Below are 72,089 nucleotides of genomic sequence, written 5' to 3'. Positions count from 1 at the left end.
TGGGAATTTATAGGGTCTACTATTTTTTCAAATTTCAGCCCAATTAATAATTATGATTTACTAGCATTTTTTTCTTCTTTTTTCTCTTGTATGCAGCCTGCATCAGTTCAAAGTTTTGAAATGTGACCCTTACGTAGAAAAAGGTTACCAATCCCTGCTATATAGCATTGTAAGAAAGACTAACTTGTTAAATTTTGTACATTTTGTAGATTCTGTAGATCAGGGTTTTTGAAATAATTAGATAAAATTTAATTTGAATAGTCATGCTGTATTATAAATTAGTTTTATAGGAAGGTAAGTGTTGGTGTGGATTGATGTTCCTTCCTATATAATTAAAATTTAATTATATGTTTATAACAACATAAGCATTTTGTGAATTAATAATGAAAAAAAAATGACTTGAATCAATTCAATTTTCACATCTACTAACAAAAAAAAAAATTCTTCTTTTAATTTAAACTTTGTATGTTACTTGAGAGAGGGAAAAAGTTACTTACATTGGGAAAATCAAGACCAAGAGTGAATTTTTCATTCAGCCAAGCACTACGATCAAAAGTTGGAGGTGGTCCATAAGAATAGGTTTTGTCCTCAAACTCTGTTTCAGTATAAGCTAACAATAATCTGATGGGTTGAGCAAGCTAAAAATATTTTTAAGTTATTACTTTTCTTTTACTAAAATAATTTTGAATACTTACAAGAAAAAAATAGCTTATCAATTAATAAATATCATATCATAAACAAAAGAACTTTTACAAGCTATTAAATACAGTAGAGCGTCGATTTTCCGAATCAATTGGGGGCTGGAGTTGTCCGGATAACTGATATTTCGGATAACTGATTTACGTACGAAAAAATAGTTTAACGTATCCGATGTCGAAATTTTTCTCCGTTGTGTGTCGCTCCGCGTTGAATTTTCGTCGATGTTAAGCCTAACAAAGACTATTGTATCGTTAAAATTAATTTTTTATTTTGTACAAACAAAATAAATATATTGAAAAATATAAAAATAATAAAAAATTATACTTCAGATGTTAATTTAGTATCAAAAACGTAAAATATTTGAGTAGACCAAGATATAGCCAAAGATTGAAGCGCCACAACACTGGCGTAAATTTAAATTTGCCAACTGAATTCTTTCGGATGATTGACGTTTCGAATGATTGACTTTCGGAAAATCGACGCTCTACTGTAATTATTTATGATTTTATTTAAAATATTAAATTCTAAGTAATATATAATTTAGAAACATATATAAAAAAATTTATTCCATTACTTTATACTGGTATATAAGTAATTAAAATCAATTTAAGATCTCTTTGCAATTTCAAACTAAAATATTAAGATTTTAAAAAATTAAAAATTTGCCAAAATTAATAAACTCCAAATACTTTTAAAATGCAGTCTATTTTAAAAAACTTCTCTAACATTTTCAGGTCAGATTAACAGATCTTCTTCAGGATCAAACTAATAGAATTTAAATTTGCCAAAGGGAATTAGTTTGATCCTGAAGAAGGTCTGTTAATCTGACCGAAAACGTTAGGAGAAGTTTTTTAAAATAGACTGCATTTTAAAGGTATTTGGAGTTTATTAATTGATTATAGTAATGCAGGTAGAGATATAATGATTTGCCAAAATTTATTACAGAATTTGATTATAAGATTATTAAAGAAAAAAACAAAGAATCAATACTGATTAATTAAAATGTTGAATGAAAAATGAATAAAAACTATGTGAATAAATTTTTTTTTAAATTATGAATTTTATTCATATCACTATTGAAGTGATATGAATAAAATTTATATACTGTATTTTAATATACATTTTAAAAAGTGATTTGTTTTATGTATTAAAATTTTAAAAAAATCATTAACTAATAAATGATTAAAATTCTAAATAACTCTTATACAAAATTCCCAACTATTTACTTTACCAAATATTGTTTGGAGTTTACCTCATTACAAATTGATGGTAGCATATAGCATATATTTGGCAAAAGAATTGGAAAAATCTTACTTAAACATTGATTACATTTTATGTCAATGATGAATGAGTTTAGATTTAATTTAACTTATATTTAGTTTATTTTAGATATTTAAAACTTTTAATTTAAATGCTGTAGACTAATAAATGCATTTCAAATTTTTGATACATTTTTTTAACATTTATCATATAGAATATATCTTAAACCTTTTTAAAAAATTCATCCATTATCTTTAACCAATGGTGCATATCATTCATTAAAAAGATGAATTTATTATTACAGACAAGGTCAGTCTGTCTGTTATCTCTTAGTATCTTGTGTATGTGTTAAGAAATTAAACATTATAAAGACTATTGAATAATTTACAAAAAATGCTGTTGTGTTAAACTTTTATTCTGGTTAATTGTTAGTAAAATGTTATAAGTATTGAACTTTGAAATATTTTATTCTGTTCAAGAAGTTTGGTATCATATTTGTACTCAATGATAAATTACCCAGTGTGTCAGATGACAAATTATTCATTTGTTAAGATATTGTATAATAAATGATTAATTTGAAGAAAATATTTTTCGTTTGATCATTTATTTAAAAATTAATGCTGTATCATTATTCATATAATTAATCTTAAATCTAATATGCAATTAAATAAGTCACTTAAATTCAAAGAATATGCTTTTGTAATTTCTCTGACAAACATTTTGTAAACATAATTGATTAAACCTACCAATTCTTATTAATATCTTGGTTTTCTATAATTATCAGAAGAAAAATTATAAATTTACTAAATTTCAATATAATTAGACAGGCAAACACGTAGGTAATGTTAAAAATAAAAATCACTAATCTAATTGAAGGCAATTCAAGATATCTGTACAACAATTTTGCATATGTAAGTAGGAAATATTTAAGGAAATTTTAAAAGTTTTGGAAGATAATATATTACATATTAATTACTCTAATTCTTTCATATATTTTGGAAATTAGAGTATGTTATAGCTTTATTCTAATGTTCTGCTTATTATTTCTGAAATGGATCATAAATAGCAGTTATAAAATTTATTGATATGTCAGGTTCTGTCACCTTTTAAGTCTTCAATTAACATTTCACTTCAGCATAAGAATTGTGATGTTTCACAGAATTAACTATTAAATTCAATTATTGCAAATATAGTTTTTCAATGTTTTGAAATTTTTTTGTATTCACATACTAGGCTATCAGAGTTAAGTAATTCTTTTTTGGATGAGAAAGGAAAAACTATATAAAAAGAAACAATAAAAATCTATAATAACTTCATTCAATTTACATGGTTTGAGTATTAATTTAAAATAAAATCATCAGTTATGACCAAATATTTGTTAATAGCAGTTCTTAAGCCAATATGAAAATGTATTTTCCATTATTTAAAGCTATTGTTTTAGTTATCTGAGAGAAGGTAATAATCAGAGCTATATAGGCTATATAGTCCTTGTAATATAGGTTTTGTATCCTTAAAATATTAGTAGGCTAAAGGATACAGTCTAATGATATTTCAAGGATACAGATATTAAATTTGTATCTAGACAATGCCAAACTCAACAAAACAACAGACAATCAAAATAAAACAATATCCCATTAACATTTAGACAATTGTGCTGAAATGAGTTTTAAAATCATATCTTTGAGAGTAAGTAATTGGTCTGAAGTTTTACCAATAATTTTATTTGTTTTATAAACTTTAAATTATATAATTTTTTTGCCTCAATTTTAGCAATTGATTAAAAATTATTACCATCAATCTTAACTGCTTACATTCTTTTTTGAATACAAAGAGGTGAAACTAAGTTTTGAAACACAAAGTTAAGCCAAATATTCAGCTTAAAAAAAAAAAAAAAAACAGAATGAGGCATCAAAGGTATATTTAAGGAGAAACTAATACAAGGACATACAAGGACAATAAACTTAAAAAAAACAAGTCCTTCCATCCCAACAGCAAAAAAGTTAGAGGAAAGTTTCTTTGTAGTTACTTCACCACCACCTTTTTTTTTTTTTTTTTGCCAAATATACTGCACTTTTACTTAGGTCAACTACAAAACAGTTGCTTCTGGCACAACAACATAACCTTATTCCATGTAATAATTTGGAATACTGCAAAAACATCTTTAATTATGTTGCTACTATAGATAAAGAATATGCCATGCAAAATTTATTACTTAGGAACTTCTTTATTCCACACCCAATCTAAACAAATCTTCATTCTGCTTTAAAAAGCAAATTATGCAAAAAGTTTTTAATGTGATATATATTGTTTTGACAAGCTGCTGGTTTACATACACTGTAATTAATAATTTAATATATATTATAAAGTATAATAAAATTTATTTAAATTTCTAACTTATAATTTAATAAGTATGAATACATAATATAATGTTTATAATTATCCATCTTTTTAGTTTTAATAGTGTTGAAGTAATAAGTTATGTATAAACATATTGGTGAAATTTCTAAGTTGAATTTTATATTATATACAAGTTATGAAGTAAATTTGATGCAGCTTGTGAATTAAAATTATTAAAACTTAGATCGTTCATCAAGATAAAGAAATTTTAGTATTATTATTATATAGTATATTATATTATTTCAATGGATACACTAAATCATTTTAAAAATATACTGAAAATTTGAATTATTAAAAGTAAAAGCCGTTAGAACAAAGTTTCGTCATAAGGACAGACAGTCAAAACCGGTTGCAATAATCGAAACTAGAATAAATTTTGTGGCATTCCACCCTGCATCAAATTCAAATTTAATCAGTTTCAAAAGTTTTATTATATTTATTACAGGTTTCTAAGGCTAGTGATAAGCGAGTACTGATAATTACTTACACCACGGATATTCCAATAACCTAAGACAGGAGCCATAACGGAATTTCTCAAGGACTCACGACTTGGGTTGACACGATCAGAGACCTAGATAATTTCAAGCTAAACATGCCTACTTAAAAACCACTGCCACATTCTCCCTCTGGCGGCGGCGGCAAGAGGTAACTTTAAATATTAACATTTATTGATTTTTAAATTGATAAAGATTAAATATTCTGTCCATATCTTTCAATATGATGTGCGTCGAATAGATTTAATATTAAAGGATGCGATTATATCGTTATATCGATTATATCGAATAGATTTAATATTAAAGGATGCGATTATATCGTTTATTATTATTATGAAAGTAATGTACTGTACATATTTTAAATTCGTTCGCGTTTAATGAGCGAATATTCAATGCGATTCGGAATTTAAGTGATTATTTGATGAATTGTGCATTACTCGGAGGAATGTAAAATATTTTTAGATTTAATGTAATAAAATTACTATGTATCGTTTTAAATTAACTTCTTTATGATTTTAATTAAATCTTTAAACTGTTTTTATGGGCCCCAATTTCACTATACGCAGTTTAAAAAATAATAATTTTTAAAATACTATATTTTGCTTCGTAGAGAGGTTTTTCGTGTATCGTTTCCTTCATCAGTATGTGTAATATTTTCTAAATGCTTATACAAAATGTTTACCTTTTTGCATTATACAACATAAATCAGGGGGAGATGCCCACTAGGGAAAGATGGTAGGTATTTCAGATATCAATAAAACATTCTATAGAACGCGTTGAGAACACGCAAACCCCGAATGACATCACTTCCTGCATATAAAAATATTCGCAACGTCAAGTAAAATATTTTACCGCTAACTCAAATATCAGACATCTATCCCGGACCCTAGTGTAGTGTAGTGTATACTCTATACATTCTAATGTGTAGATGTTGAGTATTCAACAACATTGAAACTGAAATAAATTTAAGAAAATATATTCCTTTAAAACTTTGATGTATTTTTACTTTTCCGGCTGTTATATATAACAGAGGGAAGTATGGCGAGAGGTCAAAAAATGACCCTCCAAGATTTTTACATTTTTGGACTCAGAAGACCTTGAAACGTCGAGAAATGGAAAAAAAATCGGGGGTAATTTCTGTATGTATAGATGTTATTGTGTGGAGAAGCAAGATTTTGTTCACACTCTTTGAAGCTTAATAACTTCTGTGCTTTTTGTCGAAAATTTCTGAAATTTTGCAGGGAGGCTTATTTATTAGGGGAATTGATTCTATTAAATTTTGATGATTAATTAAAGGTCGAGGAAGTGAGGAGAGAAAGAGGGTCGTGTATTTCTTCAGTATGGTTAGATTTAATGAAGAGTTTATTCGCTACTATCATTTACAATTCTTTATAAAATCCATCCCAACCCTCAAAATTAAGCTATTTCCTATTTTATAATAGTTAAAAATATAAAAAGTTTTTGAAATAAAATATGATAACAGATGGCGCCGCCAAATGTTGCCGGGAAAGTTAAGCAACTCGTTGCCGGATTTTTTGCAAAGGAATAGTGTTAAAATCGAATTCATTTTTTAATAAAATATACAAGCATTATATGGTTTTTATTTTTTGCTTTTAACAAAAAGGAAACACGGAAAATATATTTTAGAATGATTTATATCTGTGGAGAAATTTAAAAATTTATTCTTGAGATCCACGAAAATTACTGTTGATTAGTAATAGTTATAACTCTTAAATATGAATGAAGACCGAGTTTGAAAATGATTGAAGACTTTTATAAGTTCACCCTCTCCTGCAATCAGTTAAATGTTCACAATGCCGTGAAGAAGACCGAGAAATGTTTAGAAAAAAACCGTCAGTTATGCTTGAAAGCTGTCTTTGTTGCGACTGTTATGCATTATAAAAATGATAGGCATCAATTATTTCACCCCATTACATAACAATATACAGTATTGTTATATAAGATTTGTTTTGTTGTATGATGATAAAACAAGGTCAAAGTCAAAAGAGGACTTAAGAAGAATTTAAGAAGAAAATATTTTATATAAATAATAATAAAATGTCTTTTAATTTTAACTGAAAAGTTTATAACTTGATTAGAGATAAAATTATTGATTAAAGAATAGAAATGTTTATCCATTTGTAATGGAACTTTTAATGTTTTTTTATATTAAATTTATTTATAATCTCATAATTATCCCATAACGTTATTGCTATTGGCAAAACCATAAAAATATATGAAAAAAGAAAGTAAAAAGCATTAGTGATCCAGATCACGAAAAACAAAACATAACCTTACTAAGTACTTCAATACAAATACCATATCATCTTCACAGTCAACAAAGGCTTATAGTAGCCCAAAGTAATGGATATAGCTGCATTAGAAAAAAAAAAATTGAAAGGTTTTTTTGTTCTTTTTTGTCAAACATGGCTAACAAAAGTATTTTTTATGATCGTTACATTAAGGGATGATATTACTCATATAAAAACCATGAGCTATTATTAACAATTAATCAATATAAAGTTATACTGAATAAAACGTAATATAATGTAATAGAAAAGTCTGAAGTATTTTAAAATATGTATGTATAATTAGAATTAGATATTTTTATAATCACGTAAAATCTTTTTATAAGTATGGCATATAAATTTCAGTTAGTTTAAAGTTTATACTTTGATATAATATAAATGAATATAATTATATTAAATATTAATCACTGCCACATTCTCCCTCTGGCGGCGGCGGCAAGAGGTAACTTTAAATATTAACATTTATTGATTTTTAAATTGATAAAGATTAAATATTCTGTCCATNCATTCTAATTTTAATGCAAAATTATAATAAGTTATTTCGTTTTGTTTTTAATGATAAATCTTGTGAAATTTTTAATTTAATCATTTTCGTATAATATTAAACTTTTTAAACTTATTAGCTGTGGTTAAATGTTTATAGGCTGATACTGTTAATTAAAATTATAAGTTAATATTATAATTTTAATTGTCCATCTATTGGAATTTTTAAATTTTAGTATATAAATACATTTATTTGACTATTTTTTAAGACATATAATTTATAGATTTATAAATCAGTATTAAGAATTTTTTAAATCTTACAATAACAAAAACATTTAAGAAGAATTATATCTAAAAATCTGTTTCCAAGTGAATCTAAATTAATTTATATGTTTGTAAATTAAAATGCCAGTCATTAAGTTTTTGATTTATGTACTGTACTGTACAGTAACAAGCAAGCCTCATAGACCAACAATACATCTCTATTGTTAATTATGTTAACCTGTTCTGTTAAGGAGCAGGTTAATATGGTAAACAATAGGTTCATATATACATAAGCTCATGTTTATTAATTACTTAACTTACTCTCAATTAATATTTTTGACATGTTTTAATTTAATATAGCGGAATGCCTATTTTATTTATAATTTTGTTTTTATTTTTATAAAATTATTATTATTATTATGATATATGAATATTAAATTAAAATGTTGTTATTATAATTATTATAAGTTTATAAGTTTAGAAAATATTGTTAAAAGTCAAAAATAATTTTAAATTAGTATTTTTTTTTCTTTCCAATAAATGTTTCCTGCATATTTAAGCCTTTTTTTAGTAAGGATAAATTTTATTAAGTTCAGTTTATATTTGGTCTGCTTTGTGTTTATGAGCTGTATAATAGCAGGTAGATGCGTCTTACTATGATGACTTTTATGACCATTAATAAAACTGGAAAGAAAAACAATGATAACAAATTTTTCACATAATTATTTATTGCAAGAAAAAGTTAACTCACGCTGGGGAATTTTAGATTAAGAATATATTTTTTTAGTAACTTATGAATTGAAAATCCCTAGACATAATATTTACAATAGCATTACTCAGTTTTAGTGTATGTCAGTAAAGTGATGAGTTATATTACAAAAAATGTCGCCCTTTTTTCTAATTTATGCGCTATTAATTCTCAAAGAACTAAAATCTAGAATGCATAAAATTGACCTAGCTTATATTGTTAAGTTTCCACTTTTCTTTTTCTTTTTTTTTCTTCTCATATTTTTGTATTTGATGAATCATGTTTGCAAAGTTAAAATTTGTCTAACCTACATAATGTACAAGGTCAATTTTTTTCCTTGTCTGTCTAGTATCTTATCTTGTTTAGAAGGACATTGATAAAGAAAGTATAGTATTTTGAGATAAGATAAAATAACACAACTTGTTCTATTATAAAAATGCTGAGATGTGATGAAGAATTTTTTAAATTATAAACGACATATTAAAAATACATTAAGCAGTTGTTTTTTTTATAAAAGCTGTTTTTTTAATTAATGTAAATAATGCTGTGAAGTTAGTTTTATATTCCTTAGTAAGCAGAAACTTTGCTTGAATTATTCTGTGCAAGTTAACGATAGTAATGGAGCATGTTATCACGCGATCATCAATTCGTGACACAACTTTGCAGTTAACAATATAAGCATAACGCATTTTATATTTGCCTATTCTTTAATGTATAAAGTGGACAATACATAACTAAAACACGGTATAATTTTATAAATTTCTTTCGTATATTTTTAAAGTGTTTAAATGTATTTAATTTCAGCTTTATTCATAGCTCTTATGATATACTTAATTATGTTTATCCACCTAATTAACGAATCAAAAATAGAATTTAAAAATGTAAACACGCGTGTAATTAAATACATTATGCATATTTTACAGTTTATATTTAAAAACAATTTTACTTGAATAAAGTAGAAAATATTACTATATCAGTACTTTAATATCTAAAACTTTTTCATATGCTTAATAATAATAAGTTTATCTAAAAAATTAAGGTAAAATGCTATTGCAAAAGAAAATACTGTCATTAAGAAAACGAGATTCACGACTCATGATTAGATGATGAATCTCTTTCTTTAATAATAATGGCATTCTCTCTTCAATAAGGCTTTTTCCTTAATTCTTAACCTAAATTCCTTAAACTTATTATTCTTCTGAAAGAGTTTTACTTGTTAAAAATTCTGACATTATATTACTCTTAAAGAAACATTAAGATTCATATTCTAATCACAGTAATTCTAGAATAAGTCACCGTACCGCTATATGCCAAGTACAAGATAAACATGAAGACCCTTTTTTTAAAAAAATATATTTACAAGACAATTCACACGAAAAATTAAAGTTTTATCTGACGATGAGTTATATTTTTCTTGAAGATAATCCTTCATTGTATTATTCTTCCTTGGGAATATCTATTCCTCTAATTCTGTAAGGATAGTATGAATTGTTTCTAAATATATATATGTTGTTTTTTTAGATTTAACATTTTGGAATGGACTTATTTATTCATTCTAATTTTAATGCAAAATTATAATAAGTTATTTCGTTTTGTTTTTAATGATAAATCTTGTGAAATTTTTAATTTAATCATTTTCGTATAATATTAAACTTTTTAAACTTATTAGCTGTGGTTAAATGTTTATAGGCTGATACTGTTAATTAAAATTATAAGTTAATATTATAATTTTAATTGTCCATCTATTGGAATTTTTAAATTTTAGTATATAAATACATTTATTTGACTATTTTTTAAGACATATAATTTATAGATTTATAAATCAGTATTAAGAATTTTTTAAATCTTACAATAACAAAAACATTTAAGAAGAATTATATCTAAAAATCTGTTTCCAAGTGAATCTAAATTAATTTATATGTTTGTAAATTAAAATGCCAGTCATTAAGTTTTTGATTTATGTACTGTACTGTACAGTAACAAGCAAGCCTCATAGACCAACAATACATCTCTATTGTTAATTATGTTAACCTGTTCTGTTAAGGAGCAGGTTAATATGGTAAACAATAGGTTCATATATACATAAGCTCATGTTTATTAATTACTTAACTTACTCTCAATTAATATTTTTGACATGTTTTAATTTAATATAGCGGAATGCCTATTTTATTTATAATTTTGTTTTTATTTTTATAAAATTATTATTATTATTATGATATATGAATATTAAATTAAAATGTTGTTATTATAATTATTATAAGTTTATAAGTTTAGAAAATGTTGTTAAAAGTCAAAAATAATTTTAAATTAGTATTTTTTTTTTTCTTTCCAATAAATGTTTCCTGCATATTTAAGCCTTTTTTTAGTAAGGATAAATTTTATTAAGTTCAGTTTATATTTGGTCTGCTTTGTGTTTATGAGCTGTATAATAGCAGGTAGATGCGTCTTACTATGATGACTTTTATGACCATTAATAAAACTGGAAAGAAAAACAATGATAACAAATTTTTCACATAATTATTTATTGCAAGAAAAAGTTAACTCACGCTGGGGAATTTTAGATTAAGAATATATTTTTTTAGTAACTTATGAATTGAAAATCCCTAGACATAATATTTACAATAGCATTACTCAGTTTTAGTGTATGTCAGTAAAGTGATGAGTTATATTACAAAAAATGTCGCCCTTTTTTCTAATTTATGCGCTATTAATTCTCAAAGAACTAAAATCTAGAATGCATAAAATTGACCTAGCTTATATTGTTAAGTTTCCACTTTTCTTTTTCTTTTTTTTTCTTCTCATATTTTTGTATTTGATGAATCATGTTTGCAAAGTTAAAATTTGTCTAACCTACATAATGTACAAGGTCAATTTTTTTCCTTGTCTGTCTAGTATCTTATCTTGTTTAGAAGGACATTGATAAAGAAAGTATAGTATTTTGAGATAAGATAAAATAACACAACTTGTTCTATTATAAAAATGCTGAGATGTGATGAAGAATTTTTTAAATTATAAACGACATATTAAAAATACATTAAGCAGTTGTTTTTTTTATAAAAGCTGTTTTTTTAATTAATGTAAATAATGCTGTGAAGTTAGTTTTATATTCCTTAGTAAGCAGAAACTTTGCTTGAATTATTCTGTGCAAGTTAACGATAGTAATGGAGCATGTTATCACGCGATCATCAATTCGTGACACAACTTTGCAGTTAACAATATAAGCATAACGCATTTTATATTTGCCTATTCTTTAATGTATAAAGTGGACAATACATAACTAAAACACGGTATAATTTTATAAATTTCTTTCGTATATTTTTAAAGTGTTTAAATGTATTTAATTTCAGCTTTATTCATAGCTCTTATGATATACTTAATTATGTTTATCCACCTAATTAACGAATCAAAAATAGAATTTAAAAATGTAAACACGCGTGTAATTAAATACATTATGCATATGCCTATAGAAAACTGTAGTGTTTTAATAAAAAATATATGAAGAGATTGAATTAGTGCTGTTAGTTCTCAACTACTTGTCGACAACCGGAGATAACAATTTCAATACTTCCTGCTTAATCACTTTTCACTTATCACCCTTGGCTGTTTGAAGTAGATAAATACAATGTTTCTGGATGAAATTTTAATATTTAAACACACATTTACTTCTTACGTGCTGCTTCTCAGCCTACTTACAAAAATATATACTGTAGGTTTTGGTCTGGGCATTTTTGTTTATTTATATTGTCGAAAAGAAAGATTTGCATCCCCAAAATAGTTACATTAATATAAAAATTTATTATTCGGCCAGTGAATAATAAATATTTTTGTTGAGATTTTTAGTTTTTAACTTTGAATGTTAAACATATATTTTATTTTAAAATGGATGCAATCTAACTTTATATATACATATATAAGTATGCTTATAATATTAATGAATAAAATTATTAACAAAAAAATAAAAATGTATATGATGATCAAGATATTGATATTAAAATATAAAATCAATAACTAATACTAATTTTATTTTCTTAGAATTAATATATCATGTTAAGAAATATTCCAGAAATATCACGTTTATTCCAGAAATATGAGATTTTCTTTTAATTTTTGAATAGAATGTATTAGAATTTAGTTCTTACACCGAAAATGACTATTGTGAACGAATTAAATTATCATAACAAGCAATAATATATTGTTCTAAATGTTTAGTCAGAATTTTCAATTCTTTAATAAAGGAATTGTCATAATGTAGTCAGAATTTGTACTTATTTTAGCACTCAAATTTTATTTTAAGTTTTTCTCGTATTCTCTAATTAATTAAGAAATTTTTTAACAGTATTCTACATTAAATAGAATTCATAAAAGAGCAGTTTACATAATGAAACCAAAAATAATCATATTTAAAAAACAGAAAAAAATTTCCAAAAAATTCAATTGTATCATTTGTCTTTGTTTTTTTTAGAATCATTAGTAACTTGATTATATTTAGTAAACGATACTACAAAGTCGAGTTAAACATTTTTCTATCATATCTTTTCTTGTCTCTGTTATTTAAAGCTTTATTCTGATAACATCATTTATCATCATAAAAATTGGAACCCTTCACCTGTTTGAGATAAACATAGAAGTCTGTTATTGATCGTTATTTTTTCTTTTTTCTTTCAATTTACAAACTAAATCTCAGTTTATTTTTTTAAATTTCAAATTTAAGAAAAAGAAAGGAAATTCTGTTTATTGTTTCAGATAAAAAATTGGAAAATTTTAAATGGCTTTAGTATAGAAAATAAATTGTTTAAATCGTAATATTTATATAGAAGTGAAGTTTAGAGGATTTATATAATTTTCTTTCAAAGGTCGGTGGATTAAAGTTAAATTTATTTTAAATACAATTGATAGAACCATTATCAAAATAAATCTGGCAAAAGCGAAAATGTGGAATATGAATTTGATAGATTACGGTATTAAGTTCCATTATTTTACAAATGAAAAATGTGCATTAATATTGTATTAAGTCTTCGGTTTGTAAGTATAGTTGATGCCAGAGACTGTTGTATATTTTATGATGTTGAAAAGTAACCAAAGTTACGATAAACTCGCGACAAGTGATGCCATCTAGTACTTCGAAACGTAACCTTATAAACAAGCTTTAAATAATTATTCTACTACATAAAAATTTAAAATTTTATGCAAAATATCTGTAATTTTTTCATTATTTTTATTGAATAAAATTTTCTTTCTCCTCTTACAGATTCCTTGCGTGATAATGACACGGCGGCTTCTGTTTTTAACCAAATGATATCATTAAGAAATCATGCAGAAAGTCAACCTAAATTGTAGGTATTCATTTTAAAAAATTAAAGTTTTAATTTCTTTCTCTTCGGTTTAAAGCTAATTTAGTAGCTTTTTTTAACGGTATAATTTTATAATTTCTATTAAAATAATCACCTTTTGCAAATCTAATATTAGATTCATTAATATTAAAGCAAATTGTCGTCGAGTTAACGCATTATAATCTATGTTTAAAAATTAATTTCGGTAGGATTGATGATCTTCAGATCTTGAATAGATTAAAGTGATAGTGAGGAATGCCTGCTACAGTATCTTATTGACCGAATGTAATTTTATTTAGCTTTATTAACATTTATAAGAAATGCTTTGCATTGAATATTTATTAATATTTGTTAATAGTATTAAATGCAATTATTTTCGGTTCGTTTGTCTGTTTTTCTTCTTTATACATATTTAAAGTATGTTTTTTTTTTGTTGTTGTTGTTGTTGAAAGATACGTGGATTTTAGTTATGTTAATCAATAGAAACTAAATTTTTTACTATCTAAACTTAATATTTATTTATTTTAAGAAGCAAAGATAATAAATTTGTAAAGTTTCTTTCTTGTACTGCTGAATTTAAAATTGTGTTTGTTTAGTTTGAAACGTGACTATTTTTCATTATTATCATTCAAAATATGAAACGTCTATTGTGTAAGAAAAGTCAGTAGATGCTGCCAAACTTGATTTTTCTCTTAAATTAAGTGTACTTTTTTAAATTGTTATTTTTCAAAGGTAGGTATTTCTATTATACTAATCCTAAGATGCTACTAAAATCACGTCGTCTAACATTTATTACAGATTTGCATTAGAGATTATTTTTGCATTTAGTTAAAAATTCTATTTTTACAAAATATTTTCACAGATTGACAATGGTCGATAGAAAATTCTCAGTTAGATTTCACTCTTAATAAGTTTAGTGAAATTTATATAGTAGAACACCCATAAGATTTGAACGGTGATAGCTCATTCATATCCAATGAATGGATGATGATAACTGTGAATAGGGGAATACCAATTTGATTTACTCTAAAATCTCTCTTTTTTTTTTGTTAAAATTATTTCTATTATTATTATTATTATTATCTGCAAAAATTTTTGATATATGACCTTTCGGATCACCTGAATAAACTTTATTTTTTTCCAAAGAAACAGATATGATATAAAGTTTTTATTTTGAGGTCATCATATCTTCATGAAGAGAGTAATTTCAGTTGCACTCTCATCACAAAGTTCTTGCACTGCATACAGACAGGAAAAAAAATAAAGAAAAAAAAACCTTCTACAAGAATAAAGTAATAGCCTTTACTTCTATCAGTCGATAATTCGATCAAGACTAAAATCCTGCAACCTGAACCGAAATCCATTTCGATTCACAATATCCAGTATCGAATTTCTCCCAAATAAATTTATGAATAAAAAATTAAATTTACTATTTTTCTCTCTTCTCCGTTTACTATATAAAAATTTAATATATATCATTTATTAAAATGTGAAGTTTCATAGTAGCTGCTGTATAGATTATAAAGTTAACACGGATCGATCCGAAAACATCACCAATTCGAAGAATTTTTGATCAAAATTGATATTTTCAGATTTGTACAAATATTATAGATTGACAAGTATATTCAATAAAACGCTAATACGACCGAAATTTTGTTTACAGTTTTAGATAACTTATAGCAAAACGATAAATGTATACAGATAAGTAAAGTATACCAGAAGAAACGGGAGGAAAAAAATCCCAAAAATAAATTTAATATACGCCTGACAAATATATGTTTCAAGTTGAAATTGAAAGCGGTAGAAATACGTGTTAGGAATGAAAAATGATCGAATCCACACAATAAATAAAAGATAAACCCATCCTATAAAATAAAAAATAATAATAATAAAAAAAAGAAGTATTTGATTCCTACATACGATACAAATTCCTATTCTTCAAACTCATTTTCTGACTCGCTATCAGGCATTTATGTAATACTTTCTTTACTCGCTTGTCCGTTCTTTTTTTTTCCTGTATAGGCATATCCCGCACCAATTATATTTTCTTAAAATTACCAGTTGGACCATTTAAGTGCACTTTGCAAAGTAAGAATTTATTGCAGGAACATATTTAAGTGAACAAGCCAAGCGAAACATAAAAGGCGGACGAACATGTTGGTGAGAGTGCTTCTACACACCAAAGACATAATTGATTAGGAGTTATGTACTCAGACTTAACAGGATGCTTTTACACAGCAGTTATATTGATCTTTTGAAGACATATCCACGGCTTCTTCCAACATCAGTAATGGCATCGAACATTTTGATGTCACTTTATTTTAAATTGATAGATTCTTTGACATTAATGTCTCTTAAGCAAAGCGCTGGAGGCGTCTCGGTAAGTTTATGTTACATAAAAATCAAAGTATTGCGCGTTTCTACCATTTGGAAGAGTTAAATACGTTTTATCTTTTGTTCTTAACTTCTATACAACAGATTGAGATTAAATTTATATGTTAATTGTATTAAGTTGTTTTATTTCTTTCGATCTCTTTCTCTTCTAAAGCAATAGGGAAATTTCTCATCGTATACAGAAATTGACTTGTTTTTAGAGAATTTTGCAAAAATCGCTCGTGTTTCCCTGTTCATATTTAACAACGAATTGTATTTAGAATGTAAAATGTTTATATTTAGAATTTACGTCTAAAATACTGTAATTCTAGTCAAAGAAGTGATTATAAATGATTTACTTGGTAAACTGTGATAAATAAAAACGATCTGTTTATACGTGATATCAATTAAATGGGACTTTATCTTGTTTCGAAGATTTTTATTTCGTTTTCTCCTATTATTATTATTATTATTATCTGCAAAAATTTTTGATATATGACCTTTCGGATCACCTGAATAAACTTTATTTTTTTCCAAAGAAACAGATATGATATAAAGTTTTTATTTTGAGGTCATCATATCTTCATGAAGAGAGTAATTTCAGTTGCACTCTCATCACAAAGTTCTTGCACTGCATACAGACAGGAAAAAAAATAAAGAAAAAAAAACCTTCTACAAGAATAAAGTAATAGCCTTTACTTCTATCAGTCGATAATTCGATCAAGACTAAAATCCTGCAACCTGAACCGAAATCCATTTCGATTCACAATATCCAGTATCGAATTTCTCCCAAATAAATTTATGAATAAAAAATTAAATTTACTATTTTTCTCTCTTCTCCGTTTACTATATAAAAATTTAATATATATCATTTATTAAAATGTGAAGTTTCATAGTAGCTGCTGTATAGATTATAAAGTTAACACGGATCGATCCGAAAACATCACCAATTCGAAGAATTTTTGATCAAAATTGATATTTTCAGATTTGTACAAATATTATAGATTGACAAGTATATTCAATAAAACGCTAATACGACCGAAATTTTGTTTACAGTTTTAGATAACTTATAGCAAAACGATAAATGTATACAGATAAGTAAAGTATACCAGAAGAAACGGGAGGAAAAAAATCCCAAAAATAAATTTAATATACGCCTGACAAATATATGTTTCAAGTTGAAATTGAAAGCGGTAGAAATACGTGTTAGGAATGAAAAATGATCGAATCCACACAATAAATAAAAGATAAACCCATCCTATAAAATAAAAAATAATAATAATAAANAAATTGGGCGGGTTAAGTGACATATGAAGATTGTGGGTGGTCTTTTTTTTATCACTGCTTGAGATTTATTAATTTATATTCGGTAAATATAATAATTTTAAAGAGGGAAAAAATCATGATTAATGATTAAAAGAAAGAGATATTAATTAGAAAATTGTTAGAGATGAACAAATACATTATTTTCTTAACTTAATTTTTCAAAAAATGCCAATATTTAAAAAAAATCAAATGATTTTTTACATAATTATGAACTTTTTTTACCGTTTAAAATGAAAAAAGTTCATTAATTTTTAATTAATTAAATATTTTTTTAACAATTTGCGCTTGAGAATATAATTAAAATTAGCAAATTAAATTGTATTTGCACAAAGTATTATTATTTTTTTTTCAGCATTGTTAATGACGGTTATATATAATGGAAAATATATTTTTTAATAACTCAATTAAATTAAGAAAGAAACGATAAAGTTATACAGATCTTATTCTTATTTATAAAGTAGATAATAATAAAATATAATATTAAAAATAACGTGTATAAAATCTCAAGAAAAATTCAAATTTATTCGAGATGAATCTCCATATAAATAAGAAGGAAAATTGAAAATTTTGTTTTGTTTACTACCGTTTTTTGGGAAGAAGAAGTAGAGATTAAAGCAGAATCAGTTACATAAAAATTAAATAAAATTATGTAAGCATAAATATATGCCTACATACTCTATACAAATTGTAAATAATTAAAACAAACAATATATATAGGTAATAATAAACCCATATAATTATATATTATTTATTATATATTCTATATACATGAGTAGTATATACGGTTGTGTATACAGGGAGAGAAACATACACGGTTATGTATATAAATACTATATATAACCGCGTATGCTTCTCTATACACTTCTGTATACATATAATTATGCTTATTAACTGTATATAGTTTTATATCTGAAGACATATATAATATACACATTTATATACAATTATATATCTATGATATATATGTAAGTTATATATTGTATATATAATATAAATAAATATATCAGTTTTATACTTGGGTATATTAGCTTATATATGAATGAATTATCAAATAGATCTATTTGATTTTTTTTTCGTTAAAGATATTTTCTCCAGTCAACTATAAGTATTAAAGTCTGTAAAAATTAAATTTACATTATTTTTGAGAAAAACATGACGTTATTATTACCTCAAATTAATGCATTAAAAAGAAACAATCTTCGTTATTATTCTACTGATAAATTTGAAATCAACTGAAAAACAAAGATGGGAAAAAAATCATTTCGAGTAACTTGTGACCCAACAAATGAGCCATCAAAGTAAGTTTTAAAGCTGAAAAAAAAAGAGATTTATAAAGTTAAACAAAACTCCCACTTCATTCTGTCACTAGGAGTGAAAACTTCGCATATAGATTTATCACTCGATCAAGCGGCAGAACCATATGTCTTTACTCTTAATTGAACACGTCTGTATTATTACCACACAGATGCCCCACTGTGACAATTATTATCCAATCTACAGTTACAACCGGGATAATTCGATAATATCCATTATGACGTCTTTACTATCGTCCATTTTTCGATCCAACAAAATTGACATTTTTATCCTTTTTTTACCCCCTCCAACGAAACAGTACTTCACACAAAAATAAACCTTCCATTCGGGCCAACGAACAGCTTTATCCTAACCACGCCTCGGTCATGTTTGGAATAAGTGATGCACTCAACCCTTCATAACTGTCATTAAGTACATCAAAACCCAGAATAATCGATACGAGAATATTCTTCTTTAAATAGCTTTTCAGTTCTTTAATATTAAAAGATGTTGGCTAAACGAGTGATACGAAGATAAGCTTAAATTTCTGTATTAATTTTATGACGATGCAGAATAAATTATTGTCGTGATTAATGGCAAAGTTTTCTTTTTCTTTTTTTTTACCTTCATATACGTAATTGACAGGCACAGTTATAGTGCTGCAAGGCAAATGGCAATAGCCTTTTTCCATTGGATGAGTCGATAGTTAGGACTGCAGACTGGCAGATCGTCACTGCGGGGCATACATTCTCCGAACTTAATCTACACTGTCGCATTTTGTAGTTCCTCCTTTTATATTTATTATTATATATTTTTTTTAAATTGTAGAATATGTTATGAACGTGCCATTTAGATCAGGAATTTTTCGGTTTCGTTAATTTATACACGCTTTAGGGGATATTTTTCGAGTTTTGGTAACTGGAAATGATACATTACAATGAAATTTATGCAACTTTTAATTGAATGTCCGATAGATAGTTTTCAAATGGTGGAATTTCTGTTTTGTTCGTGAAATAGTAACGATTTCGTTGGCGGAATCTATTCAGAAATATTTAACCATTCGTCAGAGTTGATAACAAATAGTTTTTAATAACTATATTTATTGTTTTCTGTAATGTGATATTCCATCAATTTAATAATAAAAGTTTTCTAAATGCCCAAACATTAGTAACAAAAGTTTCATTTACAAATGGACCTAATACGTGTATTTACGTGTAAAAAAAACATATAGGATATATATATATATATATAGATCTACATATCAAATTATTAAAGAAAATCTTAATTTTATAAAATTCTTTAGCGATTATTTGATTTTAATATGGTAATTATTGATCGACGGATCTATTTGAATATTGAGAACTTTTGCATTTATTAATGAATTTTCTTTATATACGACTAAACAATTTGAAGAACTTCGTATCGAGAATAATTAAATTTAAGTATTTGTTTAACGCGATTAATTATTGTGGAAGCATTTTTATCTAACAAGAATTCATTATTTTTTAAACTGTGAATGACTCCATAACAATCATTGAAGCTTAAATTTTGTTACGTATAAAGTTTCAAGACTGCTAGAAAGCAATTACAAATGTTTAATGAGAAACTTAATGATTTTAAATACATTAAATTATAAAAATTAATAATTCATATGACATTTAAAGTGCAGTATGCCATAAGAGTAAGGATATTTGGAGCTTCCAGTTTAATAAGCCCTACAGTATTTTGGGAATTGTATCAAAATGGCAGAAAGCTAATGGTAGCTACTGAGAAATAATTAAGTAACACTTTTATCTGAAATTGTTCTTAAAGTAAGACAGATTTCGTGAACATCCACTACAGCAAAGTAAATATGGGGCTCAGGAGATAGCCTAAACTTTAATCGCCTTAACTGAAACGTGTGTCTTTGCTATCGATTCCCTCGACGGTAGAATGAAACATTTACTTGCTTTTCTTTTATTTTTTTACTTTTATATATTCATTTATTAATGATATCTAGATTATTATTAGATTAGTACATTCATATCAGTGTCAGTCGGAATAACTGTTAACTCCCTTATGTATAATTGAGTGAATTATAGTGGCTAATCATGTAAGATAAGATAAGAACCACCAGAGAAGATTAATGAGAGAAAAAAAATAAGCAAAAATTTTTCTTGCTCATATTTCTTCCAGAGTTCATTTTGTTATAGTTTTCTTGAATTATGTCTACACGGCGATCATTTCGCTTTTAAGAATGTTCGTTATTTTGTAATAATTATGCTGTGATGTACTAAATTATATGAATTTCTGTCTCGATTTTTCGTAAAGATTCATATATTTCATCACTCCCGATATCATTAGTGAATTATTTTTTATAATACCAGTTAGAAATTTATAATAGTTCATATATTAAATTGTAAAAAGCCACGATAAAAATCAAGATTTATACGTTTACAGAATATAGTTTTGTGGATTGAATTAGATATTTAATGTGTTTTCAATTTTATTCATTACAATTGATTAAAATTATTAAAAAAAAAATGTCGGCACGCAGAATTACAAAAGGTAAAATATTGTTTGTAACTGTAAAAACCCATAAAATTCTATATAAAAATAGCTAGATAATTATTTACCAAATTTACATGCAAGTAACGCCCTTTTAAACGAATCCTTATCTGATTTCCAACAATTTTTATCATATATCGCAGATAGGCAGAGGTTTAAAAAGCCATAAAACTACCATACCGGACTACTACTTTAGTCATAAACACGCACGAAAGGGGGGAAGAAATCTTCAAAAATTGATGTGCCACTTTCAGCAAAGTAGACTTAATAACTCTTTGGTACCAACAAACCACTCCCACTTTAATTGATATGAGGTTTAGGTTGTTGTCGAGCAAACAATCATCTGGATGAAACCGTATTTCGATAATGAATAGAAACGAAAACCCACCGAATGGAGGAAATGCCATTAAATTGTAATCAGGTTGACCACCGTGCAAGCAAACTCACGTGAGACATTCACCTGACCATTTGTAGTCGCTTTTTCGTCCATCTAAAACTGACCAATCGCCGTATGGGTATAATTCAATTGTGACAGTTAGGTGGAGACTACAACTCTGCGAGTGATCGTAAATCACAGATATTTCGGTTTGTGTATGTGCTGCTGCCTCACCCCTACAAACGAGAGCTCTGCGTGTGATTTTTGCAACTGAAGCTACTACAATGGGATTTTTCCCACTTTCTGTTCTACCACACGAAACTTTATTCGATCAACTGTGTTGTTATCTAAAGATTGTAGAAAGTTTAGTTTCTGGAGAGCGATCGTGTAGAAAATAAAAGACGAATGCTTTTACGGTTGTAATGGTTTCGTTCTAGCGAAAAGTTGTTGTTTGATAGGTCTTCTTTTTTTTTCCTCTGCTACAGATAAGGGCTTTAAAGCTGGGGTATATGGGCTTGCAAAGTTTTCTGATAAAATTCCATTGCTAAACAAAAATACGACCGCGTTAACTTAAATTTTTAGCCAAATCGTGCCACTGTTTCGCTATAAAATTATGATATATGTAAGTTATTTTAAGATATTGGCATTTTAAAACAATAAAAATATAACTAACTTTGTTTTTATAGTTAATTTTGTGTAATCCAAAGATTAAATTATCCCAAATATTTACGCATCGATTCGTTTATCATTTATTTAAACGTGGAAAATATATGTTTGTTCAACAGAGTAAAACTTGTTACGCTTGATTCTTCCATTCATGCTGTTGCTATTTTAGTAAGAGCGGTAATGACATTTTTGAAAATATTATTCCTCTTTTTTTTACCTTCAATAAACCAATAATTTACTGCAAAATGTAGACAACTATTAATAGACCATATAAGGATTTTCTTGTTTGAATTACAACTTCATATCAGCGGCGATGGAAAAAGTATCAACGATCATCACTCATAAGGATAATAACGATAATATGTCTACCATTTGTGATCTACCATTTTGCCAAATTGTCCCGTTATATATGATTGACCAGAAGAAAGTTTGTTGAGAAGAGGGGAAAAAAAGGCAAAAACGATCGACAATGTTGACATCAGCGTGACTAGCAACCAGTCGAAGTCTAATTGCCCCAAGACTATAGTGATTTATGATAGTGAAGTTGGTGTAGGCGTGGCAAAAGCTGTATAAAACAACACACCCGATGTCTTGTTCTCCAAGCTGCTCTTCTTCGCATAAGACGTGCGGAGCATAACCAATTGGAAAATTGCCAAGCATATGTTCCTTCTTGATTCTACGCGAATGACAGCATGCCACATGTGCGGCTTTATGGAAACAATTATTCCCTCTTACATATCCTAAACGTTTCCGAAAATTACTCGGATCCCTACGCCTGGGATTTGTTCTAGTACAAGAAACGAGAGCTCGAACCGGGACATTTTTATGCGTTTATTCCACCTCTGCACAACTGCTGTTACATAGGGGAGAACAATGAAGGATAGTGGCTGTGTTAATTTTTTTTTCCTAATTAAAACACTCATTATCGAAACAGATTTTTAAAAGTCCATACCAGATACAGCAGTTGTTATGTAGAATAAAGAATCAAGTCAGAAGAGAGGGAGGAAAAAAACAAGACTGGTTGCTATACATTCCGGGGACGTACGAGAGACACCGTTAAAAGGCGATTTTTTGGATGTCGCCACGTTATCAGCGATGCAATATATATGCAAAAATTCTCAATCTTCTCGCTAGCTTAGTCATGTGAAGAGATCCGCACAAATTCTCACAGAACAAAGAAAACCAGATATTTTCCTCACAATACTTTAATAAATGTTGAACATCGGATGAAGTTTAAAACTCTTGCTTAACAATTATTTTTACTACAGAATATAAAAGTGTAATTTTATTTCAATGTTACTCATAGCAAAACCTTGAATTCCCGGTCGTATTTATTACAAACATGTACTGCCAAGGGGTAAGAGACCTGCCAAAACAAGCGCAACATAAACATTAAGTCGTATTCATAACTCGATTTAATGATGACATTTAACATGTAATATTTATGAACCAGAACCAAGATTTGTCCGGTTTTACTCTCATATCGAACCGTATTATTCTTTACACTTATATAAACTTATATAGAGATACTTTTCACAGCGGGCATCATCCTACACGAACGTAAAAACTGCTACAATCGTAAATTTCAAGTATATAAATCTAACAATGTATATTAAACTTAAATATATTATATTTATTCGATCGTGCCTTTGAAAAAAAAGAAAATAAAAAACACCTAAATTATGGCTCCATCTTTGCTTCCTCGATAGCTTTTCATATCAGCGAAAGAAAAAGAAAGCCAGCTCTATCTAATTTATAATAATATAAAGAGATAAACGTCCGTGTGTCTGGCAGTGTCTTCTACAAAATTTATCAATCTGTCACGCTAATGTATACGATGACAAAATTTCGTGACTGGAGCCATATGTAGGTTAAATTCGAGAGAAGTTAAAAAAAATGAACTCGAATGCTCTCGAAACGATAATTTAACTCATTCTTATCATCGGTTTCTGCACGACTTGATTGATACAACTGTAAATTAGTATCGTGACTAACTTCGTTACTTACCGAATAGATGTATTAATAAATAAAAATACAAAAAGTACTCCAGTATAGGTTGGCACGTTCGTATAATATTTTTTTATGTCCGAAGTAGTATAAATGTTAATATTTTATTCCAGAACTCTTCTTAGGAGGAAAATGGATGCGGAGTGGCATTGACCAAGTGAGATGGCAACGATCGAAAGTTATAAAAAAATCATAGATGGGAAGGAAGAAGGACAAATGGTAACATGACTGGTAACTATCCGGTAGGACCGTGATTGCTACTATCCAACTAAATAATAACTTGTATGTAGTTTTGCTTATATAACGGATCCAACAACATAATTATGTATTGATGCATTATATTATTGTTTGACGTCCCAAAGGTAGAAGAGACAGAATAAAATCACGTCAGCCACCAGATGTAGGAACACATACAAAGGCGGAATTTGAGAAGAGTGTGATTGCAAAGGGAATTGCTAACACCTGTCTGCTTGTAAATGTCAGCTGTTTGCAGTTCTATCAGCTTATTTTATACAAAGAATTGATGGTTTTTGCTTCCATTTTCTAATGGTTTGCTTCCTATGATGGAGATGTTTATTAAACTTTACATTCTTTTTTTTTTATTTTTTATTATTATTATTAAACTTCCCTCTTTTTTTTAGTTTTATAGATCGATAATAATTTAAGTTTTTAACATAAATTTTCTTTTCTGCTTGTTGTTTTCTATCCTAATTTTGTAGATTTAAATTAAGTCGTTATTTTATTTTATTTTTTTCTTTGTACTTTGTTTTACATAAAATTCAAAGAGGAAAGTTTAATAGAAAATTCCGTAAAAACAAACAAAAAAAGTAATACATTTTTTAAAGCAAAACAACAGTCGAATTTAAATACTACTTACATTTAAATTTTTTTAAAAAAATTAAGATTTTTATAAAATTTTAAAGAATTTTTAACAAGAAATTTTATAAAATTAATTCAATTTTATTATAAAACATTCAAATTTTCATATTAAAAAAAATCGATTAAGTTAAATTAATTAATGAATAATTGGTATTTTTTTTTCTATAAAAATAAGTAGAGTTAATTCTATTGTTGTTTTAAAAGAAAGGGTGGACAAAAACTTAGTTAACCATTCAAAATAAAATAACTTTAATGTGATTTATACTGTTTAGTTTTGGGCACCCTGTCTTTATACAAAAATTTAAAACATTAATTTATAAAATTCTATAAATAATTTGAAATATTTTAAATTATTACGAGTTAAAAAATCAAGAATAGATGAAGTATAATTCGATTTTAATGAAATATTTAATAGTATAATGGATTAAAATTAAATTCTTAATTATTTGTATAGAAGAGTAGTAAAGAAACGCACATAATCTAAGAAAAGATAAATGGTTAAGTCTGTAAGTTTGTCGATCCAAATCCGATATATCTCAACCTCTGATAGTGAAACAACGCATTCATGCTTGTCGATAACGTCTATTTTTAAATGGTCGATAAACATTCTTCGATTACTCGCATTAATTTTTCAACGAAACAAACCGAAAAATAAAGCGAATTTTTATTTTTAAACTAAATTTTAATAAAATTTTTTTTATCTAAAAAAAAAAGTAAAGCCAGAAACGTTAAACAATGGCTAATAACGTTAATCAAACGCAAAAAAAAATCAGGAAACGAAAATAAAAAGTTGGCGCCTATTGAAAAACATATAAATAAAATATTTTTCTTATCAGAAATTGAAAAAAGTCGAGGGAAAAGAAGGAAGAAATTCATCGGGATTTTCAGTAGAGGAATCCCTTTTGAATTCGTTTTTATTTATTCGAATCGTATCCGATAAATATTGGTGATTCGTGCAATAGTTGTTGCTATGGTAGCATCACCCAAAGAGAACCATCTGTTAAGTTTCCGAACTCTGACAGATGGTGACACTGCAGGGGTGACGCTTACTTTTGTTGTCGTTTAGTACCGTGTGGGGGTGGATGAGACAAAATCTACTACAGTAGTATCTAGCCGCTGGTACAGATAGCAAGCAAATTGGCAAAAGCCATTAATGGTGGTCATTTGTTGTGCCAGCTGCGACCAGCCAATAATGGAATGCTGGGAATGTCCACGTGTTACGTCATTGGTTTTTCCGCTTTTGTAAACCTTAGATAAAAGCTTGATGGGTTATTGTCAGTCTTTATTGAAAGGGTTAGACAGCTAGTAAATATTATTTCCCCTCATAATGGTCTACGAACTAGTGTAAAATATAGTTGGCCCATTTATCTCTCAGTTGATGCAAGCTGGGCACATCTTTTGTGCTCCAGGAACCCCCTACTATTACTAGGGGGCAACTTAGTCGGGAAAATATATTCGTCATTAGCTAGATACTGTTACCTTTAAGAGGAGAGATTGCTGCTTGCGAGTTTGCAATACTGTCTATTGGGTGGTCCTTGTGTGTTTCTTTAACGTCTTTGTTACGTTTACGCGCACATAAACACATATTTCTTCTAGGTTATGATGTGATATATTCCACAATTATTTCGGACGTGAAATATAATCCGCGTATAGCACACGAAGCATGTTTACAGACAAAAATTCTCTGTTATACAATAGGAAAATGGAAGGTGATTAACTACTAGAGATGTAAGATGTGATGATAACAAGTATCAACAGGAACTAACTACTTAAAGACGATGCTGCTCATCCGCATTATTTTTTTCTTGTCAGTTAAGGGGCTACTTGCTCAGATAGGTGGACAAGGTAAGACGTATGGCAGCTCTTATTTCGAAAATGGAGGGAGACAAATGTAATTATGTTGCACATTTTCGGGTTTATCTTCCAGTTGACTTTCACCTTAACAACGTGCAATGATACTGGACGCGTTTCACTCTCCCATCCGATTGGTGGAATGTAATGATGTGCCCACCTACACTTTACTTTCGATATTATCTGCCGAAAAAGTCTTGAGAAAACAAGTTCAACTTAACTCCCACCAACAGGTAGATATTATGCGGCTGACAAAGACTGTTAACTGACATAAACGGGAATCGTGTAGTTAGATGACATCTTTGAATGAGATCCTTACTGTGCCCACGTCACGTGACCGCATTAATCAGTATCACACGAGCCATATCAGAGAGCAGTTAAATGAGAAATATTTAAAATCTATTAAAACGTAGTTAGCAATGACTTTTAATAAGATCCCTCCATTGTTTCGAAATTATGGTGGATGCCTTTAACAAGCAATGATTCAGACCATCAGCTGTTCATTCGACCAATTCTATTGTTGTTTAGGGAAGATTAGCATACAGATTAAACAGTGCTTAGCCGTGCAGCTGGCACATTGTTTGATAGTTGCTAGATTCACTTTCTGTCTCTCACTCTCGCGGGGATTAAGATAGATCCTCTTTTATAGAGTTGCATAGGGGGCTCGATTACTTTACAAACCAAAATCGAATGAGGTGGATCGTACGTTTTATTATTAAACTGTCGTTAAATATGAATAATCGTTCCCACGGTTTTATGTACTAGAAATGAGTAATGGTGTCTCCTGCATCTTCCAAAGCCGAAAATACCTATATTTTTTTCCCCTTTTCTCTTCATTATTGATACTATAAATGGGTCTCCGAGCCCTTTAAGATCTCCTCCCCCGTGGGAATCGAAGTTTAAAGTTTAATTACGGCCCCTTTAAATCGACCAATGTTAGATCTTTCTAGGAAATAAGTCGCATATATTTTTAAATTTCGTCTCGTTTAATAAATTATCGGCTGTGTTGTTTAGTTGCGAATTCCTGGAAGCTTTACTTAATTTATAAAATTGTTAATCGCAAGTTAACTCGCGATAACGGGAGATAACGACTCGACAGTTAAATTGTAATTATAATGTTTGTTAATTTGACGTCAAAGTAGCATAAATTCTTTTCGGATGTTTGTCAAGAGAGATTTTTCCAAGAAAAATCCCCTACAGGGAAAAATCCTTCTTTGGCCTCGGAGTAATTCTATCTAAAGATATATATAGGTTTAATCCTTATAACAGTCATTTCTCAACTATGGGCGTCTAACAAGCGTGCAATACCTAAACACGTCATTAATTACTGTAGAGAATGGCAGATCTTCTAACAGTAAACTTTTCCTATTTTTGGATTAATAATAAAAAAAAAAAAAAAGAGGGAGAGATGAATCTATGGTAATTTACTGAAGCGAAAGTTTATTCAAAACAATTTTTCGAATAGAATGCAAGTTTTTATACGGTTAGTAACTCGAAAAAATGGGAAAGGGACTATGAAAACTTGACTTATTTTGACAAGATTTAACGCATCTCTAATTTCAATATTCTCTTCGCGTCAAACTTTTTTCTTTTTCTTCTTCTTCTATTTCACGACCGGATAACCGTTTTTTTTTCTTTTCTTTTTAAATCTAAATAAAGCTATAGAGAAAATTTACATTTTATAAACTAATTTACCGAACGTTATTCTTGAATATTTTAAAACTGAATAATCTAACGCTTAAAAAGAAAATGGAGAAAAAAAAAGTTGAAAATTTTCAAGTTCATTTGAATGAAAAACGTGACCTCGACCATTGATAAACATAAGATAATGAGCTAAGTATTGCATTTCACAATTAGCATAAATTTCAAGAAGCCGGATCGTTTTCTTTCCAGATTAGAAAGTTAAAAATATAATTTTTTTTTTCTATATATCTTTAATGGCTCCTCGTTAAATTATTCGGAACGTAACGAATAAATTGATTTATCTTTGAATTTTTTTTATTATTATTATTTATATACAAATATCTTACATTTTACGTATATAGAAAGAACACATATCAATGCAAAGATCAGACAGAAGAATTTTCGAAATCAATCAATATATATACAATGCAATAAATGAGCTTATATATACATAAGTCATACAGTAGTAACGGATAGAAGACCTAACGGTTTCGTCCCTGAACTCTGACCTTTCGTTCCATGAACTAACACTTCCTGGACGGTAGTAAAATCGTCGAAGACAGCTTTACCTCGCTTCTTCATCATTTTTTTATAAGATAATTCTAAAATGTTTGTTTCTTTTCTGTTCTGTTCGTCGCCATCTTCCACATACTCTTTAAGGCATGACATCTTGGTTCTCATGATCATCTCTTTCTTTTTTCTATCTCTAGCTCTTTCTAGATGACGTTTGCGTTCTTCTTTCGACCAATACTTTCCAACTTTTAACTCGCTGACTGCATCGTCATCTGTAGTCAGCCCGGACCTTTCTTCCGTTATCTTAATGGCCCGTTCTCTTAGAATTCTGTTTCTGGCAGGTCGACGGGTGATGTAACGAGTTCCATCCGATCTTCTTTTAACTTTCCACTCCATTTTCATCTCTTCGTCTTCTTTAACAGTACTTAACCCGCCGACTTTTGATGCGATGGATTCTCTCTTGCTACCACAATTGGGTAATTTTTTCTGCTTCGACTGCTGCTGCACTAGAGCTTGGCGGAATAGTTGCTGTTGTAGCCATATTGTATGCTGTAGATTGTCCTGATTGGTGTACATGGTCGTACAGGGATAGACCGTTGCACATTTTCGCTTTCTACTCGATTCGTCTCGAATCTCTTCATTGTTCTTCTTAGTTTTCGTTGTTTCTTTCTGCGAAGTTTCCTCGTATTGGAAAAGGGCGCGACAACATTTGCGACAACTATCGCAACTGAATATACTGGCTACGTCGGATTCGTTCAGTTGGGTGCTTTTATCTTCCATTTTTGGCGAGATGAGAGATATCATGGAGCCGTGGAATTCGTTATTACGTTCTTCACACGGCAACGGAGATAATTCTAAAGTTAATGGGGTGCTCCTGCGACTGTCTCCCGTGTTATAGGCGCTCGAACTTTCGTCGGTCTTCTTATCGTCTAGAACCATGCTCTTGACCCAACGTTCCACCGATTCTTTTTTGTCCATGGAAAGTTTCGTTTCTTGATCCGGGAATCTGTTCGAGGTTCGTAAATCTGCGAGGTTAACATAAACGTGTTCTAGTTGACACCTGAGGCGTTGCTGCTCTTGAAGGTGACGATTTACTAGCGATTCACATTCCAGTTGTATGTTTTCCATTTCCTGATTGAGAAGTGCCATTTCGTGATCCAGGCTTATGTCGGATTGAAATCGACAAAGTGGTCCGAAACATTTAGTTTCGCTCGTTTCTTCTTCAGTTTTCAGTTTATTGTTATCGTTGCAGTCGTCATTTTGAAAATTTCTTTGCTGTTCGATAACGGATTCTGCCGCTTCGTGTTCAGAACTTTCTTCGTTTTTGGTGCTGTCATCTGTTCTGCCCACTCCGCTATCTTTTTCGTGCTGATTTTCGGCCGTTCCTGTATCCGTGTCGTCCGCATCCTCCTAAAAGTTACCATAACTTTAAGCATAAAATTCCCAAAAGTTTAGTAAAAGAAAAAAAATTCATCACTTACCAGATGTTGACGGCAAAAAGCTAGAGGTAATTCAGAAGTTTGGTCTTCCAAAAGATAATCTTCCATCTGGAAAAGATTAACACTGTTAAATATTACAAAAATATGCAAGATACGTCCGTTTGTCTAGCCATTTTTCCCAGCACCAAACTCGACTTAGACCATTTGTACGTGCTTTTCCTTCGATAATAGATCATCAGTTAAAGGAATTCGGTTCTTTTTTAATTTACTTTTAACGGTTTCAACCTATAGTCGTTAGTTAAATGTTGTGATACATTAAAACTACCGTAAATATCATCTATAAACTTAATGGATTTTCTTCAAAGTTTACGAGTTTTTCTTTAAAAAAAAAATAAATTTTTATATTTTTGTGAACATCTTTTTCTCTTTTTTTACATCTTAATAAGTTTAATGATAGTAAAGAGGTGGGAAAAGCACTCGCCTGCATCTGAGGTCGTGCAACCAGAAGTGTAAAATCTTGACGTTTCTCAGAAAATAACGAGATGGCCTGTTCTCTGTTGCAAACTTCGACGCCGTTTATCTAGTATAAAAAATACAAGAAAAGTACCGGTTTTTAAACACGAATTTCTTTGATCTTCTTTTCTTTTTTTATGGAGTAATAACAAAGAATGGAAAAATCCCTCACCTGCAACAACTGATCCCCTTTCTGAATTCGACCATCTTTAGCAGCAACACTCTCCGGTTCTATCTGTAGAACATTCACATTATAAAAACTTATGGTAAGTCATAAAAAAAAGTCATGAACACGGAAAATTCAAATATATAACAATCCCTATTGACTTTTTATGTTCTTTAAACTTTTGCAAAAAGACATTTTTGTTAAAGATTTTTCCCTTTTTCCCCCTTTCTTCCAGATAGGTGCAGTATTTTTTGGCAAACCTCCAACACTGTCAGTTTGAAATATTGCAATAGAGAAAATTTATTCGTAGTAAAGGAGGATTTTTATATGTAAGTAGAAGTGACATAGACATATACAGATTTCTTATTTTACCATTTTCCAAAGATAAAGTAAGTGGATTTCTGAGAGAAAGTTATTTCTAGGAATTCCTTTCCCTCTTTTTTTCTGTTATTTTTGTTTTTTTTAGAACCAAATACTCAATCGATACCAGTAAAGGAGCGATTCAAAATCCTTCTAAATCTCTTTCAGTCATTTTCTTACAAACAACCAAAGTCGCTTTATTTACATATTCAATATATACGTGTACCTTTTTTTATATCCATACACAGTATAAATACTCACTTCGCTAACAAATATATCTGTTTCCAATTCTTCTGGTGCACCGTAGCATAGAGTCAATCCTAATTTTTCGGTGCTTCCACTCCTTTGAAGTATGACTTCCTGTCCAAAGACAAAATATGTTGTCAAATTCAATGATATACAGATTTGCAGGGTGAAGTTATAAATAGATATAGAAAGAACTATCAACGAATTCTAAAGCGCTGTTTCTCTCCGTGCATACAGTGGATGATGATGTTTGAGGAAGAAACCCCTGACGAACCTACTACAGCTGCCAAGTCTCTATATTTAAACCCCTCTCCCTGTAAATTACGTGAGAATTTTGTCGCAAGTCTGGTAATTTAACTCTGGAGTTAAACAATTGTTGTAGAAATGCAATAGTTTGTTTTTATAGTCATACGATCGCTCTATTTAAAATCCTCTAGCAGGGAGACGAAATTACAGAAAAGAGCCAAAAATTGATGGTGGACGCGAGCTAATGCACCAAATCATTCGTCATGATTACGTCTGTCAGGCGAGAGGGATGAGGAGGGAGGAAAATTTTCAATTAATGATTTGTCGCTATCTAGGGAAATAATTTTTATATTTTTGCCATTTAGAAAAGGAGCAAGACTCGATCTAACGGTCCGAAAATCGCTTATTTTTAGATAGCGTTGACAATATTGTTCGAATGTTCCACCACCATTGTTCTGTGCACCTTGAGGCAATTATGTCTTCTCTTTCTTCCTCTTTTGATTAGAAAGTTGGCCGAGAAGATATGGAAGGCAATTAACTGCGAGTTAGTTCTGCGTGTAATTACTTCTTTGCCTCGGGACTTTCAAACTCACAAAGCTTTACAACCAATCAGATTAAGGTTTGTCATTATCGTATCTATGAGATTTCAGATTGGTTCTTCGTCCCGTAACACTTTTTATTCCCGGCTCAAATTTTAAGAATAAATCATTTCTTACCTCGTATTCAACCCCATCGTCGTCTCCGTCGGGTTCACTTCCCAGAGAAACATAATGATCGCTTGTAAGCAAAGCGAGTTGTGTTGTTTGTGACATGGTACTGAAATTGTCAGGGGGTCGTAAACATTTTAAACAGGAGATAACCGAGTTATATGGAAGGTTCCTACTTACTTATTCTGTTCTAGTGGTAGCAAAGGATCCCAATTTCCAGACCATTCAGTTTGTGTTGTGATATCGCAACAGTTTGGTGATTGAAGGTGAGAAGATTCGGTCATGCCAGGTTTTGGCGATGATCTTCTTAATACCTCCACCAGAATCGGTTCTTTAGCTTGACGAAACGCTTCAATTGCTTCTTCGTGACTCGCCTTTGACAAATCTTGTCCATTCACCTGAAAGATACGAGAGAAAGTTGTCAAAATTGGGATATATATCGAGACCAGGAAGAAACGTTTACGTCTTGGCATATGGATGTGGATGGAATTTCAAGTATATCGAGAAACAAATGAAATTAAAGAAGGATCTTTACTATTTAATCCTGTTGGTGATGGTCTCGAGAGATGAGAGAGGACTATCACCTGGAGACAGTCTTGTAGGGTCAGCGAGGGCGTAATCAAGCAGAAAAGCTTGCAGTCCTGGTAGCGAAGCGATAAGAGATGGCGAAGAAGGGGGGATTGTGTTTCTTCACGTCACTGAATCTGCTCATCCGGAAGATAACTGATAAATGGATAGAATATTGGAAACTGGATTGATCCCTTCTTTCCCGTTTAGGTTAGAATACCAGAAAACGATAGAATGTTTTCCCAAAGCTATTCAATATTTAAAAAGAATGAAGAGTGCCAGATGCACTTTCATACGTCAGTGGATAAAAGGGAACGATTTTAATTTGGTTCACTTTTTTCTCTCCTTCCTTTTTTTTAATGCAAAGGTATGATCTGTGAATAGAAAGCTTCTAAGCTAAAAATAGTATCCAGGAATAAAGAAAGGAATAAAAAAAAAATTGAGTTACAAGCAAGTAAACAGATGCAGAAAAGTCGCTTGGGTGCAACAATTGTATAAAAATCGAACATTAGCATAACAAAACGTGCTAGTGGGTGCCGGATAATGGGGGAAATGCTATATAAAAGGAGTTTCGGAGGCGAAAACATTTCGATCACATAGGTTAACTTCTCGATACGATAGTTATGTTATGCTGAATAGTACTCCTCGTAGGAGCCAACTTTGATAATTGCGGGATACAAAATAAGCTTATTATAAGTAAAAATAACAATTGGGTGATCGATAATAGAGAGGTCCTTACCTTTCAACGGGACCAGTGAGCATGTGATCAAATGCTGCAGCCTTCAATGAGAAGACTTATATATCGGAGCAGGATTAGTTCCATCTGGCTAAAGCGGGGGTGGACAGGTAGACAGCATTGAAGAGACTAACGAATACCCACCCTACCGACTCCCTATCAATGATTATTTGAATAATAATGAAGGAAGGAATTCTTTACTTTCTCTCTTTTTTTTTCTCCTCTCGCTATTTTTGCTCTTTAATCGATGAGCTATAGAATTTCCAACATTCGAAAAGAAAAAAAAAACTAATATTTTCGCTTTCTGCAGTTATAATTTCGTAAATTAAGCTCTTTCGGTTCAAATATTAAACGCAAATTTTTCTTCTTTATCGTGTGCTACGTGTTGCTCGCACGAAACTTAAATAAACTATTTATTAATCAGAACACTACGCAAACTTTTAGGTAATTTTAACGTTTAAAAACAGTGTAAAACTTACTTTTCCCAAGCGATTCTTTAGCGTATATTTTGTTGTACTGATTATTTTTACATCACTGTTCTAATTATTTACAACGTTACTAATATTTCTATATTACGCACAATACAATCTTATCGACCGTTTAAATATTGCTCTGATTAATTAAGGTGTATAATTATTTATATATTGTTCTAATTATTAGGTGTTACTACGTGTTACTCGGATTATTTACGGCTTCGTGACGCGTGTTTCTATTCATATTGTTTTTGCTATTCTATATTGTTCTAGACATTATTACGTTGTGTTCCACCTCCGACTGTTGTTTATATATCGAGTTATCTCCGTCCGACCATCTTACAATAGTAAATTTAAACAATATTTCACTCTAAAAGAAATTAGTGAAAAGTTTAAGCTTAATTATAAACTTCTAATCAACTTTAAACAAACATTGTTGAAATTTTTACATTATTTATAGCCGAAGATAAGATATCTATTCTTTGTCGTATAATTAATTGATATAAACACCTTAACGACGGTGAAGTTTAATCCACTCTAACTAAATTAAATCTCATTTTCATCTAAAGGAAATTTAACCTTTGGGAGGACGGCGATAAATTAATTTTATAATCACACCAACTGATGTCAAGCATACGAATCTAACGAAGATTTAGTTACGGATAGAAACGAAACAAAACAAAACAAGAAGTTCCCGAAGCGGGAGGAAGAAAGGAAGGGGAAAAAAAACAAACAAACAAAAAGAAAAACCTTTTGTTCGTCCCGACTATTTTTAGTTTCGAACTGTATCAAAAAATGTATATTTATAACAGATAATTGCATCATTATCGCGAGTCATCGAATCGAACGTGCCGAGGTTACTTCCTGAAGTCATTAGCTACTGTCATTTGGCATTTCTTTCAATCAGACCCCCGAATTGTGTGTGGAGACTTCTATACAAAAACCCCACTTTACCGGACTGTAACACGAGCCCGGTTTCCATAAAACCCTATACGACTATCGAGGGGGAAGAGTGTGACGTAACTGTCTAACTTCTCATCCAATTTACTGCTATTGACAGAAGATGCGAAAAGACCTACGACGTTGTCGAGGAGGGATATACTCCCTTTTTTTTTCATTTATGCTATTGGTTTAACGGCATGTGACGTCAGTCTCCTTATGACAGTGTGTGTCAGATAGGGAGAACTTAACACCGAAATTTACAGTTTTTCTCTGCCGGCAGCAAAGATAAACAAAACAACTAAAACGTCCCCCAAGTAGCCTCAACACGGGCATATACTATTTTCTTTTCTTCTTTCTTTCGTAGCAGAAGGAAGAAAAAGAAAAAAAAGGAACCGCGCCATCTTCTATACGGGATTTAATTTTAAAATAACACCGACTTAAAATGGTATTTTTAAAGGTTTTTAACTTAATTGATGGTCATTCGAGCGATGTTTACGACATTACAAGAGTTACTACATACTTGGAATGTTTTGGTTAAAGAGAATTCCATGCCGGTGAAAGATTTTTAATAGATTTTGATAAATAACGAAAGGCTCCGTTCGCATACCTGCAACTCCCGACATACTTTTTGCATGCAAGACAATACCAGAGGTCAAGGTGTTGGGTCGAGCCGCGTGACCTCGGGATTGAAAAAGGTTGTTGCTGATACGTTACACACGCTTAACAGTTAGTAAGACACAGAATCCAGATTACAAGGACACTAATATTTTTCGATAGTAGAAAATCACGGTGTCGAGAGAACTGGAGGGAGAAACTCGGAACGATGTCAAGGTTTACGCAGGAGGGGGGGAAAGAAAGAAAAAAGAAATAACAACAAAACAATGGATTTTCGACGATGTAGGAAGTGAACAACCTCTTCCAGCAAAAATTTGGGTCAAATGAGGCACGTTAAAAATTCCTACAACACTCTATTGTTAGTTGTTATTACACAGGAATTGCCATAATTTATAGTTGTTTATGATGTGACGTTGCTAAAAATGTTTATAAGCAAAGAGATGCGAGGAATCTCTGTAAACGAAAAGTGCGAGAAGAAAGAAGAAGAAGAAGAAGGAAAAAAAAAGCAATTTGCTTCCGGTGTAACGGATTAAACGAGACGGGGATGTGACGTATTCCAAACAGCTGAACTGTTAGGAGTTTTAATGTGTAGTTAGACGTGTCTTGTTGTTGTAACACATATTTCTACACGAGAGTCGATTGTAAAGTGACGTTGTGGCTAAACCGCCCACAATGAGAGCCGCGGTTGATCTTTTACTACCAATTACAACACTTTAATAAAAGAATGTGGTTACTACACAGCATCCTCTTAACCAATTTTCTAACTACGATTTTGAATGTACCGTTCGTATAATAACACACAACATCAGAGATTTGTATCCGAATTTTAGATGGTTATAGATACAATATAATTATCAATACAATAGGGACGTAACTAATTTACGATGTCGATAATTGCATAGGAGAGATGGACAGCTTTCGTAACCTAATTCGCGCTTATGTACAGATTTATACATAAGATTTCGTAACCGGTACGTTTGTTAAATGAACGTAGTAGATCTCTATCGCCACCGGCGCAGCTGCATTTTTACAAGTTTGTATGGCGTAAAAAGGTTCCTTTAAACTATAAATTCGCCGGTTTATAATTTATAATTGGTATAAATTTATTCTTTTAAATTCGAGCTTCTCTATTCTAGGAACGGGGTTAAAAACCGCCGGTATGCAGATGCAATTAACGCTTGATTTAACCGCTAGGTGGGCATCCACTAATTATGCTTGTCACGATGTTGCCAGTCGTATAGTAACTAGTTGCCACTGTTTTTTTTTTTAATTTGTATTCAATTTCCGATATTCATAAAAAAAAAGACAAGAGCGGCAGTGTGCGTTTTTTTTTCTGCGAAGAAACTCCGAAAAAATTGATTTGTAATTCCGTAATAGAGTATCCTACTTTTGTTTTAAGATCACCAACAAATGGTAAGAACCCATTTACAGTTTGCGGCAAGGGAGCAGTTCGCTGGCCTAACAGATACAGCGTGATGGGAATACCAGACTGCGGGAGGTTAATGGTCTTCGGTCGGGCGCCATAAAAGTGGACCGGATGACTTATGGATAGAAAGCAGGCAAAAATTTGAGCAAGATATTTGGCGGCAACGTTCCACTCAAAGAAGCAACTAATCGTCACCCCTGGCAGACCGACTGTAAATTAGTTATGGGGACTCTTTACGGATCTTACGCTGCTGTAACCCGGGTTACTGTCAGTTTTTAGAAAAGTTTTTGCAGTATTAAATTTTACTTGTTAAGACTCTCGAAGAGTGTACTTTTCTAATGGGGAGAGGAGGAAAAAAGAAAAAAAGCCGGATAACGACCGACAGTAGACGGTGCCGTACAGAGCAGGTGACTAGTCTATCCTGTCTCCTTCGAGTCAGATCAAAGGCCACCGACCGTCCCCTTACTTCTCGCAGATCATGTTTGACAGCAACTGCGAGTGAAAGCAAAAACAGGAAACAACGTTTTTGAATCGGAAATTCAAGGCTTTCATTCGGTTAAGTATTTGTTGTATGCAATCGCTGCTAGTCTGGTCTGGACAAGGTGAACGCTGACAGCTTTAACTATCGTTTACATTACTATTTTTACCTTCTCTTGGTACAGGAAATTGAAACAGCCATCTGGCCCTGTAAATGATAAATGACTGTCTCGAAAAGAATATCTCTTAACTTTTTTTTTATGAATAAAAATCACTAAATAAGAAGGAGTTTCATTCGTTTACATTTTTGCAGTGCTTAGAGGAGACGGCGGAAGTTTTTGCAAAGCGAAAGAAACTGCTTAATCTATAAGTAGGATCTAACCGAACGAGGCTTGATAAATTATTTCCCTCGCTCATCCTACAAATGTCAAATTGAACAGAAGAGTCAAATGATCTCATTGCAGGAAGCACTGCCAACAGGATGGTGTCACTTTCACTTAATTTCACCGAGGGGATCCCGAACTCTACAATAGACTAGGCCTCATCCTATCCTTTTTTTACAATAACAAGTCCCACGAGTAGAGTAGTTTTCTAAACCAAGTATTGCAACCGCAATTCTAAAATACCCTTTTCGCATAATAGCACTTTATCTAGGTGCAGGAAGTGTATTGATTGCCTCTGGCTTTTTAATACCTAGTTATCCCAGATAAGAAAGATTTAAGGCCGTGTTAAATTAGAATTTTGAAAGATAATAAGACACGGCAAAAACTAAAAATACAGATCGAGTCGTGTCTTGCCTTTTTCCGCTTTGTCAACTCACGTGTTGTGCACATGGCGTTGTGTAATAACAAGCTAAAACTTATAGTAACGTGGAGCAAAAGTTTTCAAAAGCTCTTGGCACGGCATAAATAAAAACAACGTACCTTTAAAATAATGAAATCCATAGTGTCCGGCCCCGTGGCAGGAAGTACGATGATTAAGGGAGAACCGACAGATGCGTGTAGTCCATTGGCAGCTCCGCTTCTACTGCTGCTCCACTTGACTGTGTAGCCCGGTCCACCCCCTCGTCTTGAGTGAGGCTTGCTGGGTAAGCAGTCACTATGAATAGTAGTATATCGATAGCTCGCTCGTTGATTAATGAAATGATATATACGAACAAATCATCACAATTGTCTCCGACGCTTTTTGTCAAAGTTTCCAGAGTGGTGTCGACAGAGCAGTTAAGTTTAATGAATGAGTGAAACGTAACGGCTAAATATGGATATCAAAGTATCCATTCTTCTTCTTGGAGTGACTCTCATTCTTCACGTGGCGTTGGCACTAAGCCATTCTGCAAGAATTTCTCTGGTATGAGAACTGACAGTCTCTATTCTTTGATCAGGATCCACTACTTTAAAGAAAAAAAGGCCAAATCTGCCCATTGATCCCATCGATCTTATCTAAGTGGAGCAGCTGGATTTAAGAATTTAGTTATCGGAGCCTACAAAAGAACCTATTCTCCACACCTGCCATGTTTATGTAATTATGGGATATCCCCAGGCTGCTCCTATTTGGGACGCAAAATTTACTCTTTTAAAAATATCCCCAGTTCATAAACGATAAGCTTAATTAACCGGTTGTACGAACACACGCACACCTCGGAGTTAAAGGTTGAAGTTGACAAAAGAATGCTGATAGAGCAAGAGTTTCTACCGTATTCTCGTGAGAGTAAGGCACTCTCTTCGTCGCTATTATAAATCATTCGATCCTCCAGAGACCAACAGGGTTGCAGCAACCTTTGGGAATTGACCCGGTCATCCCTAGATACCTGAGCACTTTTAAATCGTATTTACTTAGGTTACTCTACAAAGGATTTAATCCCGGATTAAAAGCATCCTGTATCAATATTCAGAGTACAGCGGAATTACACTTGGTTAACACATCATTGAACCATCAAACGATTGTCAGAAAGGGTTACCAACGATTACGCTTGGATAGATAAAGTTCCGATAAGGTTTTTCTGTCACAAAGGTAAATTTATTCAGGGACTTTTTCAACCTCTGGTCACGTATAGTGATATATAGCGCACGGTCGAATTACAGATAAAGGCAGAAAGTGATGATCTAGAGTCGAATCAGCCATTTCTTCATTACTCAGAGTGAGTTTTACGAGTTTGATGGTTCTCTCTGATCTTGCCACTTACTAAATTTCAGTCATAATCGGAGTGCTGCAAATGGGACAAATTTGGTGGCCAAGCTAAAAGCCAACACGTTCTACAATCTGATAAGGAGCTTTTGGTTCCGGATCCAAGACTTGAATTTAAGTTTTCTAGTCTTTCAGCCATTAACCTAGCTCGGATCATTTTTTTTTTCTCAACGTCTCATGCATTATTCAGCCGCATGAAAATCGAACTTACTTATCAAATAAATCTTACCCAACATAGTTTTCTCCTTTTATTTCTTAAAAAAAAAAAAAACTCTTTCGTCGTGAAAGCATCAATGAATAATTATTATTTGCTATTAGTTTTACAAGAGGTTAAACAATAAAAAAAATGGCGTATGAACGATAATGTCTATGAAAACGTTTTCTTATCTGCGCCATCTGGTGATACAAATTAAAATTCCTACAAAATATTTTTTAATTTTTATTTTAAACTATAAACATTTATATATAAATTAATTCGTTTTATATTCTCCTCCAACAATTATATAATTTTTTGTTTATAAAATAATTTTTTTATAGAACAAATAAACGCGATAAAAATAAATTTTCTATTTTCTCTAACAGAGGGCACCACAAATATTTTCGAAAATTATTATTATTATTTTTTTTTAACGGGATAAATTTCGTAATTAATATATTAACGAGTGTTTGTTTTGTAAAAAAAAGAAAAAAAAGCTATTAAGCTAAAGAAAGCTACATTGTGTCTACGAGTGGAGGAAAAAATATATATATATAAAGTCTTTTCAATTATCAAGCCAAACAAATTGTGTCAACAGAATAAAAGTCTTCGGCGAAACTAATTTGAAGACTCGATTGTTGTCTTGTCAGAGAAAGGCGATTAATCAATTACAATAAGAACTGTTGACCTCTTATTTCTATTCACTTTCTTCGTGTTTTATCTGTAAACTATTTTTCTTCGTTTCAAGTCTCTATTCAGGAAGGAAGTCGAGTAACTAAAATCAACAAACCGAAAACATAACAGGCAATTTTATTGGTAAACAAACCGACAATTTAAAAATTATCTCGTCTGGCAAATTATGTATTTAACCAATCGTTGAAAAATTCTAAAAGAAAAAAAAAATTTAAATTTGACGCATCGCGTTTTAAACCAGTTGACAATTACACCAACCTGTTACTGCACGATAACGCCGTTTTAGTCACATGATCGATTAGTTTGTTACGCATTCGTGACGAAATTATCTATTATAACCAATCACCGTTAAAAATAACGATTTTAAATTACGTGTATAACTTAATAAGCATTTAAATTTTAATAGAAAGTAATTACTGTAATGTATTTTAAAATAAAAGTGATTTATTTTTAATTATCGCTAGTTTTCTTTTTCTTTTCTTTTTTTTTTAATTGAAATATTTTAAAAATATCGAAAGAGCGCCATCCGGTGCTAATCGATTAAAACTAAACCGTGACGAATAATACGTTTAACCAATCATTTTTCAGTATTAATCAAATTCAAAATTCAAATGTATGACATATATTTCACGGTAAATATTGACGATAAAAATGAGTATTACTACTTCTAAACACGAATTATATTTGGTTCGAGGCATTATACATTCCCATTTTCTTTTATTTACATTTAAAAATGGTTTTCGATGAATCTAAAATTGACATTTACTTTTCTCTATAAGCGATCAAAGTAGATTTCTTTTCAGAATATTCCCCCACTTCTCCTCTACATAATGGAGTAGGATTTAAAGTTGACCTTTTATTCAACCAAAAACTTCGATAATATATACATATATATTTATTTTTTCCTCAGAGTTTTTGCCGTATATTCCAAGAAAACTTTAACGCACGAACGAATTTGACAACGATCATCATCATCATCATCATCGTCGTCGTCGTCGTCATCCAAACATGTGACTTTGGTATGTAAAATCGTTTTGTTACGGTCGAGAAACGTTGTTTAAACACTTATAAATGTGAAAAGATAATGATATAATTATGAATTTACTAATTAGATAGGACGATTATTCGTCACGAAAGTTTAAATCCGGCGTAAATGGTGTTTTCATATAATTGAATGACTTGGTAACTACTAATCTAGGTAAGAGATAATATAACTTGTAATTATGACGTCTAATATAATCGAGTAATATCAATAATATTTGATAATATTATAATCTAAATATATCTCTAACGACTTAAGACTTTTGTAGATAAAATATTACCCCCATTTTAGATAAGTAAGATTCCTTACTTTGATAAATATTTCACTTCAAGAGATAGTTTTCCGGAAAATCTAATTATCATTAACCGAACTAACTTCAAAAGGTATAGTTTTAATATGTTTCGTGTATTGTGATTCATATCTCTGCGAAATGGCCAGAAGGGAAATTATGAAAATGAATTAAAATTCTCTCTTCTAGGACTTCGAGGGGTGAAAAAAAATCCTAACAGGTTATTAACAAACATTTGATGGTCTTTAAGAAGTTGTAGAATTAATAGTAGGATTGCCTAAAGAAGAGACCAGCAACCTTCTGCGGGCCGTAAACGAAATTCGTAGGCTTCAGGCGGGCCGCGTGCATTCTTGCTTAGTTGCAAGTTTAGTTGCTTCGTCACGAATATCGGCTTAAATAGGGTTGTATAATGACACGAGGCAGAAAATAGGAAAATAAAATTATCTCGACCATGCCACAGAATTGGGATTTCGATTGCCACGTGAGGCCCGCGGGTTGCTCACGACTGGCCTACAGTTTTTGTTTTCGGATAGACTTACAGGTCTATCATATACAGTACGATGATATCTATTTTAAACCTGCTGAAAAAAAAGAGGCTTAAAATAGCTTAAGTAATGAGTTAAAGATCAATTAGATTAATAATTTTTGCTAGTAGACATAAGAAATTATCAATAAAACTCTAGCAAACACTACTTTTAGTGGATCTCTCTAGTAATACTTGATAACATTACTAAGTAATAAATAATAATTTTTCTAGTATCAGAAGTAACAATTTACCGAGTCAACTATTAAAAATTAAGGTTGCAAGCCTACTTTTAGTACACAGGATGCTTCAAAATTATATTGTTAGTTAGGAGGGTGTTTCAAAATGGAATAAAAGTAACATTAATCCTTTTAAGGAATTGAAAAATTGGCATATCTCTATTAAATAGTTAAAAAATTCTTTTAAGAAAAGGATAAAAACTATTGACATTTAATCTATAAATGGGGGAGGAAAAAAAAAGATATTAAATTGACAAGATTGAAAAGGAACTCCACCATTGTAATAAATTCCTGTAAAGAAATTTCAAAATACTTCTATTAGTAACTTAAAAATTAAATTAAAATCTGTAGAAGAATACTAGGAATTTCATTTCAATTTTTTTTTTAACGAACTGCTGGGAGAGAATATTAATAATGAGAATCTCTGGCAAAAATATGGAGAAAAAAAATTAACGTACTTTCATTATTTTACTAAAATTGCATTCTAAAAACAACCTAATGGCATTTAGCTTGATACTGAAATAGAAACAAGACCAATGAAGATGTCTGTCTGTCAGGCAATACAAAAAAAAGAGGATTGCAATCGATGGTTTCCTCTAGAATTTCATTAAAAACAGCAAAATTAATAACAATAAACCTTTCGGGTAAACCATCCAAAGAATTGAATGACGATAGAAGTGAGGGGGGGGGGAACAATGAAAGCGATAAAGATATCCAATAACATATCACATTATATCTGAATATCTAGAAACGCATAAATGGCAATATACTGTCTAATTTCATAGATAATTAGAGCGTTAATAATTATGATCTTATTAGGAATTGTCGCATTGAAAACCATTGGTTTATAAGGTATAAACCATAGGATAGAAAGAAAGCAAGATGATTTATAAAACTTGCTTAAAAAGTAGTGCGAAAGTGGAAAATAAAAGAAACGTACTTTGAATATTCGGGCGTGTAAGACTTCATTAATCAAGCATTGGTGTTCAACAAGAATTGTCTGATATCGATTTATCTCCAGTGGAGGCAACAGATGTAAGCTTTCATTAAAAGATAGGGACTTTTTCTCATTGATATTTAATGAAGTTTTGCAAACACATCCATGTTGTAACGAAGTATCGTTGTTTCGAGATTTCTTTCAAAAAGAAAACAGAATTAAAGGAGATTCATCTCGTGCAATATCGGTGTTAACTTCCTTTAATTAAATTTTCCCTTGCTTCTACTAATAATTTCTGTACAAACTTTTGTGTATCTTGCTTTAAGATGTAAAGATTTAATTTGGGAGTTGTGACAAGTCTGATTAAGCTTTACTTTGAAGAGAATCTTTAACAAGATTTTACACAGAGGGGAAACAAGAGCATTATTTTTAGAAGAAATCCAGAAAAATAATGATTTAACGCTTTCTATTCGAGGCATTTGACTCGTAATTATTTTCTCCCTTTTTTTTCTTCTATTTTAACAGTCGGAAACGTGCGATAATCCACGTTCTTAGTCTGGTATTATGTGCCAAAAATGTGCTAAGCGACTTCCAAATGTGTCTATATGTAGAAATTCGGTTTCGTTAATTAATTTAATTACTATACACGTGATTGTCTAATTAAAACATTTGCTTTTTAACTACAAACTTTCTTCCAATTAGAGGCGCGTATCCCTGTTTAATGAACAGCGGCATTTCGGTGATTAGGACAATTGTGCTAATGAAGTCATAAATGGCAAGCACCAAACTAATGAACAAAGAAATTAAAATTCGACTGTACCTGTTCGTTTCAATAAGTTTCCGTAACAACATCTAATTTATAATTATTACCCCGGTAGAAAATTAAATGGGGGCATCAGAAAATATAGAAAAAAATGTATCGAAACTTTTAAAATTGGGAGGAGGAAGGAAAAAATTTTCAAATGGAGTATGCTTTAGGTATAAACAACTTAATCATATTAAGAATTTCTCTCTCTCTCTCTCTCTTTTCTTAATCATTCGTTGACTCGTACTAACGTGCAATTAGTAGGACGTGGGTGTGTAAGCACAACTCTTTTGGGGAGTAAAAAATTAAATTAAATTTTGTTCTAACTCTTGGTATTTAAAAAAAAATAAAATAAAATTGAAAAAGTCACTCGATTCTCAATGATTTCTTAGCAGAGAAGAGGAAAATTAAATTATTTTAATAATCGCCGACGTTTTTATTTATGTCCTTCAGAGATTTACTCATTAACTTTCGTGATAATTACACGGTTTTCGCGTAGTTTACGCCTAGAAAATTTGACATTTTGACACGGATTCTTCTATCTCAATAAATTTAAAACACGTTTCTTTCTATAGTTGAATAGGGCCTATTGTATTCTTTAAACTGTAGCTATTTACAAAAATTATTGAATGGATAATTTAACCGGAAACTAATATCAGGGAGGCGAGGATTACATCAGACAACGTTTCAAAATGTCATCGCAAGGCCGAAACCGTACCGACTACATTTCCTAGCGGGTTAGAGGGGGGTTCTTAGTGGGTCCATGCTGATTAACGAACCAATGTGACACGCATTGACTGACTTGGTCTCTTCTATGCTCCAGGCGTTGTTAGCTACATTGAATGAACAGTTTGTTTGTTCGGTTAGGGCATATATATATTTTTCATTTTGTCTAGAGAATTTTCTTTTCTAACGTTAATTAAATTATATTAGCTGGCGTTTCGTGAATTTAAAATTAATTTTTTTTTTAGATAATAAGCGGGAAAGTTTTGCTTACTCCGGTGTACTCGAATTTATCTTCTCACTTGTTTTTACAGATTAAAAATCTGGTGATTTCTTTATCGCTAGTTTGGTGTGTAGCTTCTCAGATTCTTCGCTTAGTATTTTGCTAGAGATATATTCTGGAAGAATTTTCATAGATCTAATAATAGCATCATCGCATTTTATCGCCGTCCTCTCTCTCTCACATTCTCCTCTTTCCTATCAATTTCTCTTACATGTTAGAAACTCATTTGGTGTTGCTGCCAACGTAATATCTCTCTATTTCTCTTACAATTTTTTATACTTTTCGTATTCGAAAAATATTAGAAAAACAAATTCTCAAATAGTTTCTATTATTTTTCTGGCTAAGCATCGAATTTTCGGTTATTTATAATAGGAAAATTTCTAGCTCGAATGCCAAACACGTCTCCTAACAACTAACATTTTTTTCTTTTTTTTTTTCTTTTTCCCTTCTCCCTACATTCATTCTTCATTCTGACATCAATAATTCGATGTTTAACGCGTAAAAAATAGGAAAAATCTCGAGCAATACTTTAAAAAAATTGAAGTCAAACTTGCGTTAAACGGAATGGTTTTTGGTCTCTCTGATAAACGGTGGTATGCGATGCAATTTCTTTGTAGAAACGCATTTGTCTTATACGAGTTAGCGGTTATAATTCAAAATGTAAGAGGCGGTAAAGCACAAACGACACGAGTTTTTAGTTAAATTCGAATTATAAATCGTTCAGATTCCGTATATTTTATTTTTTAAAAAGAAATCTTTCCACCTTTCCGAGCGTAGTTTTGGCAACACGTTTTCACACCACCACCACCACCACCACCACGACATTATTATTAATCGTCACTAACTCCGAATCGCATAAGCTAGTTATGAATAATGCATTTTCTCCATTTGTCCTATCAAAACTTGATTAGCGGCCATTTAATTATCAATTATCCGAGATGAAATTTCATAAACACACACCGATAAAGCCCCTCGATATATAAGAGATTTTTATCGGTATTAATTACGCAAAATGCCCGATTAGGTTATTATTAATTGTAAGGCCGAGTTGGTAAAAATGTTCAGAGTCCTCCTTAAATCAACAACACACGTCATTTACGGGCCATTAGGTGAATCATCCTAATCAATAATAAAGAATCATTACGAAGGCAACAGAGCAGAGAGAGAGGGCGAAAAATACGACCGGGATTTAATATATATATATATTTTTTATTTTTCTTTTTAAATCTAACATTTTATACTTGATTTATAAGGCAATTTTAAACATATCAGACATTTTTACTGTAAACAATCTCATGAGAAAGTTCTACCCCCGTGTCACGTGACATCCTGATCACTCGCCACCAGGTGGCGTGATGGATGAGGCCGTTGAAACCACCCCTGGTGACAACAACAGAATGTCATCGCATTAGCATCATTTATCCTCTCTCTCTACCTTCAAAAATAATTATTTAAGTCGCTTTTTTTTCTCTTTCTTTTCTTTAAGTATTTATGTATATAAATAAATAAAATTTGAAATATTTTTTTAAAAAATTATATTAACGAATTAAAATGAAATTACTTGCCGCTGGGAATTATTCTTACGGGGGTGGAAAACGATCGAGATTGATCGCTCCCAGTAAAGCGATACAACACGTGTAATTTCTTATTGAATAAATAAACTTTAAAATTAATTTTAAATCTGAATTTCGTTAGAATATCCAATTTCTTGTTTACTTAAAATGAACAGCCACACAAGAAAACTCCTCCTCCATCGACTTAAAAATAATTATATTTTAAAACCTCAACTGTAAATTTTACTTAAATATATACAAGAAAAATCCTTAAAACATTTTTAATTAACTTAATAAATAAATAATAAATAATAAAATTACTTTCGTTCTCTAGAAAGTATCGTAATTGATAATCATTTGAGAGGTTTCGGCCGAAGTTTTCATCTCTCGAACGTGAACGTCGAACGTCGAGCGCCGCTTTGTAAGCGGCGCTCGACGTTCGACGTTCACGTTCGAGAGATGAAAACTTCGGCCGAAACCTCTCTATTATTCCTCTTTTTATTTACGTATAAAATTCTAGAAGAGTTAATAAATTCTAGAATTATTTCGCGCAGCGGGCACTTTAAAACCAAAGCCGTAAATTTAAAGAGATTTTCATAAGTTTTACAAAAGATTTTAATACCAGAAATTGCATCTGTCATAACTTTTAAAGTTTATTTCAAAAATCTCTCGAGATTCTTTAGTAATTTAAAAAGATTTTTGAACTCGTAATTTCTAGAATTAAATAAGATCCGTTCGGAACTTTTCAATTTCTAGAATATATTCCGTTGGAAGAAACTCGTTAAAATCCATTAGAATATCCATTTTATTTATTTATTTATTTATATGGGAGAAGGAAGAATTTAAAATAAAATTAAATCTTTAAAAAAATCAATTATTCTCCTATTAATTAAGACTCAATTTGACTTATAAACTAGTGATTAAAGTGGATGATTCGCATACTAAGCGGGTAAAGTAGCTTTAAAGATTCAAATTTATATATATATATTTTATTTAGACTACATTTTCTAAATTAAAATATTCAAATTTAAATAAATTTCGCTCGCTTTCTATGGAATTCTAGGACTCGAAGCCGTGATTTAAATCAATTTTTCAATATTTTAGATGGATACGTAACCGAGTTATACGGGTTTTTTGAACTTGTATATATATATAAGCCTAATGCCGGTGATGTATTCCAGAAACTTGGATAAAGTAGAAGCTTTACACTAGACAAAACATTTGAGCCAGACAAAATTGTTGATACAATACGAAGTGTAGACAAGTCGGAGTTTGAGTAGCTTCTTTGGTTACCTGGTTTATTTTACGCTTTTATACAAATAAAACCAAATTTATTACCGTTGAAAGTCGGTAATAAACTCGAGTCAAAAGTTAATTAAAAGATTTTTTTCTCCCCTTTTCGGTGCCAGTTTTTTTTTGGATAAGCCATGTTTCTTCCTTTAAAATTCGAGGTAAATAGTAAAGAAAGTCGAGATACACTTTACTTGTATTTAAATATACAAAAAAAAAAAAAAAAATACAAGGTTGTAAGATTGCTTTAGGCTCGTTTATTACTGTAGAGGATAATTAATTATCTTACACGAGAAAAAAGAAATAGTATTTTTTTTTTTTTTTTGAAATCACACGAGAGAAACTCCTTAATTTGTTACAAGAATGTAGTCTGTGGGAAAGATCAACAAGGAAATATGGGAGCTGTTGCTCTTATTAGAGTTGTGTTGATTGCTTAACTTACACCTGGTTTCTTAGAAAGGCGGTTGTAACCCCCAGAAATAACAACATTCTTTTTTAGAAAGTAAGGACTTCAGAATTTGTTGTTAGCTTGTAAAAACATTGTCAAATATTAAAAATTCGGATTCAGTCAAAATAACAAGATTACTTTATTCCCATAGGTTTAAATCGATAGATTCTCTGGTAGATCTGATTAACATGTTTCAATATTCAGTGGTAACAATGACTCATCTTCGACCAACAATCGTGTTATGACTGATATTATTTAGCATGAGGATTTGCGGTTTTTTTTTTATTGCAAATTTGCTCTTGTAGAACTGGTGATTATTACCATGCAATTCGCTCAGATTTGAATTAGGATATATACTCATGTAATTAAAAAAATTATTATTAGAATAGAAGGATTAAAATCCTCTAAAAACTAGCACCAAAAAAAAACCTTTCTTCTGTTTTGTTAATTGGACATCGATTTCTTGATTAACAAATCATCCAACGCGTTGTAATCAGCAAAACTGGTGAAAACAACAAAGCTAACTTATAAGAAATAAATGTATTTTATTTCTATTTATTATTTTAAACATTTTTTTTTTGTTTAAAACATTTATATTAAGTATATGCAAAATACTAACTTAGTCTATTTTTTGCTTACATTAAAATTAAACGAGAAAATAGTATAGAAATAATTATAAATTTCGTCGTGAATTTGTGTAGAAAAATAGTTTTTAAGAAAGAGATTTGAAAAACTAACAGAAATTTTTTTCCTCCCCTCATTATTGTTTAGATCTGAGACATTCAGTCCCTGATTACCAAAACGTCCAAGGCATTACAATCAGGAAAACCGGCAAAAATGACAAATAGCAGTTCCCCTATGAGCCAATTACGACACTCCGTAGGGAGAGGTGTGACTCACCCCTCCCTCCTGAGTCATTCATGAGGGATCTATCCCTACTGTCTAACCCTATCATACCCCAGAGGTTCGACTGTTTTCGGTTTTTTTTTTCTTTTTCGAGAAATGCAATATAATCTGATGGAAAAACCGGCAGTCTGTCTATTGTATGTAGAAGGATAAAGCTTCATTAAATAGAGAAAGGAAGGGTTTAACAATTACACCAGCGAGTAATGAATTGAAGTTGTCGCCATTTGCCTTGGAAAAATCCCATTTCGTCCTGAATACAAACTGTAAGCTTCTAAGCTCCGCCAAATGCATTTTAAATGCAAATTCATTATGCCACAACTGCAATAAAGTTTTAAATGCCTTCTGCCACGTTTTTATCAATTTACAGAGTACCTAATGCTGTTTTGAATTTGAAGATCTGCATAATTCCGAAGAGGGAGGAGAAAGGGAAAAAAAATCGATTCGTCAGTTTTTCCCCTCCTCCACGCGACTCAAGATTTATGCGGATATGGCTAATTGATTTATTTCTGAATCTGTAGCTACCAAATGACAGATTCTCTCTCTCTCTCTCTCTCTCTCTCTCTCTCTCCTATTAAGTCAGAATGAGTCACCGAATCATTTGTTTCAATTATAAGATCAGTCACTGAGACGTTTGAGGTAAACCACGCGATCTGTTCTCCCTTGGTAATGACTTCCCGATGCATATACTTAATTAATTATTCAATATCTTATAAATACTAGATTCGAAATTTCTTATTGAGTTTGGATAATAACTTTATCCGCATATTTTCGTCTGAAGCTGAATGAGCGAAGGCGCCAATTGTTAGAATACAATATACATGTAATTGTTTCATCACAAAGCGCTTTTCTGTTTATCCATCCAATATGACACAACCACTTGCCCACATTCAATTCGTAAGCCACTTCAAATCCACTTCATACGATAGACAGTTAATTTCTTACTAAATAACTTGTCCCTTGTGTCATTTCTTTGTGTAACGTGATGTTTTTTTTTCTTTTTATTTAAATAATTTTCCAGAAAACTGTTAAGATATTGTAGCGCAATGAACTTCTTTGTTGTTTTAATGGCAAATTATCCGTGTAATTTGCTATTCATAACTACGATGCGCGGATAATGAAGATCGAGACGAGTTCCTTATGCAACTCTGTGAACTTCTAAATTAATTAACATCCAAAAAAAAAAGATATTTTAAATGGTTTTGGGGGTTTCAAGAGTTCCGTTTATACTGTTGAACGGTTCACTTTTCAAAAGGTGTAACCAGTGAGATCGAGTGTTTTTAAACTTCAACTTATGACCTCTTCAGAAAAGAAACGTGCTTTTAGTAGCCCCGATATTAACATTTTTTTCATCCACATAACTATTTTAACATCTGGTAACATTGGCTGTAAAAAAAATGCCACTTTGATCCCAACTAATAAACGTCCAACGAACATGTTCCTCTTTTTTTTTTTTNCATTGTCTTATAAAAACACCTGTTAAAACTCATTTTTCTAAGATAAAAATATTAATAATTTTTTTTTTTACATTTTTTACAGTCATTACATTTTTACCAAGTTTAATTTTGGAGGATTGTATCGGACATAAGAAAAATCTGCAACAAGAGAATCATCATACTTTTGGTTTTACAAACAACTTTTTATTATTAGACAGATTTTTTATTATTATTATTATTGAGTTTGAATGGGAAAACCGTAATTTTCTCATATAATACGGCACGCATAACTTATATATTAGTTTTTTTAGACGTAAAACACTTGTCTTAAATTATTTTAAAGAAAGATTTACATCGCACCCAATTACAGTTGAAGGAGGAAAAAAAAAAGTTTTAAAATTTACAACCTTGGGCTTTATTCGTTGTGAGGCGGCACGTATCCTTTTATATTTGAGATTCGGTAGGGTTTCACTTTATTGCTTCTCACAATGGCGACCGTATTTTAAGTCTCTTCAATCAAGAAACATTTAAGACTTCGGAAACCCACCAAAACCACCTCAATGTCGCTCATAAAGTTCAAACCCGCCATCTGCTATGACGTGTAACAAGCACTACTTCTGTCTAGGGCGCAGTCCCCGACAGTGAGGAAGACAACTCTATAAATCATTTGGTAACAAGATGTGCCCCGTAAAGTGTCGTTTTCCGCCCTTTCCGCGCCCTAAACTTTCGTAGAGATAGAGGAGAAAAAAAAAGAGAGAAGAAAACCGCCCAACACAACTCGACCTTCTGTAATCATTTGTTTGAATTGAACATCTGCTTTCATTCATTACACACAATAACTTATTATAAGTCGAAGAGCCGCTCTCATCTTCAATTTTTGATCTTTTTAATCCCTAATTTGTTACGGTAACGAAAGAGAAATTCGGTTTTTTGATCGAGGTGTCCGGTTACAGAATGATCGCTTGTTGCTTAACAATACTGGAAGTGAATTTAGAATGTCAAAATTATTGATGGATGGAACACGTTCGGGTCTAAGTGTGGATCATTTTGATTCAAAGTCTGACTGGAGGGGAGTTATGTCAAAAGACACCGAAATTGATTTAGCCAGATTTAGCCTCATTTATCAACTGCTGCCATTCTATGGGTATAACATGCACCGCTGTCATCCGATCTTTCGTATGAGTGTTCCTGCTGTGGTCGCTGCAATAATCCTCTTTTAGGAACTTTTAAATCTTGGCTCCACGTTAAAGCTGTCGAGCCAACTCTTCGTTACGCTTGATTAGAACTAACGTCAATCTTCCGACCGACACGTCAACTAAAGAATTTCCAAGATCTATTAGTTTCCGCAAAACGACAGGCCCGATAATTGCTAGCGATTTCTGAAGTTGTTTCCCCTTAATGTTTACTGCCTGTGCTTGTCAATACGCGTGTTGTTATGGAAAATTACGAGTTGTAATCTTTAGTAAGAGGTCGTGCCCTCTTATTATTATTTTATTTTGTTTTGTTCCGGACTCTAACGTAAAAAAGAAAGAAAAAAAAAAAAACACTAACAAACCGTTCGGTGCCTTACCTGAGAACACGTGGACGTGTCCCTGTTCGTAGACTGCCACTTGTTTATCAATTGATGGAAACTCGACATCTGTCTCTGGATCTCTTTATGGAGAGAAGAAATTTGGGTTAACAGTACATCTTCCCTCTGCCCGAACACTACAGCCAAACGTCGCAGCTCCCTCTCCAGGTTACCTATCTGCTGTTGCTGTACTTGCACCAGTTTTTTAAGCGACTGTACACAATTATGCTCCATGTCTCTCTAACTTAATGCCGTCTACATGATCAAACACATTCTCCTCTCCATCGTCTAAGAGTTACAACAAACAGTATTCTCTGTTAGGAACTAGAGTCACGTGATTGGTTGACTGGTAGCCCTGACGTCAGTAGACAAGCTGTACTTTTGTAAAGGAGGCTCAGCATGACGTCATGCCAGTAGAGCGAGAGAGGGCGAATGGAAGAATCTGTTTAGCGTCAAAGGTAAAGACCGCGAATTCTTTACCGAGACACGTCAATCAAAAAATACTCGACTTTGAGCTTCGAAGAAAACAGTTAAAACTTTCGGTTTCAATTACAGAGATTTTAATCAATGGCGGATCGCCTTTCGTTACTGTTTTTTTAAGGCGTATAGAAGGGGGGAAAGAGAACGGCATTATACTGGGTGTAATTTTAGCGCTACACCAACACGTGACCCGTCTTCTCTCTTTTATTTGCATATTCGGGGTAGATACAACCCAACACAAATCATAAGGGTCGTAAAAATGGTTTTCATATCTCCCTTGGTTCCATTGACTGGCAGAGTTTTCTCCTTTCTGCAAGGGTGTCGATGTTCTGCGGGATGATCCCTACATTTGCTACGCTTCATAAATTTTATGAACCGAACTCACGACAATCGGCCGGGAATGGCTTTTTAAATGGAGTTTTCCCACCGCCGTTCATCGTCCTGTCAACGTCCATTGCTAAAATGGCTGCCGGGGATATAATATCTTACATTAATGAACAAAATGATTAAAATCCAGTTACTCTAGCAATTTTTATAATTAAACCCGCACCAAAAAAATTTATATATATATATATATATATAATTTCAAACGTTAAACGGATTATTGTAAAAACTACATTCGAAAATTGACATCTGTTCGCTATCACCTGCCTATTATATCTTCTCTTCCTTTAATTAACATAATTTAACGGTTATAAGTAACGGACTTTTTAATTATTTAAAATAAAATTAATCGTTTTAAATCAGTTTTTCTCGTATGCCAGAAGAAGGAAGAGCGATTTCTTTCACTAGAAGTAGACTTTGTATTAACTTATGCAAACTCTACTTTTCCAGGCATTTTAAGTAAAAAAATAGGATGATAAATTCTAAATACCGCACGGAATTAATAAACAATTCTTTTTACTACATTTTTGAGCTTTTTTTTCCCCCTTTTTATCATAATGGAAAATATTTCTTTCACAGATATAAATGCTAGTCAGGTACTGGTATGTAACCAATAACATTATCTCGTAGCATTCCACTAGAAAGTGTTGCTACTGCAGTAGCATTCCTCACATCAAATTACCAAACACTGCACTCCCAGTCACATTACTACTGATGTGATATTTCCAGATTACGCTAAAAATTATCGTTTAAATAATTCCAGATAACGTACGCATATTATATATATATATCTTTTTTTCCCACCCATCCCCTCGTCTATTTCTGTGGAGCGATGAAATATTTAAACGGATTATAGCAATTTATATGACTTTAGGAATGATAAGAAGCAATATATTTGTTGATAGTCCTTCATAAATATTGTCTAGCTACAGAAGTTTTAAAGCTAAGTGTAATGTTTGTATTTATAATTCGAGCCTCTTAAAAATCCTTAACATGATAATTTGACCTATATACAGTTTAAATCGGCATGACCTATATATATAATTTAGTTAACTGATAGTTTATCTATTGGGTAAAACACGAGATAACTATCGAGACCAACAACCTCTTCAACTGAGACCTTATTTTAGGGAATGTTACCTGTAGTTTTCTCTTCTTACAATATAATCTTACAGTGGCATCTTTACAGGTTACAGTAAGCTATCAGTAATTTTATTAATCTGTATGCTCGTCACAAATGGTAAACAATGATAGTAATTGTTATTGTTAAGTTTTTCCTACACTTAACTATTGTAAATTATAAGCTTTAACTGTAACCTTTAACCTTTTTTTTTTTAACTTTTCAAATGTGGGAGAAAGATAATTGTGCAAAGGTTTCTAGTCATTGAGTATAATTTGTCTACTTGGACTTTCTAAATGGGACTTGTTATATGAGAATGTACACTTTTTGATAAACACAAGTATCTAGTAGACAAGTTATACTCAACATATTGAATAAAATTAAGCCCCCTTTTCACGATTTGACACTTTAACATAAGTTATTCCAACAAAATTGACAGTTTTCAAGCCTTCCCCCTCCCTATATTTAGAATTTTAGACATTTTTAATCCCTGTTTATGGGAATTACGTACAAGTTAAGGTATAATTTAAAGCAACAAATATTCAAATTAATGGCATTTATTATTATTAAGTTTCCTTGTACACTTAACTATCTTTTTAATTATAATTTGAACTAAAATTATGAACTTTAACCTTATTTTTTAAACTCTTCAGTGGGGTTTAAATGTAAGAGACGTTCTAGCTTTGATTTAATGGCAAAATATCCACAATTAGTTGCAGACAGTTTGCTTATTTCTATCTTTTACCTTGCAAGAAGTACAAATATGGTGATCTTCTATGCCAAAAAACTCACACCAATCGAATCAAAAACGAACAAACATTAAAATAATCACGAAGATAATCCTTAATATTTATTCATTTCTTTATTTTTATGTCTATAAATTCAAAATTAAAGAAATAATAATTAAAATTTGATCACCATTTCTATTAACAGCTCGTATTTTGTTAAAGTAAAAGCATTTTCTTTCGTTAAAGTTACTGTTAAGAAATCGTTAATTCCTATTAATTAAAAAGTTTACCATAAAAAAAAAAAAGCAAAATTTAAATCCAAGTTGATCATCATCCGACAGCTGTCATTCTATTTTAAAGTACTTGGAAACATTATTAAGAGAGGATTATTCATGTTTTAAAGTTAACAATGTCTTGAATGAAAATCAATAATCTTTACAACAGAAGCTAAAGCCTTTAACCTGTCAGGATGTCCTCTTCGTTCATAAATTAGATTTTTAATCTTTTACCTTATATATTAAGAAGCAAAATTTATTTTTGATTATAAAAGTCAACTGTAAATTTTGTTTTTCAAGCCTCTTTCAAAGTAAAAAGAAAAGAAAAAAAAACAAATTGCTTTATATTTGCATAAAGCATAACTTGTGCAATTAAAACTTTTGTAGTATTTTTATTAATAATTATTTATTGTAACTTCAAATAATAATTTTACAGGTTAACTTTTATATAATTTTGTTATGTAACTCTTTTTTTTAAGATCTGTTTTTTCCATATGTAAAATTTCTCCTATAGACTTACACAGGCTGCCCATACACTAGATTTCTCCTTCAGACTTACACAGCCTGCCCATAGACTAAATTTCTCCTATAGACTTACACAGCCTGCCCATAGACTAAATTTCTCCTATAGACTTACACAGGCTGCCCATACACTAGATTTCTCCTTCAGACTTACACAGCCTGCCCATAGACTAAATTTTTCCTATAGACTTACACAGGCTGCCCATAGACTAGATTTCTCCTTCAGACTTACACAGGCTGCCCATAGACTAGATTTCTCCTTCAGACTTACACAGGCTGCCTATAGACTAGATTTTTTCCTATAGACTTACACAGGCTGCCCATACACTAGATTTCTCCTACAGACTTACACAGGCTGCCTATAGACTAGATTTCTCCTATAGACTTACACAGACTGCCTATAGACTAGATTTCTCCTATAGACTTACACAGGCTGCCTATAGACTAGGTTTTTTCCTATAGACTTACACAGGCTGCCTATAGACTAGATTTCTCCTATAGACTTACACAGGCTGCCTATAGACTAGATTTCTCCTATAGACTTACACAGGCTGCCTATAGACTAGATTTCTCCTACAGACTTACACAGGCTGCTATAGACTAGATTTCTCCTACAGACTTACACAGGCTGCCTATAGACTAGATTTCTCCTTCAGACTAACACAGGCTGCCTATAGACTAGATTTCTCCTACAGACTTACACAGGCTGCCTATAGACTATATTTTTTCCTATAGTATTTTTATTGGTGAATATTTTCCTAGACTCACTACATAAGGTTTATTTAGTTTATTGTATAAGATACTGTATTATAAATTTTACTTAAGATTTTTTAAGATACTTAAGATAAGATTTTACACTTTACTTAAGATTTAAAATAAAATAAAATAAAATAAAATCACAGTATGTGATATAAATTCTGATCTTTCTACACTAATTGTAACTCTGTTTTAAAGCAGAATATCATGCCTAATGTTTTAAATAGCAGTATTGTCTGATTAAAATATCATTTAAGTCTAGAATTACATAAATATAAACTACAGAAAAAAAAATTCAGATAAAATTACGTAAAATAACCTTTTTAAAGTATCTTTCCCCTACAAATATTATAAATAAAATTTTATTGTTTTGATTTTAACTTAAATTTTCATTGAGATAATGTATCAATGAATATAAAACAGTAGAAATTATTACTCAGAAACATTTCATTTTTCGATATTTATCACATTCACATTTGATCTTTTGTTTTCCATATTAGAAAAATGGCGGCCATTTAAAATAATGATCATTTTCGTTACGACTAATTGCGTGTAAGAGAGATAAAAACTGTACGAACAATTAGCGCGTGATGGATGGAATTGAAAAATCAAAAAACGAAATAGATCCACTCTTTTACGAGTAGGATAAATTTCTGCTATAACTTGTATGGTATTCAGTATTTTAGTTGGCTATCTTTGCATCATAGTATATAAATAAACTGACTTTCCGGGAACATAACTTCAATTTATAACACTTAGCTTATGGAAGAATTAGACTCGCTTTACGACGGATCATTTAACGATTGCTCTTCAAGAACCAAACAATTCGTATAAGCAAAGCTGGACTTACAAATAAGCTACATCTCAGGGCCTCGTGCCACGAAGGGCCTCTCTTCGTCCTCAAAAAATAGCTTTCAGTCAAATTATGGATCGAATTTCGTGTCGATTCGACGGCCGATTGGCTTAAGTCGTTACTGCAGTGGAGGAATCGGGTTCGAATTCGGGTCAGAGAACTCTGGGATTTTTAGGAGTGTGGCCTGTTCCTTATATGTCCGACCCCGTCCCTGATTAGCCTGTCGTATTCATTGTTGAACTGTTGAAATTCATGGGCTTGATTTAAAAAAAGGACCTTCTTGGTAGCCTTAGGGCGAAAGATTCAAAAAAGAAAAATTTCGTGTGCATTCAACAGAAACTTCAAAGTATTGAGACTATTTCCTCTCTTATTAATGTGGTTTAAAGAATAAAACCAATAACACTGGTATTTGGTTGCAGCTTTTGCGCCTTACCAGTGGGTTTTCCGTGTTTTCTTCACGTGTCTAACACCTAAATAGGTTCAGTTATACATAGAAAGTCCTACCCATTGACATATCTTTCGTGTTTTGTATTGTCTTCTCCCAACAAATGGAAACAAACACCATATCAATGAATTAAAACGGATAAACTAGTTATTTCCATACAAATTAGAACGAGGAAAAATAAAATTTCGATTTAAAATGAAGAAATTAGTATGATCTTTTAATATAAGTTTTAAAAAAAATTGCTTATTAAACCGATTAAAAAGTAAATAAATTTGCAATCTGCTGTACAGCATGAGATAACATCAATCTCNCGATTAAAAAGTAAATAAATTTGCTTGTTTTCTACTTTAAAAATAATATATATATATAATTATTATTATTATTATTCTCAATATTTTTGTCTTCTTACATTATTAAATTGCATTTATTGGAAAATGTTTTGCTTATTAAAATAGCGAAAGAATATTTTTAAGAAAAAAATAATTTAATATTTCATGAATAATTTCGAATATCCTACTGTCTCTTGTGCTTATAAATAATATATATATATAAATAGAAAAAAAAAAATACAGAATATCGTGTAAATGCTTAGAAAATCAATAGCGGTTTTGAAAAATATCAATTTTAAAAATAAATTTCAGATAGATGCAACTCTCAGAAGCTTCCCAAAAAGCCATGGAGCAACACTGGATTCAATTTACAAAATTTTGAATTCTTTTCATTCACTTATACATGGCCTGAGAGATGTAAGAAGTATCATTGGTCAGTGGCAAATGTAAGGCCCTATCCTTTCCAAATACCATAAAAATATACGAATAAAATCAATAAAACAATTTTTATTTTTCATTATTTATCGAAAGAAATTTTACTATTTTCTTTATATAAAAGAAGTTCTTTAGGCCCTAGTCAAACAGGTTAATATTCTTTTTTATACGCTCCAAATACAGCTTATATCTTTTTAAAATGGCGGCACAATACGATAATAATTATCTCTGGGTGTAGACCTAGTTACATGTTAATGAAAATGTCATCAACTATACTTTTCTTGTGATAAATACCTTGTTCTGAAATTTAGAACAAGACACGATGATGATAACAAGCTGAGAAATCGAGTTTTTGAATAGGGTGTGTGTGTGTGTGTGTGTTCCTCTCTATACTGTATACACAGTTGAACCTGTCCAAAACGGAAACCTGCCTAAACGGATGTTTAAAATGACCCTGTTATAAACGGTAACCTGTCAAAAGAAAGGAAAAATTCCGTGTAATTCCGGTTTACACAGGTTGCACTGTATACAGTCGACCCCCCCATATCACTGTTGATTTTTGCGTTTTATATGAATTCCATGTTGTACGAGTCACTCAGATTTTATAAATACGTGTGCCGGGCTGTGAACGGCACACGTATTTATAAAATCTTAGTGACTCGTACAACATGGAATTCATATAAAACGCAAAAATCAACAGTGTTATAGGGGGGTCGACTGTATATAAAATTTTCCTATTTATTTGACTGTTTTACGTGTTAAATGACACTGTTAGATATGTAAAGAAATCAATTCAATACTTTAGAAGGCAGGAAAATTAATAAAATTTATTACAGGTTTGTTAATGATATTAAAATTAAGGAGTGGAAATCATCCAGTTCCGATATAAACGTTAATATTAATAGAAAATGAACAGATAGAGCACGAAAAAAGAAGAAGAAATTGAGAAGTCATCGGAACAATTTGATGCCATGGTAAGGATTATACTTAACAGACAACAATGCTGTACTTTCGCACCCCTCGTTGTCAAACAATACATTGAATGCATAATTAAGATTCTGATATAATTAAACAATCTCTCAGAAACAAGCAATTTTGCATGCTAATTTCATTTGCTAAAGGGAGTGCATTTGACAGCCGAACTGTAACAAAATCCCGACACAAAATTCGCATCTGAAGATTATCTTCGAAACATAATTCGGTTTGTGCTCACTAATAGGAAAGATATACTACTATCTTGTGGCAATTTATCAAGGGAAAATCGTCTTAAAATTGAGATATTGGTTTATATTTTAATTAGATTTAATATACATTTTAATATACGCCATTTTTTTTTTGTAGAAGGTAAAATAACGTCTGCGTTTACGAAATAATCTTAGATTGTCATATAATATAGTAATAAATTAATATAAAAAGAAATTATTATAGATATTTCGATATTAAAATTTAAATAAATGCATATGAATAGTTTAAGCGGCATTTAATATTAGTGTTGCCAACCATAAAAATTCTGTTTTTTTTTATAAGTTGGTTGGCAACACTTAGCGATGGTTGGTAACTATGACAACCGATTTTGTTTGCAAGGTTGTTAGGCCTACTTTTAATCATATGCATGGAATGATAATTATTTAAATGATTTCAAAATTAAAAATGAATGTGTAATTGAAATACATTACAGTGCAAACGAAGAGACTTAAAAGTTTTTAAATTATAACTGTTATAACGCTTAGAGAAATTATAAAAATGGTGGGAAAAAAACTTCAATTTTCACTCGATATAACGCAAACGTGGAAATAGTGCCACCATTAAGTCGAGTGTAGTGCAAGGCCCGAATAATATTAAGCAATAAATTTATTTAAAATAACGAAATCAACGCACAAATTTCGAGTTTAAGAGATTGTAAGTAGTCACTTGGTTTGATGTGTGTGTGACGCTATATCGAGGTTTCGTCGTATTTAACGTGGAGAATAACCTTATCGGTTCCTTTAATTTGTTAAAAATATATTCGAATGTAGGATGCATAATATATACAGTCTCTTTACAGATCTATATTTGCACAGTACAGTGGTACTTCGTACTTCGAACGCTTCAGAGTTCAAACGCCAAATTCGACTAAATTTCGCTTCGGAGTTCGAACGTCCTCCTGGAATGGAATAACGAGAAGAATGAAAATCCCAAATAATTACCCTTTAATTAGGTAGTTAATGTACAGTTTCTTTGATTAACAATAATTTTACTTGAATTCTAAATGGTTTAAACCTAACACAATATTGAAATTGTGCAGCAAAATATTCAATTGTTTTGAATAAATTATTTTGCTGGATTATTTGGTGTTATTTGATGGAGAACTACAGCATAATTTAACATAGAACATGCTATTATTATTATTATTATTATTATTTATTAAGGATCATTCTACAATAGAATGAAACTTTTTTTTCATCCATGTTTCTTTATTCTTTATAGGATTTACATTAAATATTGACAGACTCCATACAGTTTTATTTCAAAGGTAAGCTTAACAGAAAACTTCAAATTTAATTATAGATAATATTTGATTACATATAAACTGTTATTAAATAATTAATAATTGTTAGATTGTATAATTTTCAGCTAAAAGAAGTTGTCTTTTTAATGTATAAATTGATGGCCATATTTATAAATATAAAAATAAACAATCTATATTTTCTTCTTAGTTATATTATACAATTGTTCATGCCGCTGTTAATAAAATAAACATTGAGTGACTTAAATAACCCCCATACATTAAAGAAAAGTATGTTTACAGATTTATATGTTGTTAGATAACATATTTAGTATCAGTTTACTGACTTCACTAAATAGAAATGATTTAATATACAGTAAAACAGTAAAATTTCTTAAAAATCTCATATTTAACAAGAAATTTCTCATTTGTTTTTAATTTAAGACACATCAAATTTGGATTATTTGACTGCAAATTTGTTATAGATTAGAACACAGGTATATAAAATAATATAAAAGAGAAAATTTCATCAGGTGATTAAACACAAAACATTATAAAATCATAATTTATTAACACATTAAGCTTAAAGAAACATGAGCAGGCATGAAAACGTTAAATACATAAAAATGCAAACACATTAACACTGAAAGTCACTAGGACAGATAGAAAAAAAAAAGATATGATCTTAATAGGATATACTAAAAGTAAAGTATGTGGGGACAATGGAACCAATAATGTTTAATGTGGTAGGTGCTTAGAACTTCAGGCATAAACAATGAAACACGTTATCTTAATCCGCACGCAACATAATTCACGTTATCTTAATCCACACGCCATTAATTCAACAAAGCGTAGGCCTACAGTAGGCCTATTCTATCAACGCTGTCTTAGTGTTGTGATAATATACATATATTTTTATAGGGCCCATTAAGGTTTTTTTTTTGGGTACGGAATTAGAATGCATCGCCCATGTTAACGTGTGAATCGTCGTCAAACCATAGCTTAACAAATTAGCTCATAACTAATTCATCTGTTTTAATACTTTTATGAGAATTATTTTATGCGAAATATTAATTATAACTCCTATGATAAGTCTATTATAATATTAATACATAACTCAATAATCTGAAATAATGATGTTAGTGTTATTAAATATTTTATGTTAAGCTAAAATATTGATAAGTTAAGCAAATCATGGAAACGTAATTAAATTAAATAATCCAATTAAACAATCAATCACACACAAGAATTTATATAAAATTCATTTATTTTAATATACAAGAGCTTCCTATTTCCAGACCATTTATTATAAATATATATTATATTAATAATTATGTTATTTTGATAGAAACACAACTTATAAGTAAATACATTCGTTACCTTTTACTTTGTTATGTGATTCAGAACATAAACTAATTTGTACTCTACTACTGTATAATTTATTATTGGCATCTGAAAAAGAATTAAATTAATCTGGTATCTCTTGTGGTAATTCTTGTTTCAATATAATACAACCAGAGAAATACTTTTGGTACAAACTAGGAAGCAATACACAAATTTTGGTGCAGAGATATATGAGCAATGGTATTGAACTGGGGATTTACGAGACTCGTAGACCGATCTTAATACTCTTGTATTTGTTGGCAGGTTCGGAAATTCCAATGAATCCACGTCTTTCAATGTTGTCTCTTCGATTCGGGTAAGCCATCTCCTTTTATTGAAACTAGAATTGTTACTCTCCTTTTTTATATAACACTGAGTTCCTCTCTCCTTCCTTTTCAATCTTTCCTTATCTATTGTTTCCATTAAGCCATTTCTTTTTTCTTTCAAAAAATATCCCTCATTCAATTATCTATTTACAATATTTGCATATTTCTTATTTTCAATATTGCAATATTCATTTTCAAATATGTATTTAGAATGTTTGGGGAATTTTAGAAATGTTTTAATTAATAACCTTGTAGACTACAAATGTTTTAATTAAAATATTTAAAATCAAAATTCCATTTTAGTGAATATTATATTACAAAAAATTACTTTCTACAGCATTTTACTTAGGGATTATTCATTAATTAAACGTACAGTTTAAGGGGGGTGGCTGAAAATATATAATTATAAGTGATGGGGAGGGGTGGACGAATTGTCTACGTGGCATTTTTAGTAGTATTGATGGCATACGAGTTTGTTCTTATAAACTTGCCAGTCATGCGAATAAACTATCAGAAAATATTTAATGTCGGGGGGAGGCCTGTTGTACACGTAATTAAAGAGGAAGGGATTTGCCGAAAGTACATAATTGTACACTAAGATGAAAGATGGGTTTAGTGTGCACGTAATTAATAGACGGTTCCTTAATTTCGTTAAAATCTTCATTTATATAGTACATAATAGACCTGCGATTCTTCATTCTAAATAAAGTGTTTTTCGCTTCTACTTAATATTAAAAGTACCGGTACATCCTACTGTTCCTTCAAATTAAGGTAATATTGATTAACCAAAGTTTATTTTTATACTCTACTTTTAAATTTATTGAGCAAGTCGATAAAACTTTGTATTTTTCTTCCTTTTTTTTACATTATCACAATGCCATTATTAATTTTTTTTACTCTTTGATTCGAAGCTTCTGTATTAAATGATGACTTAGAAGAGAGACAAGGAATATCCCCGTCTTATTTCTATATTAATCTTTGTTTCATGAGATTCTTATATATTGTATCTATCAATACTTCAAACTAAGATCTCGATGAACTTTTCCAGCGATGTTAATCGAAGGTTTACATATTTATTATTATTTAATAAACAATTTACTTTCATAATGTCAAGTATATTATCCGTAACAAAGACATTTAACTGAAGCAAGAACACGTTAACTCACTTTCTTAAACATAGGAGAGATATAATTTCTATACTCGTGTCCCATAATTACTCATAGATTAGCCTTTAAACCTCCTAAAATACAGCAAATTCGCAAGTTTCTCAGAAAAAAGTTAACACGTTCTTGTTCTAAGGTGTTTAATTATCAAGATATAACTGTTATTTAGAATATTTTATTAGTTCTAGAGAAAGAAAAGATTTAAAAATAAATCAATAAAAATAAAATAAAATAGATTTTAGCTTGGCAAGTTTAATAATAAATTAATATTGGATAATTTTTCACTAGTGTATTTCATCAAGGGAGAAGTATGTTCTATGTTTACGTGTCCTATACACAAGACCTTCTATCTCTATTTTTTCAACTCCTGAGTTGAAAAATAAATTAATTCATTATTGAGCCAAACTTTTCTTCGTGTTATTTTATTCTACAAACTTAGATAGAGGCCAACGGGACCATTTGGTCAAGGATTTATACACAGATAACCTTAAAAATTTACTCTTCTACGTAAAAAACACCATAAAAAACGAGATAAAATAGCTTCTAAGTGATGAAAAATCTGTTGTTTATTTATTTTATTGATTTTTATTAATTTATTTTTATGGTATTAAGAGAGGGTGATTGGACTAGACCCCTCTCACCTCTCCCATTCCCTACCTACATCAATATATATACAGTAGACCCCCATAACACTGTAGATAATTCTGTTTTATATAAATTGCATGTTGTACGAGTCACTTATATTTTACAAATACTTGTGCCGGGCTGCGAACGGCTGACGTATTTGTAAAATCTAAGTGACTCGTACAACATGGAATTCATATAACACGGAATTATCTACAGTGTTATAGGGGTCTACTGTATATAGAATGTATTTATGTAGGTAGGGGCTGACTATATAAAATGGAAATTTACATAGATTTAATATGAATTTAAATCACATTTTAAAAGAATTATACCATTTCTCTTTCTATTAAATAATGTCAAACAATACAAATTATGTTAAATAAGAGAAAAAAAAAACAAATCGTTAACACGAAAGAATTACCTGACAATCAATAAAAATAATTAATATACTATATTTTAAAATTTATATTAAATATAGTAAGTAGAATATTCTAAAATATTATAATAAGAAAAGTAATTTATAAGCAAAGAAATAAAATTGATGAATGATACAATTAGCCTAAGCTTAAATGAGTTTACATGAAAATTTAGTATTAGACACTAATTGTTGAACAACATTTTTAAACTTTCAATTAATTTTAAGAGAAACAAGCCTATATAATTAAATAATGGAGAGAATCAAATAACGTGTAGAACATGTTAAAACTGTAATTTATATATGAAAATTTAATGAAGTGAATTAAAACTCTTGAGAAATTGAAAATTTAAATTAGGCTCATTAGAAAACAAAATTTTGTTATTAAACTATCCAACAAAATCTTATTTTAAATGCTTTTCTAAGAGTTAAATTGAAAAATTTATGATTTATACATTCAAATAATCAAAAAAATATTATGTGATATCAGTCAATGATCTTTAAATCTTAATAAAACAATATTGGAAAAGAAAATGGCTTATTAAAAGAAATATATTGATCTATAAATCATGAATTTTGCAATTTAACTCCCAGAGAAAATAGTATTTAGTTTATATTTATCTATATTCTCATTTAAAATATAAAAATTATAACAATAATTCTATTGAACTCTTGGAAATCAGTGACCCCATGAAATACATTATGAATACACCACAAATCTTAATACCTCTATTGATAATTAGGATAATTTTAATCTTAAATAATTATAATATATTCATGAAAAAAAAAAATTTCTTGTAAATTTTATAGTGGTTGAAATTGTGAGGTGAAGTTCATTTTATGGTTACATCAATAAAAATTTATAGGATCGGGATTAGATTTGCATAATGTAAGCTATTCAAGCTACAGCTCGGGTCCTCACGTTTTAAATTTATTATAATTTCGTGGAGGGGAAGAACCTTCGGCCCGAAACGAATCTAAATCTCTGACGGGATGGTTAGGATCGACATGGGGTGGTTTTAATTCATTCAAAATGTGAATGTTTTATTATAATTAACGATAATTATAATTATAAATTATTACTATTCTTTGTATATGTGAAATTTCGTATAGAAAATTATTGCATAATCGAAATGTATGAGTAAATGTTGAGGTTGACAGAGTCGTAATTTTTACTTATAAGCTAAACAAGTTATAGATTAGGGCCACACGTTACGAAGATCCTCGTTCTATTCGAAAAATCAATTTATACATATTTTCTATTGTTATTTGGTGAAGGGGAGGGAGGACCTCTTGTATAGGTGTATATCTGGTGAAGGAAGAAGGGCTTCTTGTATAGATGTATATCTGGTGAAGGAGGAAGGGCCTCTTGTATAGATGTATATCTGGTGAAGGAGGAAGGGCTTCTTGTATTGGTGTATTTCTGGTGAAGAAGGAAGGGCCTCTTGTCAGCGCAGAGCCACAAGTCTAAATCGGGCTCTGGAGGTTGATCAAACTTTAATTTTAAGAAAATAAGAAAAAAATTATTTATAAACTTTTAACAATTCTTAAATAAAAATTTTTACTAATAAAAAATATAAATCTTTGCAGCGTATTTATCAATTTTATATATCTTGATATAGGCATAAAATTTTCACTTATTACTTTTTTAAGATTAAAAATTTATCACAGTTTATACTAATTTAGAAAGGAACAACATAAAAAGCGCTAATTATAAAGTATAAAACACGGAAAATTTATTTCGAAGTCTTTTTATATTACATTTGATGTTTGTCTATTTCCAAATAAGAAAAAAAAAACCAAATTTATCATAATCATGCGCAGCGGCTTCTCAATTTATTAGTGGAAATTCAATACTTTCGTATGTTGGATTACGAAACGTTGGATTATCCTTCAACTCCTACTGAAATATTAAAAATAAAATACATTTAAATATAATTAATATATGAAAATTGCAATTTAATCTCACTCCTCTGCTCGTACGCTTATAATTTATTAGTGTATTCGATTCACATTAGAAGTTAATGACATTTTCTGTCTTATTATTTTGGTATATTTTCTTAATTAATAGAATCCGAGAGAGATTAAATGAGGCCTTACCAGTCGGGCCTCATAACTAGGAGGGCCCGAAAAACCTAAATACATTCTTGTATTCAAGAGTAAATAAAATCTTGATATTGTATGTACGGTACAAGTGACACGTTATAGTTTCGTAGGGCCCAAGCAAATTTGAATTAGGGGGCCCCGTGTACAGTATTGACTTCGGACATTCTTCGTTCATTTTTTAACGTGACCTCTGCAGGGTTTTAATTAAGTTTTGCTATCGCAGCGGCATTCTAGGGCTCCCAGATATGGTGCCAAATTTAAATTTCGATATTCTTACTACAGTGATGAGTTTATAAAAGATTGGTTGGGGGCCTCATTGTTGGTGGGGTCCCGGGCAATTTCCCATTTTTTTCTCGTAGGATAACGTTTGTATAATTGCTTCTGTGACATTCAAATCTTTCTCCTGTACTTATTTGATTATTTTTTTTTCAAGGGCCTCAGGTCCCTTGTCTCTCCCCTAGTTACTCTGCTAAATAAAAATAAGTGAATAAAACAAATTTTATACCTCAATTACCAAATAAAAGATAAATTTCTGGAATCTATTTATGCCTAGGCCCTAACCAATTGACTGTTTGCAACACCGTCGATTTATTATTAGACTATTTTATCTTACGTTCTCTATTTTTCTTCATTAAAAATGGCTGAAATCAGTGTTTAAATTGAAATTAATCTTTAAAAAAGAAACATCTCGATAATTACACTGAATTTAATTTAGAAGCCAAGTATTATCTATAGCGTTTAATCGATATAAATTGTACATAAATGAAATAATTTTCTCATCGCCGACACAAATGTTAATTATTATAATAGAATGAAATATGCAGTAAACATTACACGAAACAACGGAAAGTATGCGACTACATAATCTACATTTTTGCCAACAGATGGCGACACAAAGTTATGCTATTATCAGAACAAAATGACAATTGATTAGATATGAACTTTTACTATAGTCAGGGCCTCATTTAGGGCTTTACTCTACGAGCAACCTCGCTCCATCCCTCAAAATAAATTAATACGTTTTATCTCTTATTATAATTTGATTGACGAAGAAGGGCCGCGTATAATAGTTTAGAACCTTAAAAATTCTGATCAAGGCTTCTAGTTACTAGGGCCTCTCTTCATCGTATTAATGTGTATTATCTGGTATTGATTGATAGAATATATATTAAGTATAGCTTAAAGAAATACATCTAAATCCGTAGTTTAAGGCCTCACGCTACGAGGGCCTCGTTTCAGAGTTAAAATAAATAATTAATATGTAGTGTCTGGTATTGTTCGGGCGGTGGATTATTCAATAGACACACTGGCGCGCGCCAAGAGCTCCCTCATCTCGAGGGGGCCTCAAAATTTACGTATAAAAAAAAATATTATGCTTTAAACATTTAGTGAATGTTTAGAAAGCTTTAAAAATCTTGTTATTATTTAAAGATTTATATTAAAAAAAATTACTTTTGCATATAATGGAAATTGCGCCTAGGGCCTCAAAGGAATATAATCCGCTACTGGCTGTAGGAAAGACCTCTTATATAATATAGCTTAAAGCAATATATATATAATCTATAAATCTATAATTATTAGACGGAGAGAAAAGGGCCTCTTATACTTTATAATACAGTATTTAGCAATTAGGATTTAAATTCAACTTCAGTAATTTAAAGTGAAGTATAAAATTTCACGCACTACCAGTTACTATCGTTGATTATTAGATTCGAGCATCATAATTTGCTATCAGTTTGCATATTAGTTGTCCAAATTCGGGTGTTATCTCACGTAACATTCCAAGTTATTGGATGATATATCTTATTAATTCTATAACTTGAAGAGCGTTATCATTTCAATACAGTAGAAACATCAAATCGAGTTATACGAGGAATTAATTATCAGTCAATAAAAGTATTGTTAATGCGTGTTATAATTAAATTCCTACAATATTTTTCCGAATAAAAAAAAATTCGTCTTTATAAACTGTATTTGTTTAGTCAAAAAGTCAGGAAAATAAGCATCAGAATCTAACTTGTAAGTCGATTTCGCACATACCAACAAACAGACAGACTCCCAGAAACGGGTAAACATCTTGAAACTAATTGAGATACGTTCACCTCGTATCGATTTTTCATTGATACAATACTTAAAATACCTGCAAACGAGAGCTTGGAGGGAGTAGAGTGGGCCCCTCTTCGCCTTTGTGGGCCTCTTATGCCCCCTTTTTTTAAAACAAACGAAATGCCAGAACGATTCTTTATCAATTAAGGCAGTCTTAAATACTATATTTTTTTTTTTTTTTTTTTTTGAGATTGGGACCAATAAGGGCCCTAAATTTTCTCCGTATGCGGGGAAAAATCCCCAGCTTTCCCTCCATGCCCGCAATACGTAGGGAGATTTTAATGATTTTCATATAGAGAAAGCGTTATTAGAATCGATACAATTGCTAAAAACGGTGATTTAATTAATAAGGAAGTGATTAAAATCGATATAAATCTGTCACTGAATAGAAATTAATTCGTATTTTAAAACGCATGAATAATTCGAAAAATCGATTTAATTTTCAATTAAATAGATTTAATTCGGTTATAGATTATTTAATTAGAACGATTTTAATTTAAAAAAAAGAGAAAAACTTAAGTAAGATTAATTATGCTAAGTATAATTTTTATTCACTGTAACAGAGGGGGGGGGGAATTTTTTTTTAAAGAAAGAATTTAGAGTTAATTTTTCCTAACACACGAAACTAATTAATATTTATACAGGGGGTCAACGAATTGAACGATACCTTTTAAACCGATAGAGCTTAGTGGAAACTGGGATTTTTTTTTGATTTAATCGAATAAATCTTTTCGAAAACTCGTTTATATGAATTTACAATACTTTGTCGGGAGGTCGAAACAGTAACTGGCTGGAGAAATGATCATGTGACACATCCATCTCGAGGAAAATGACACATTCGTGAGGTGGCAGCTCGGCACTTCATCTATGTGTAAGACTAAAAATATAACAATGACTGCCCGAATTAGGTATATGATGAAATATAAGAAGCATGTTTTAAATTCTGAACGTTTTATATAAAAATTAACAGTCTGCAATAGAGTCGATGAAGCTGCAATTTTCTATTCAAAACACGAGAAGTCGAGCTGTAAAATTAGGGTGGAAAGATTTATTTTCAAACAGAACTCGAGACTTTGGATTGTTTATAAAGAGTGGATGAGTGAAAACGTTTCATTGTTTACTTTTTTTTTTCTATTTTTAAGCTCACAGGCTTATTATTAAAGTAATTATTATCGTATATTATTACTGTAAAACCTGTTTAAAACGGAATCGCACGGTACTCGGTTTGACAGGTTTCCGTTTTGAATAGGTTTTACTGTATGTGCAGTCGCTTCCCCCCTATAACACTGTTGATTATTCCGTTTTATATGAATTCCATGTTGTACGAGTCACTTAGATTTTACAAATACGTCAGTCGTTCACAGCCGGGCACAAGTATTTGTAAAATCTAAGTGATTCGTACAGTACCTGTACAGTGTTGATTTCAAACTTCGGGGAAAATATTTTCTTATAAAAGATTGGTTTAGGGCCTCCTATTGGCGGGGCCCCAGGCAATATAGGATAACGCGTTAGTTATAATTATTCTGTTTACAACCGTAGTATTTCCTAGAATAAGAATGGAGCCGATGTACTGGATGCTGAATGCGTATCACTCAGCCTCCGTAACTGAAAACCAAGCTACGGCAG

At 30.6% G+C, this 72,089-nt stretch overlaps 2 protein-coding genes and 3 long non-coding RNA genes across 11 annotated transcripts in view; 3 read left to right on the top strand and 2 right to left on the bottom strand.

The window, feature by feature from the left end:
• LOC111627962 (glutathione S-transferase Mu 1-like) overlaps positions 1 to 4,983 on the bottom strand; it is a 24,047-nt gene extending 19,064 nt beyond the window's left edge. Inside the window, exons 1-2 of the mRNA XM_023371665.1 lie at positions 4,844 to 4,983; positions 498 to 638 (exon numbers count right to left, since the gene is read on the bottom strand). Coding sequence (XP_023227433.1) covers positions 498 to 638; positions 4,844 to 4,879 — 177 coding nt within the window. The 5' untranslated portion in view covers positions 4,880 to 4,983. The remainder of the gene's footprint in view (positions 1 to 497; positions 639 to 4,843) is intronic.
• The window catches only part of LOC111627963, a 59,218-nt gene extending 34,038 nt beyond the window's left edge, over positions 1 to 25,180 (top strand). Inside the window, exons 1-5 of one of the 2 annotated variants that reach the window (XR_002757096.1) lie at positions 3,618 to 3,645; positions 4,802 to 5,001; positions 13,903 to 13,987; positions 24,686 to 24,854; positions 24,935 to 25,180. This is a non-coding gene — a long non-coding RNA (uncharacterized LOC111627963). Of the gene's footprint in view, positions 1 to 3,617; positions 3,646 to 4,801; positions 5,002 to 13,902; positions 13,988 to 24,685; positions 24,855 to 24,934 lie in introns of those variants that run through there. The other variant, XR_002757095.1, reaches the window with a different exon arrangement.
• Positions 25,181 to 29,197: 4,017 nt separating this feature from the next.
• LOC111627959 (E3 ubiquitin-protein ligase PDZRN3-like) lies at positions 29,198 to 53,870 on the bottom strand. 4 transcript variants are annotated; one of them, XM_023371661.1, is made up of 8 exons: positions 53,526 to 53,870; positions 33,356 to 33,573; positions 33,185 to 33,284; positions 32,238 to 32,336; positions 31,623 to 31,685; positions 31,419 to 31,517; positions 30,980 to 31,045; positions 29,199 to 30,908 (listed from the first exon to the last, which is right to left on the bottom strand). In XM_023371661.1, the coding sequence occupies exons 1-8, from the start codon at positions 53,757 to 53,759 to the stop codon at positions 29,442 to 29,444; spliced, it is 2,346 nt and encodes a 781-aa protein (XP_023227429.1). In that variant the 5' UTR covers positions 53,760 to 53,870; the 3' UTR covers positions 29,199 to 29,441. The 4 variants fall into 4 exon arrangements, with proteins under 4 accessions (XP_023227430.1, XP_023227429.1, XP_023227431.1 ...); XM_023371663.1 differs by lacking the exon at positions 53,526 to 53,870 and adding an exon at positions 39,335 to 40,982; XM_023371664.1 differs by lacking the exon at positions 53,526 to 53,870 and adding an exon at positions 33,711 to 36,431.
• Positions 31,915 to 43,238, top strand: LOC111627961. The gene is made up of 3 exons (XR_002757094.1): positions 31,915 to 31,945; positions 42,395 to 42,503; positions 42,597 to 43,238. It is a non-coding gene; the product is annotated as an uncharacterized LOC111627961 (long non-coding RNA).
• A 6,819-nt stretch (positions 53,871 to 60,689) lies between the features above and the next one.
• Positions 60,690 to 64,102, top strand: LOC111627956. Of its 3 annotated transcripts, none has more exons than XR_002757092.1 (4): positions 60,690 to 60,826; positions 61,897 to 62,049; positions 62,319 to 62,364; positions 63,985 to 64,102. It is a non-coding gene; the product is annotated as an uncharacterized LOC111627956 (long non-coding RNA). The 3 variants fall into 3 exon arrangements; XR_002757093.1 differs by lacking the exon at positions 60,690 to 60,826 and adding an exon at positions 61,394 to 61,751; XR_002757091.1 differs by lacking the exon at positions 60,690 to 60,826 and having other exon boundaries at positions 61,394 to 62,049.
• The last annotated feature ends 7,987 nt before the right edge of the window (positions 64,103 to 72,089 follow it).

The sequence above is a fragment of the Centruroides sculpturatus genome, unplaced genomic scaffold, assembly GCF_000671375.1.
Source record: "Centruroides sculpturatus isolate CEXI.00-Female unplaced genomic scaffold, Cexi_2.0 scaffold442, whole genome shotgun sequence".
In the NCBI taxonomy this organism is placed as follows: Eukaryota; Metazoa; Arthropoda; class Arachnida; order Scorpiones; family Buthidae; genus Centruroides; species Centruroides sculpturatus.
The sequence above is the reverse complement of the archived record's forward strand: the minus strand, read 5'-3'. Positions and strand labels throughout refer to the sequence as shown.

Excerpts from the sequence above, each read along its gene's own strand:
- LOC111627959 (XM_023371661.1), bottom strand. The coding sequence starts at position 53,759 with ATGGAGCATAATTGTGTACAGTCGCTTAAAAAACTGGTGCAAGTACAG. Across the intron at positions 32,337-33,184 it reads ACGATGGGGTTGAATACGAG|GAAGTCATACTTCAAAGGAG; the intron begins GTAAGAAATGAT and ends GTCTTTGGACAG. Across the intron at positions 31,518-31,622 it reads AAGGGGATCAGTTGTTGCAG|ATAAACGGCGTCGAAGTTTG; the intron begins GTGAGGGATTTT and ends TTTTTATACTAG.